Source organism: Staurois parvus, unplaced genomic scaffold (genome assembly GCF_062004578.1).
Source record: "Staurois parvus isolate SC_StPar_1 unplaced genomic scaffold, SC_StPar_1.0 ptg000534l, whole genome shotgun sequence".
Lineage (NCBI taxonomy): Eukaryota > Metazoa > Chordata > Amphibia > Anura > Ranidae > Staurois > Staurois parvus.
In genome coordinates this window covers 490396-562484 of record NW_028318330.1, presented here as the reverse complement: position 1 = coordinate 562484, position 72089 = coordinate 490396, and the positions used below count along the sequence as shown (strand labels likewise).

The following is a 72089-nucleotide window of genomic DNA, read 5'->3' as shown; positions in this document are numbered from 1 at the left end:
TTGGCCTTTTCAGCAGCCAGGCGAACAAGTACTGGCGAGGAGAGTGGCTCGGTAGCCGGTCTAGAGACAGGTCTGTCTCCTGACCCAGATGCAGCCGAGGGGGCTAGTAGTGAGGCGGAGACCGTACTTGATGATGAGGAGGTTGATCGCACTTGGCTGCCTCGTCGTCATCAGGCAATTTCTTCCGCATCATCAGGAGAAGAGGGTGCCAGCTTGGCAGCGAGTGAAACAGTCGGTGGGTTGCCCAGGAGGCAGCAGGGTCGCAGCAGTGTCAGTGGAGCCAAACGGCCACGGAGTAGAGCACCAGCTCCACTGCAGCCTACCACCACGGCCAGTAGTGGTGCCGGTGCGCACGGAGGAAGTAGCAGTCAGCCAGTGAGGAGTAGCGGGGGCAAAGTTTCCTACTCGGTGGTGTGGCAATTTTTCGTCAAGCCACCCGAGGAAGTAAACGTAGCCGTATGTCGACTATGTGGCCAGAAATGCAAGCGTGGCCAGGGGGCCCATGTTGGGACTACAGCGTTGCGTCAGCATATGCAGCGTCACCATTCGGTGGCCTGGGAAAACCGTGATAAAGATACGGCGGTTCTGCCTGCTCCATCACCCGCTCCGTTACTTGCTCCGTCACCCGACGTCGTCAATCACCCTCTATCAGCCAGTCAAGGCTCCAACACCTCTGCTGAGGGGAGTTGTCGCTCGTTGGCATCTTCCGCTCGTTCAGATGCTCCTTCTCCTGCTACTCCTCTTCTCGGATTCCGTCAGCAGTCTTTCTTGGAATCCGTTTCCAAGAGACAACAGTTTGCGAGCACGCACCCGACGGTGCAAAAGCTGAACGTCCTCCTGTCCAAGTTGCTGGTGCTGCAGTCCCTCCCTTTCCAACTGGTGGACTCAGCACCTTTCCGAGAAATGATGGCTTGTGCCGCGCCGCGGTGGAGAGTGCCAAGCCGTCATTTCTTCGCCATAAAGGCAGTGCCAGCCCTGCATTCACATGTAGAAGAGATGGTGGGCCAGTCTTTGAGCATGTCGGTCTCTGCCAAAGTGCACGGCAGCGCCGACGTGTGGAGCTGTAACTACGGTCAGGGACAGTATATGTAATTTACGGCCCACTGGGTGAACGTGGTGCCGGCACAGCCGCACCAGCAACTTGGACAGGTCACGACGCTTTTGCCTCCACCTTTGCACGTCCTTGGTCCAGCAAACATGTCCGCCTCTACCACCTCTTTTTCCGCCGTGTCCTCAGCCGCCACCCCCGTGCCAAGTCCCATTACCCGACCGGCATATCACATGTGCAGGGCGCAACGGTGTCACGCTGTGCTGCACCTGGTATGCCTTGGCGAACGTAGTCACACAGGGGAGGAACTTCTGAGTGTAATGAACAGAGAAATCGACAGATGGCTGTCTCTGCGCAAACTGAAAATCGGAACCATGTTGACCGACAACGGAAAGAACATGGTGTCTGCTCTGCGTCAAGGAAGGTTGTGCCATGCGCCATGCATGGCTCACGTGTTCAATCTGGTTGTCAAGCGGTTCCTAAAATCCACTATCCCACTGCAAGACATCCTTAAAATGTCACGTAAACTTTGCATGCATTTCAGCCATTCCTACACCGCAAAGAACACCCTCATTGAGCTGCAGCGGCAGAACGGAATTCCACAGCATCGCCTGATCTGCGACGTTGCAACAAGGTGGAATTCAACCCTACACATGTTAGACCGCCTTTACGAGCAGCGAAAGGCCATCACCGATTTCCTGATGTTACAAGCAGATAAAGGTACTCCCCTGTGTAACTTAGATGTCAGCCATTGGCAGCTCATGCGTGACACCTGCCGCTTGCTCAGGCCCTTTGAGGAGGCCACGCTATTCGTGAGTCGGCAGGACTATGGGATGAACGACGTCATTCCTCTGTTGCACGTCCTGGAACAAATGCTGTTAACAATGGCTGGTCAGGGTGCGGTAGACGTGGCGCACAGATCTCAACGCCACATGACCCCTGTGGGGCCAGGACAGGAAGAAGAGGAGGAGGTAGAGAAGGACATTTGTGCTCAGGAATTATTGAGTGAAATGGGTGGTTTTTCCACTCAGCGGACAGGAGTGGAGGAGCAGGAGCATCTGGTAGAGGAGGAGGAGGAGGAGACAGAGGACCCAGACGCACCGTGGCAGTATGCTGTGGAGATGGAGGCAGGGAGTGCCTCGCATTCCTTGGCACAAATGGCCCATAGCATGCTCGGTTGCTTGCGTAGCGACAGCCGAATAATAACCATCAGACAGAGGGATGACTTTTGGCTGTCCACCTTGTTGGACCCTCGCTATCGTTTCAAAATGGTGGCCTTTTTCACACCTGCTGAGAGGGAGGCCAAAATTACGTACTATAAAAACCACCTATGTAGTCAGTTGGTCTCTGCCTTTGTGCGCCAACGTCCATCCTCAGACACTGTGGGCCCTGTGCGCTCGCGTTCCGCTGCCATGGCAGCAGGGGAGGGGTGGGGTGGTAGGAGCAGTGGCAGCTCCACCAGCAGCGGCTGCCTCAGTCTGCAGTCGATGATGAGTAGCTTTCTTCACCAGCGCAGTGAGGAAACTACTAACCAGCCGCAGCAGCAGAAGCAGCATCAGGTGGACCTGGAGCAGGAGCTCAAACAACAGGCTTGGGCCTACTTGGACAGCACCCTGCCAACCGAGGTAGACAATCCCCTTGACTACTGGGCAACGAAACTTGACCTTTGGCCCCAACTAGCTGAATTTGCCCTTGAAAGGCTGTCATGCCCGGCCAGTAGCGTGGCATCGGAGCGCGTGTTTAGTGCGGCAGGAGGTATTGTAACTCCGCGGAGGACACGACTGTCCACCCAAAGTGTGGAGAGACTCACGTTTGTGAAAATGAATCAGGCGTGGATTAGTCTAGATTTTAAACCACCAGTTCCTGACACAACTGACTAAATCCGCCATGAATCATGCCCCAAACATGTGCCACTTTCAGGTCTCCTCACACACTGCTGGTGTGTTCCATTTTTTGTCATAGGGTGCTGGCAGATTACGGGCCTCCCATTGCTGCTGTCTCCATCGCCACACTCTGCCATGTGCCACATTCAGGTCTCTTCACACTGCTGTTGTGTTGAATTTTTTGACATAGGGTGCTGGCAGATTACGGGCCTCCCATAGCTGCTGCCAGGCCCCTAATCTGCCATGGGCCCCTATATACCGCCTCCTCATGCTGCTGCCAAGTCCAGAGTCTCTCATGGGTCCCTGTACGGCCTCCCATTGCTGCTGTCTCCATCGCCACACTCTGCCATGTGCCACTTTCAGGTCTCCTAACACACTGCTGTTGTGTTGAATTTTTTGACATAGGGTGCTGGCAGATTACGGGCCTCCCATAGCTGCTGCCAGGCCCCTAATCTGCCATGGGCCCCTATATACCGCCTCCTCATGCTGCTGCCAAGTCCAGAGTCTCTCATGGGTCCCTGTACGGCCTCCCATTGCTGCTGTCTCCATCGCCACACTCTGCCATGTGCCACTTTCAGGTCTCCTCACACACTGCTGTTGTGTTGAATTTTTTGACATAGGGTGCTGGCAGATTACGGGCCTCCCATAGCTGCTGCCAGGCCCCTAATCTGCCATGGGCCCCTATATACCGCCTCCTCATGCTGCTGCCAAGTCCAGAGTCTCTCATGGGTCCCTGTACGGCCTCCCATTGCTGCTGTCTCCATCGCCACACTCTGCCATGTGCCACTTTCAGGTCTCCTAACACACTGCTGTTGTGTTGAATTTTTTGACATAGGGTGCTGGCAGATTACGGGCCTCCCATAGCTGCTGCCAGGCCCCTAATCTGCCATGGGCCCCTATATACCGCCTCCTCATGCTGCTGCCAAGTCCAGAGTCTCTCATGGGTCCCTGTACGGCCTCCCATTGCTGCTGTCTCCATCGCCACACTCTGCCATGTGCCACTTTCAGGTCTCCTCACACACTGCTGTTGTGTTGAATTTTTTGACATAGGGTGCTGGCAGATTACGGGCCTCCCATAGCTGCTGCCAGGCCCCTAATCTGCCATGGGCCCCTATATACCGCCTCCTCATGCTGCTGCCAAGTCCAGAGTCTCTCATGGGCCCCTGTACGGCCTCCCATTGCTGCTGTCTCCATCGCCACACTCTGCCATGTGCCACTTTCAGGTCTCCTCACACACTGCTGTTGTGTTGAATTTTTTGACATAGGGTGCTGGCAGATTACGGGCCTCCCATAGCTGCTGCCAGGCCCCTAATCTGCCATGGGCCCCTATATACCGCCTCCTCATGCTGCTGCCAAGTCCAGAGTCTCTCATGGGTCCCTGTACGGCCTCCCATTGCTGCTGTCTCCATCGCCACACTCTGCCATGTGCCACTTTCAGGTCTCTTCACACTGCTGGTGTGTTGAATTTTTTGACATAGGGTGCTGGCAGATTACGGGCCTCCCATTGCTGCTGCCAGGCCCGTAATCTGCCATGGGCCCCTGTACTGCCTCTTCATGCTGCTGCCAGGTCCAGAGTGTCTCATAGGTCCCTGTACGGCCTCCCATTGCTGCTGCCAGGAGGCAGCAGGGTCGCAGCAGTGTCAGTGGAGGCAAACGGCCACGGAGTAGAGCACCAGCTCCACTGCAGCCTACCACCACGGCCAGTAGTGGTGCCGGTGTGCACGGAGGAAGTAGCAGTCAGCCAGTGAGGAGTAGCGGGGGCAAAGTTTCCTACTCTGCGGTGTGGCAAGTTTTCGTCAAGCCGCCCGAGGAAGTAAACGTAGCCGTATGTCGACTATGTGGCCAGAAAGTCAAGCGTGGCCAGGGGGCCCATGTTGGGACTACAGCGTTGCGTCAGCATATGCAGCGTCGCCATTCGGTGGCCTGGGAAAACCGTGATAAAGATACGGCGGTTCTGCCTGCCCCAGCCCAGGGTTCCATTTTGTCATAGGGTGCTGGCAGATTACAGGCCTCCCATAGGTGCCGCCAGGCCCCAAATCGGCCATGGGCCCCCGTACCGCCTGGTCACGCTGCTGCTGAGCCCACAGTGTGACCTGGGTCCCTGTACGGCCTCCCATTGCTCCCACTCTACCATGTGCCACTTTGAGGTCTCCTCACACTCCTGCGGTTTTCCATTTTGTCATAGGTTGCTGGCAGATTAAAGGTCTCCCATAGGTGCCGCCAGGCCCCATATCGGCCATGGGCCCCCGTACCGCCTGGTCACGCTGCTGCTGGTCCCACAGTGTGACCTGGGTCCCTGTACGGCCTCCCATTGCTTCCACTCTGCCATGTGCCACTTTGAAATCTCCTCACACTCCTGCGGTTGTCCATTTTGTCATAGGTTGCTGGCAGATTACAGGCCTTCCATTGGAGCCGCCAGGCCCCATATCGGCCATGGGCCCCCGTACCGCCTGGTCACGCTGCTGCTGGTCCCACAGTGTGACCTGGGTCCCTGTACGGCCTCCCATTGCTCCCACTCTGCCATGTGCCACTTTGAGGTCTCCTCACACTCCTGCGGTTTTCCATTTTGTCATAGGTTGCTGGCAGATTAGCGGCCTTCCATAGGTGCCGCCAGGCCCCATATCGGCCATGGGCCCCCGTACCGCCTGGTCACGCTGCTGCTGGTCCCACAGTGTGACCTGGGTCCCTGTACGGCCTCCCATTGCTCCCACTCTGCCATGTGCCACTTTGAGGTCTCCTCACACTCCTGCGGTTTTCCATTTTGTCATAGGTTGCTGGCAGATTACAGGCCTTCCATTGGTGCCGCCAGGCCCCATATCGGCCATGGGCCCCCGTACCGCCTGGTCACGCTGCTGCTGGGCCCACAGTGTGACCTGGGTCCCTGTACGGCCTCCCATTGCTCCCACTCTGCCATGTGCCACTTTGAGGTCTCCTCACACTCCTGCGGTTTTCCATTTTGTCATAGGTTGCTGGCAGATTAGCGGCCTTCCATAGGTGCCGCCAGGCCCCATATCGGCCATGGGCCCCCGTACCGCCTGGTCACGCTGCTGCTGGTCCCACAGTGTGACCTGGGTCCCTGTACGGCCTCCCATTGCTGCTGCCAGGAGGCAGCAGGGTCGCAGCTGTGTCAGTGGAGGCAAACGGCCACGGAGTAGAGCAGCAGCTCCACTGCAGCCTACCACCACAGCCAGTAGTGGTGCCGGTGTGCACGGAGGAAGTAGCAGTCAGCCAGTGAGGAGTAGCGGGTGCAAAGTTTCCTACTCGGCGGTGTGGCAAGTTTTCGTCAAGCCGCCCGAGGAAGTAAACGTAGCCTAATGTCGACTATGTGGCCAGAAAGTCAAGCGTGGCCAGGGGGCCCATGTTGGGACTACAGCGTTGCGTCAGCATATGCAGCGTCGCCATTCGGTGGCCTGGGAAAAACATGATAAAGATACGGCGGTTCTGCCTGCCCCAGCCCAGGGTTCCATTTTGTCATAGGGTGCTGGCAGATTACGGGCCTCCCATAAGTGCCGCCAGGCCCCAAATCGGCCATGGGCCCCCGTACCGCCTGGTCACGCTGCTGCTGGGCCCACAGTGTGACCTGGGTCCCTGTACGGCCTCCCATTGCTTCCACTCTGCCATGTGCCACTTTGAGGTCTCCTCACACTCCTGTGCTTTTCCATTTTGACATAGGTTGCTGGCAGATTACAGGCCTTCCATAGGTGCCGCCAGGCCCAAAATCGGCCATAGGCCCCCGTACCGCCTGGTCACGCTGCTGCTGGTCCCACAGTGTGACCTGGGTCCCTGTACGGCCTCCCATTGCTTCCACTCTGCCATGTGCCACTTTGAAATCTCCTCACACTCCTGCGGTTGTCCATTTTGTCATAGGTTGCTGGCAGATTACAGGCCTTCCATTGGTGCCGCCAGGCCCCATATCGGCCATGGGCCCCCGTACCGCCTGGTCACGCTGCTGGTCCCACAGTGTGACCTGGGTCCCTGTACGGCCTCCCATTGCTCCCACTCTGCCATGTGCCACTTTGAGGTCTCCTCACACTCCTGCGGTTTTCCATTTTGTCATAGGTTGCTGGCAGATTAGCGGCCTTCCATAGGTGCCGCCAGGCCCCATATCGGCCATGGGCCCCCGTACCGCCTGGTCACGCTGCTGCTGGTCCCACAGTGTGACCTGGGTCCCTGTACGGCCTCCCATTGCTCCCACTCTGCCATGTGCCACTTTGAGGTCTCCTCACACTCCTGCGGTTTTCCATTTTGTCATAGGTTGCTGGCAGATTAGCGGCCTTCCATAGGTGCCGCCAGGCCCCATATCGGCCATGGGCCCCCGTACCGCCTGGTCACGCTGCTGCTGGTCCCACAGTGTGACCTGGGTCCCTGTACGGCCTCCCATTGCTTCCACTCTGCCATGTGCCACTTTGAAATCTCCTCACACTCCTGCGGTTGTCCATTTTGTCATAGGTTGCTGGCAGATTACAGGCCTTCCATAGGTGACACCAGGCCCCAAATCGGCCATGGGCCCCCGTACCGCCTGGTCACGCTGCTGCTGGTCCCACAGTGTGACCTGGGTCCCTGTACGGCCTCCCATTGCTGCTGCCAGGAGGCAGCAGGGTCGCAGCTGTGTCAGTGGAGGCAAACGGCCACGGAGTAGAGCAGCAGCTCCACTGCAGCCTACCACCACAGCCAGTAGTGGTGCCGGTGTGCACGGAGGAAGTAGCAGTCAGCCAGTGAGGAGTAGCGGGTGCAAAGTTTCCTACTCGGCGGTGTGGCAAGTTTTCGTCAAGCCGCCCGAGGAAGTAAACGTAGCCTAATGTCGACTATGTGGCCAGAAAGTCAAGCGTGGCCAGGGGGCCCATGTTGGGACTACAGCGTTGCGTCAGCATATGCAGCGTCGCCATTCGGTGGCCTGGGAAAAACGTGATAAAGATACGGCGGTTCTGCCTGCCCCAGCCCAGGGTTCCATTTTGTCATAGGGTGCTGGCAGATTACGGGCCTCCCATAGGTGCCGCCAGGCCCCAAATCGGCCATGGGCCCCCGTACCGCCTGGTCACGCTGCTGCTGGGCCCACAGTGTGACCTGGGTCCCTGTACGGCCTCCCATTGCTTCCACTCTGCCATGTGCCACTTTGAGGTCTCCTCACACTCCTGTGCTTTTCCATTTTGACATAGGTTGCTGGCAGATTACAGGCCTTCCATAGGTGCCGCCAGGCCCAAAAACAGTGTGACCTGGGTCCCTGTACGGCCTCCCATTGCTTCCACTCTGCCATGTGCCACTTTGAAATCTCCTCACACTCCTGCGGTTGTCCATTTTGTCATAGGTTGCTGGCAGATTACAGGCCTCCCATAGGTGCCGCCAGGCCCCATATCGGCCATGGGCCCCCGTACCGCCTGGTCACGCTGCTGCTGAGCCCACAGTGTGACCTGGTCCCTGTACGGCCTCCCATTGCTTCCACTCTGCCATGTGCCACTTTGAAATCTCCTCACACTCCTGCGGTTGTCCATTTTGTCATAGGTTGCTGGCAGATTAGCGGCCTTCCATAGGTGCCACCAGGCCCCAAATCGGCCATGGGCCCCCGTACCGCCTGGTCACGCTGCTGCTGAGCCCACAGTGTGACCTGGGTCCCTGTACCGCCTTCCATTGCTCCCACTCTGCCATGTGCCACTTTGAGGTCTCCTCACACTCCTGCTGGTTTCCATTTTGTCATTTTTGCTGTATGGCCTCCCATTGCTGCTGCCTCCACCGCCACACTGTGGCTCCAAACACTGGTTTTGGCCCCGTGACTGGCCAAATGAGTGAAGTGTGCGGTGATTCTAAGATCGACAGCACTCATCTGCATGTCATACTGAGTGACAGTATTATTTCTCTTCCCCAGCAGACTCCAAGGGCATTTAAATTAAAGGTACAGTGTTCTGCACTAATATTAAGTCTCTCTGAAGCCTAGAAACACCCTTTTTTAAGTTAAATTCACAGCGAATTTATTCGTCTCGAATCGAATATTGTCCACGAATTCGCCGAATCAGTCGAATCGAATTTTTCATTTCTTTGCTCATCTCTAGTTCTGATGTTTTATGATTTTTATTATTTTACACAATATTAGTGCAATGATTTATGAAAGGTACAATTTCAGTTAAAAATACAGTAAAGTTAATTTCTGGGACATAAATGTAATTTATTATCTAAGGTTTCAGTAAAATATAAAAGATACATTTCCCCGCCCTGAATATAATGGGATCCCACATAACAGTCGCTGTTCATATTCAGAATTACTTTCTTACAATGGGATCTTGTGTCCGGATAAAATCTTTTATAGATCCCTTGTGACATTGTGTTCTCATTGTAAAATCCTAGATTTGTAAATCTGTCGCTGATATTTATAATGGTTTTGTCCAGAAAAAGAATGGAGTGATGTGGATAGATGGAAACATATGTATAGATGAAAGATTGGTCTGTTGACTCCCCAGAGCTCCTTTCCATGAGAGATGTTTGTTCCCCCCCAGAACTGAACAATGGTATGTTCCTGAATGGCCAGGCTGCTGGTTTGTTGAATCCAGAGTCTACATACAAGATGCCTCCACAGTGTACATTGATGGGGCTGGGAAGGCTGGTACATGTTGTTCATTTGCTCCGGGTGCAGGAGATAGGACAGAATCCCATTGTTGCCGGGTGTCCTCGCTTTCCTCAATTCTGTACTCACTTCATTTACAAAAGCAAACTATGTGAGTGGAGAAGGTGATTGTATCCGGCTGGAGCTCAGACCTGACAGGGACTCGGGATTTTGGGCCTCTTACGTCTAAGACAAATATAGTCTGAGTTGGAGAGAAGATAAAATATCATTTCTTCTCAGAGACATTCTGAGGGGTTTTCCACAATTTGTAATTGCTGACAATTCTTTTATGGACATTCAGCTGTCAGTGGGGAAACCTGCCGACAGATGAGGAGTCATCGGTTAGGGGTGTGACCGCCTGATTTCCAGCCAATCATTAACAACCAGATATATTTCACACAGAATTCAGATAAGTCCATCAATTGTCACCAGATGAGAATTCAGAGAAAGCTCCACCCTCATTCCTTCTCCACCAATCATGGATCTCCAGTTACCCAGTCACCGTGGGCATGATTTCCTTGACATCCATCATTGGTGTCAGTGAGATAAAATAAGCCCCATTGTTGGTGTCAGTGAGATAAAATAAGCCCCATTGTTGATGTCAGTGAGATAAAATAAGCCCCATTGTTGGTATCAGTGAGATAAAATAAGCCCCATTGTTGGTGTCAGTGAGAACAAATAAGCCCCATTGTTGGTGTCAGTGAGATAAAATAAGCCCCATTGTTGGTGTCAGTGAGATAAAATGAGCCCCATTGTTGGTGTCAGTGAGATAAAATAAGCTCCATTGTTGGTGTCAGTGAGATAAAATAAGCTTCATTGTTGGTGTCAGTGAGATAATATAAGCTCTATTATTGGTGTCAGTGAGAACAAAGTGTACCCCCAGCCCAGCATAAGTGGTCAGTGGTGGTACTTACCTGATCCCACCCTCCCACTATCTCTCTGCTGATGTCACAATTATACTTTCACTGTAGGAAAGGAGATGCCGGCTCCCAGCAGTCGGGTATAATTGCAGTGCCTGGTGATGGAACCCAGAGAGAGTTCCGGAGTCATCACCTCACTGCCACTCTGAAGAGTCCTGGAACCTGCCAGACATGGACATGAACATTCCAGAACACTTAGAAACAACAAGAAGGTTCAAACTATGAGACATTTCTTGGAGCTGCAGTTCCTCTGAGCTCCACCAGGTGGTGAGTGCCCTTCTACCCAGAGAGAAAGTGATGTTAGATACAGACAGGAAGTGATGTCAGGTACATACAGGAAGTGATGTCAGGTACAGACAGGAAGTGATGCCAGGTATAGACAGGAAGTGATGTCAGGTACATACAAGACGTGATGTCAGGTACAGATGGGAAGTCATATCAGGTACATACAGGAAGTGATGTCAGGTATAGACTGGAAGTCATGTCAGGTACAGACAAGAAGTGATGTCAGGTACAGACAGGAAGTGATGTCAGGTATAGACAGGAAGTGATGTCAGGTACAGACAGGAAGCTCTGGGTGAGGTAAGTCGGGAGGAAGTGGAGAGGAGACATTGCTGTGTCTCCCAGCAGACAGAAGGTGTCAGTAATGAGGCTCCACCTGATGCTGGCTGCTGGGAAGGTATATAATCCCCCCGTAGTTTTCATCAGTGCCTCAGTGTTCTGCCTGTGAGCCGCTTCCCTGCTGGATCCTGCGTCCTGTATCTTGTATACTTTCCCCTGATTCTGGTTTCCTGCATCCTGTTCCCCCATCTCTGCTCCCGATTCCCAGTCCCGGGTCTGCCCGGTGTATGTCAGCTTCCCTCCATTGTACACAGTGTATTATAGTCAGGTTGTTGGGTCGGTTATTTGCTGTCACATTTATTTGTCACTTTTGCTTTGTTTATGATCTGTGGGTGTCGGAGGGTGTCGTGTCCATTAGTAAATGAGACTTAAAGTGATTGTAAAGGCAACTTTTTTTTCTTTTAAAACAAACATGTCATACTTACTGCTGTGTGTGATGGGTTTGCACAGAGCAGCCTGGATCCTCCTCTTCTCGGGTCCCCCACAGGTGCTCCTGGCCTCTCCCTCCTGCTGAGTGCCCCCACAGCAAGCAGTTTGTTATGGGGGCATCCAAGCAGGCTCAGGAGCAAGCCGCTGCTCTGTGTGCCCACAGAGTCCCCTCTCCCTCATTGGCTCACTGGCCATGATTGACAGCAGCAAGAGCCAACGGCCCCTGCTCCTGCCTCAGCCAAAGAGGGAGAGTCCCCAGACTGCAGAGGATCTTGAGCACATTGCTGGATCAGGATGGGGCTCAGGTGAGTATTGGGGGGGCTGCTGCACAGAGAAGGGTATTTACCTTCATATATAGAATGCATGGAGGTAACAAACCTCCTGACTTTACACCCCCTGTAATCACACTCCTCCTACTCCGTCTTATTCCACATTTCTTAGGCATAGCCCACCGATCTGGTCATCCCTGCTGTCACTGGATACCTGCATTCCTTACAAGGGTTTATATTCCTCACCAGTGTACTCTGTATACCGGGCTGTATACCACAACATCCTGACCATTGTACTATGCATGCTGGGCTGTATATGACATACTCCTGACCACTGCGCTCTGTACACAGGCCTAAGATATACTCCTGACCACTGCACTCTGTTACACAGGCCTAAGATATACTCCTGACCACTGCGCTCTGTACACAGGCCTAAGATATAATCCTGACCACTGCACTCTGTACACAGGCCTAAGATATAATCCTGACCACTGCACTCTGTACACAGGCCTAAGATATAATCCTGACCAGTGCGCTCTGTACACGGGCCTAAGATATACTCCTTACCACTGCGCTCTATACACAGGCCTAAGATATACTCCTGACCACTGCACTCTGTACACAGGCCTAAGATATAATCCTGACCACTGCACTCTGTACACAGGCCTAAGATATACTCCTGACCACTGCACTCTGTACACAGGCCTAAGATATAATCCTGACCACTGCACTCTGTACACAGGCCTAAGATATACTCCTGACCACTGCGCTCTGTACACAGGCCTAAGATATACTCCTGACCACTGCGCTTTGTACACAGGCCTAAGATATAATCCTGACCACTGCACTCTGTACACAGGCCTAAGATATACTCCTGACCACTGCACTCTGTACACAGGCCTAAGATATACTCCTGACCACTGCGCTCTATACACAGGCCTAAGATATACTCCTGACCACTGCGCTTTGTACACAGGCCTAAGATATAATCCTGACCACTGCACTCTGTACACAGGCCTAAGATATACTCCTGACCACTGCGCTCTGTACACAGGCCTAAGATGTAATTATAACCACTGCGCTCTGTACACAGGCCTAAGATATACTCCTGACCACTGCGCTTTATACACAGGCCTAAGATATACTCCTGACTACTGCACTCTGTACACAGGCCTAAGATGTAATTCTTACCACTGCACTCTGTACACATGCCTAAGATATAAACCTGACCACTGCACTCTGTACACAGGCCTAAAATATAACCCTGACCACTGCACTCTATACACAGGGTTGTATATGACATACTCCTGACCACTGCGCTCTGTACACAGGCCTAAGATATAACCCTGACCACTGCACTCTGTACACAAAGCTGTATATGATATACTCCTAACCACTGCACTCTGTACACAGGGCTGTATATAATATGCTCATGACCACTGCACTCTGTACACAGGGCTGTATATAATATGCTCATGACCACTGCACTCTGTACACAGGCCTAAGATATTATCCTGACCACTGCACTCTATACACGGGACTGTATATGACATATTCCTGACCACTGCACTCTGTACACAGGCCTAAGATATAAACATGGCCACTGCACTCTATACATAGGGCTGCATATGATATGTTCCTGACCTCTGTACACAGGCCTAAGATATAATCCTGACCACTGCACTCTGTACACAGGTCTAAGATATAATCCTGACCACTGCACTCTGTACACAGGGCTGTATATGAAAGGTTTCTGACCACTGCACTGTATACACAGGTCTAAGATATAATCCTGACCACTGCACTCTGTACACAGGGCTGTATATGAAAGGTTCCTGACCACTGCACTGTATACACAGGTCTAAGATATAATCCTGACCACTGCACTCTATATACAGGGCTGTATATGACATGTTCCTGACCACTGCACTCTATACACAGGGCTGTATATGATATACTCCTGACCACTGCACTCTATACACAGAGCTGTATATGATATGCTCCTGACCACTGCACTCTGTACACAGGACTGTATGTGACATGTTCCTAACCACTGCACTCTTTTTGCTGCGCCATGTATGACATGTTCCTGACCAATGGCCACATCTAAATGCTGGGCTGTATAAGACATGATCTTACCCACTGTGCGCTGTACATGACATACCACTTCTGACTACTTCACTCTGTATGAGGACTGTATATCATATACTCCTGACCACTACACTCTGGGATGGAAACCACATACTCCTGACCACTACATTCTATATTCTGGGATGGAAAACACATACTCCTGACCACTACACTCTGTACTCTGAGATGTAAATCACATACTCCTGACCACTACACTCTGTACTCTGGGATGTAAATCACATACTCCTGACCACTACACTATGTACTCTGGGATGTAAATCACATACTCCTGACCACTACATTCTGTACTCTGGGATGTAAATCACATACTCCTGACCACTACACTCTGTACTCTGGGATGGAAATCACATATTCCTGACCACTACACTCTGTACTCTGGGATGTAAATCACATATTCCTGACCACTACACTATGTACTCTGGGATGTAAATCACATACTCCTGACCACTACATTCTATACTCTGGGATATAAATCACATACTCCTGACCACTACATTCTATACTCTGGGATATAAATCACATACTCCTGACCGCTACATTCTGTATTATGGGATGTAAATCACATACTCCTGACCACTACACTCTGTACTCTGGGATGTAAATCACATACTCCTGACCACTACATTCTGTACTCTGGGATGGAAATCACATACTCCTGACCACTACATTCTGTACTCTGGGATAGAAATCACATACTCCTGACCACTACACTCTGTATTCTGGGATGTAAATCACATACTCCTGACCACTGCATTCTGGGATGGAAATTACATACTCCTGACCACTGCACTCTGTACTCTGGGATGGAAATCACATACTCCTGACCACTACACTCTGTACTCTGGGATGTAAATCACATACTCCTGACCACTACATTCTGCACTCTGGGATGTAAATCACATACTCCTGACCACTACATTCTGCACTCTGGGATGGAAATCACATACTCCTGACCACTACACTCTGTACTCTGGGATGGAAATCACATACTCCTGACCACTACATTCTGTACTCTGGGGTGTAAATCACATACTCCTGACCACTACATTCTGTACTCTGGGGTGTAAATCACATACTCCTGACCACTACACTCTGTACTCTGGGATGGAAATCACTTACTCCTGACCACTGCACTCTGTACTCTGGGATGTAACTCCTGACCACTGCACGTTGTTTGCAGGGCTGTATGAAGCAGTCTCCTGACCCCTGCACTCTGGGCCATTATTCATGATGAACCAGAAACTGGATGACCTGTAAAGGCTTGTAAAGTGTCTCCTGTGAGAAATGTTTGGGCCCCAAAGATCCCCATCATGGCCCCGACACACACAATTCTTTTCACTCAATAAATTCTTTATTATAGTTTTACTTCTAATAAGATTGTAATCATAGAATCAGGAAATAACAAAGGAAGGAATCCGATTGGTCAGGAAGATCCCTTGTCTGGAATGTGGGGGCGGAGTCATTATTATTGGTGTACAATACAATACACAACGTGTTCCATTATTATAACAAAGTATTGTAGAAAAGATCCCAACATGTGACATGGCTGAATGAATGCTGGTCATATTAGTTCATCTATTCTCTAAGTGGGGCGGTATCTATTGGGCCAATCCCTTTTACAAACCACACATAATATCGCCCTTCAAAGTGAAAACAGAAACGATTTGCACAAAATCAAAGAGTAGAAATATTTTCCGGTGGATCCCCTCTACCCAGACCCCATATGTAGACATAGAACAACAAGCTGTGTTCCCTCTCGTGCCGCACTCCTCCAACCACCCAAACCCACACAGAAGCCAAGGGAAATAATGAGAGGAAAGTTTCCCCCTAGTTTGGGGCGGAGTTCTCCTTCCCTCCTGTTGGGGGATGGGAGAAGGATGGACTGAAGACAGAGAGACGCTTCGGGGTCACCACTGTTCTGTAGAGCCTTGAAATGAAGGTCATCAACTTCAGAAGTTCTTGTTGTCTGTGTAAAGTTCCCCGATAACGAGATCTGGGCTCTCCCGGCTTCTAGCTCTGTAACCCGCTATATCATTATCAGGAAACGCAACTCCGACACCCAAGAAGGGCTGAAGTTGTGTCCTTCATTTCCAGGATCTACTGACCACTCTGCACCCCGACATTTACTGCACTTCATCCATGTCTTTGGGGACCTCTCATCTCCTTATCAACTGTTCCTTCCATGATGAAGATCAGCCATGGAGTATATCTGAGGTGTATATCAGGGTGTGCTTCTTCCCCACATGAGAGCTGGGATGTCCAGCAACATTCATCTAGAAGACATTTCCCGCACTCAAGGCACTAATATACCTCCAGGGTTGTGTGGGACCCCTGATGTACAGGAAGACAGGACTTCAGTGAGGAACATTTCCCTCACTAAGGACAGGAAAGTGGCTTCTCCCCATGTGAGATCTCTGATGTCTGTAAAGATTGGATGTCTGTGAAAAACATTTCCCGCACTCATGACAGGAATACGGCTTCTCCCCTGTGTGATATCTCTGATGTTTGTGAAGACTAGACTTCTCTGAAAAACATTTCCTGCACTCAGGACAGGAATATGGCTTCTCCCCCGTGTGAGATCTCTGGTGTGTGTAAAGATTGGACTTCACTGAAAAACATTTGCTGCAATCAGGACAGGAATATGGCTTTTCCCTCGTGTGACATCTCTGATGTCTGTAAAGACTGGACTTATCTGAAAAACATTTTTGACACTCAGGACAGGAATATGGCTTCTCTCCCGTATGAGATCTCTGATGTGTGTAAAGATTGAACTTCTGTGAAAAACTTTTCCCACACTCAGGACAGGAATATGGCTTCTCCCCCGTGTGAGATCTCTGATGTGTGTGAAGACTGGACTTGTGTGAAAAACTTTTCCCGCACTCAGGACAGGAATATGGCTTCTCCCCTGTGTGAGATCGCTGATGTGTGTAAAGATTGAACTTCTGTGAAAAACTTTTCCCACACTCAGGACAGAAATACGGTTTCTCTCCCGTGTGAGATCTTTTATGCACATTAACATGGTATGTAGAACAGATCCTCTTGCCGCACTCAGTACAGGAGAAGCTCTTCCCTGTTGGAAGGCTGGCCCGGTCCCGCACAGTCTGAGGTTCCTCAGGATACGAGGAATCCGATGGTCCATCTACACTGGGTGGTGCCGGATGGACATTGGAGGGAGCCGGGTTTTCTCCTGGACTATACTGTGTGATGTCCTCATCTTCTACTTTCCAGTCTGGAGACAAAGTGAGACAATCCTCGGAGGTTTTCCTCATCTCCCGGCCATGGACTAAAATACAAAGACAAAGAGGATTACTAGACAGGAGCTGATTGGTTCCCCCAAACCAGGACTCCGCCCACACCAGGCAGCTTGGTCTCTGAGGAGCTTACAATTCCACCCTCAAGGGAACTAGGAAATGGCTCCTCTGATCTCCTACCAGGTCATTTCTTTATTCATGGACCTTAGTCAGAGAGTGAGGAAACAACCAGAACTGTCTTTTATAGGAGGGACAGTGATGAGGGGATTATAGGATGAGGGTCCCCACCCCCTCTATCACTCATCGCCATCTTCCCAACACAATAAGTACTGCACTTCCTTATTTAGTCCATGATTTAGTCATGAAGAACAGCGGGGCTGAGCCCCACCAGAGGTCAGAGAGTGAGGATGGGGGGAGAACAACCAAGATGAAGACTGGACTGATCCTGAAGACCACCATCATTGGGGTATTGACTCCTCCCTCATTATCACTTTCTGTTTAAGGGACCAAAGTTGGAGGATGTTATCACATTATTATCACCATGTAAAAGTCTGTGCTCCAATCACATCATCCGATATAAAATGTCCAGCTGGGAGGAAATGGGGGGAACAAAAGAGAATCCATATTATGTGTATAAATAGCAGTGGGGGGAGGGGGAGAGCGGAAGTCAGGAATATGGAATGTACAACATAGAGTATATAGTGCAGGGGTCAGGAGTATGTAATGTACAACATAGAGTATATAGTGCAGGGGTCAGGAGTATGTAATGTACAACAGAGTATATAGTGCAGGGGTCAGGAGTATGTAATGTACAACATAGAGTATATAGTGCAGGGGTCAGGAGTATGTAATGTACAACATAGAGTATATAGTGCAGGGGTCAGGAGTATGTAATGTACAACATAGAGTATATAGTGCAGGGGTCAGGAGTATGTAATGTACAACATAGAGTATATAGTGCAGGGGTCAGGAGGATGTAATGTACAACATAGAGTATATAGTGCAGGGGTCAGGAGTATGTAATGTACAACATAGAGTATATAGTGCAGGGGTCAGGAGGATGTAATGTACAACATAGAGTATATAGTGCAGAGGTCAGGAGTATGTAATGTACAACAGAGTATATAGTGCAGGAGTCAGGAGTATGTAATGCACAACAATTTATATAGTGCAGGGGTCAGGAGTATGTACTGTACAACATAGAGTATATAGTGCAGGGGTCAGGAGTATGTAATGCACAACATAGAATGTATAGTGCAGGCATCAGGAGAATGTAATGTACAACAGATTATATAGAGCAGGGGTCAGGAGTATGTAATGCACAACAGAGTATATAGTGCAGGGGTCAAGAGGATGTAATGCACAACATAGATTATATAGTGCAGGGGTCAGGAGTATGTAATGTACAACATAGATTATATAGTGCAGGGGTCAGGAGGATGTAATGTACAATATAAATTATATAGTGTAAGGGTCAGGTCTCATAATATTGGTACTCAGCAATCAGGGGAAGATTGTTTACTGTAGACAAGTTGCAGAGATCCCACACCGCTGCCTCCCATCTCCTGAGACTGCACTCAGTGACTTGGGTCTGAGACACTACAGACATATCCCTCCACCAGGCACAGCCAGCAGACCACAGAGCAAGGAACCCTGGGAGAATTGTTCTGTCAGAGATCTTACTAGACCCGGGCATGGAGTAAAAGACTTAAAGCACACACCCCAGGTGCCTAGGTAGAGCAATGTCTAAAGTGAAAATGAACATTTTGCTGCCAGCTGATCCCCAGAATCTCCATAAATCCAGTCTAGATACATAAATTGTGTCTGCAGCACAGAGAAGGAAGATTATCCGAGAGAAATCCAGGAATACAGGACGGGGAACACAGCTCAGGAAAGTGACCAGGGGATTACAGGCTGATATCACCCAGTCCCCGCCCTACTCTGGACCAATCAGTGAGCAGTATGGGTGGAGGAATGGATTTAGTGTTCATGACCCACCTGTGCTGATCTCTGTAGGAGTGTCCTCCTCTATAAATGTCCCCGTTATTCCATCCTCCTCCATAGACTGCTGATCATCCCTCACATACGCCTCTTCTTCTTCTGCTTTCACCTCAAATTCTATATCGATTGGATCTCCACTCTAAATCAAGAGAAGGAGAGAAAATATCATCTGTAAAATATAAGCTCACATAAAATATCCACACATTGTCTCTATGAGTCCATGTTCTAGATTCTCCATCCCACCAACCTTGCAATAGTGAGGGATGGTGTGACCTTCCTGTGTGGAATCCCGGGAATACAGAGGACGGGGACATCTCTCTGGTGGGTTCCTGGTATTAGGTGGCTCCATAACATCCTTGTGTCCTTCTGAAAACTCCTCCATCACTCCATACTCCTCATCCTCCTCTTTATACTCTTCTTTAACATCAATATTATCATCCCCGAGGATTCCACTCTGAAAGATATAATAAAACATTCATTGTAACAAACATGCTGTGTATAAATCACAACTACCAATAATTGTCATCATCTACCTGATGATGGTGAGGGATGGTGTGACCTTCCTGTGTGGAATCCCGGGAATACAGAGGACGGGGACATCTCTCTGGTGGGTTCCCATGACTGGATCCATCTGTAGGAAACACACACACTGACTGAATCCATTGTTTCTATGTGTTTATCAGATGATGGGGGATCTAGGTGGATCCTCCGTACTGCTCTCTCCTTTACAATAAAGTCTCCTCTTACCCGGTGATGTGAGGGGCGGCTGATTGTCCATCATGACGTCCTTGTAGAGATCCTTGTGTCCTTCTAAATACTCCCACTCCTCCATGGAGAAATAGACAGTGACACCCTGACACCTTATAGGAACCTGACACACACAATGATACAGTCACCATCCAGACACATCCCTTGTCTGTTACTGGAGAATGTCCCAGAATTCCCGGCACCGCTCACCTCTCCTGTCAGCAGCTCCATCATCTTCTTGGTGACTTCTAGAATCTTCTGCATGTTGTGTCTCTCAGGATTTAGGGAGTCACATGGAGGCACTGTGATGGTCATATGATCACCTGACTTCAGAAGAGGAAATCTCTGTATTGAGGAACCAATAGGAATATCATGTTAGAATCCCAGAATCCTCCTCACCTCTCCGGTCAGGTCTGTGTTTTATTAATAGAGATGAGTGATGTCATGTGACCTCCCAGAATCCTCCTCACCTCTCTGGTCAGGTCTGTGTATTATTAATAGAGATAAGAGTGTTGTCATGTGACCTCCCAGAATCCTCCTCACCTCTCCGGTCAGCAGGTAGATGATCTCCAGGGTGAGGTTTAGTATCTTCTCAGTCATGTGACTCCGGTCCTCCTCCATCCTCATTGGTGCCATCATGTGATCTATACAGGTCTCCTTGTAGACCGATAACTTTGGGAAATGAAAGTAAGAATGATTTGGATGGTATTGGTCACACAATAATAGGATGTGGATGTGAGGGGGGAATAGGAGGGTTGCTGGACATTGAAGAATTACTCCCCCCATGGGAAGACATTTAGTTTGGACTGTTCAGTATTTGCTACATCTTGGAGGTCCGGGGACCCTCTTGATCTGCCGAAGCAGAAATCCCCTTTTCTCTGTTGGGTTTGTTTGTTCTCTGAACTGGTTTTGATGAGTTTCAGATCTGCAGACAAGGAATGATAAATACGATCCTTCCTATGACTTTTGGTGAAAATCCCCCTGCCATCCACAGGTGATAAATAAGATAAATGAAATATGCACGTTCAAGCTGCTACCACCCTTACCTTATACCAAAGGATGTACAATATATATAAAATAATGGTGAAACGCTATACATATGCAATAATCATAAATACACATATAAAAAAAAACATATATCAATAATAAACTGAGATAATTAAAAAGTGCAATATAAGAAAATAAATCAAATACATAAATCTACATAAAAAGATAAACACAATAATAAATCACAGTGACTGGTGCTAATATTCCACACTTGTGATGGTGTGCAAATGACAGGTCTAATGACCTCACAAAATGTGCCAAAAAGAAATCCCCCCAATTACAATAGAGGGATATACAAGTAGGGTGTCACACAATATACTCAATAATAAAGTGACTGGTGCTCATAAACCACAAAATTAATGAACATATAAATATAAATATCAAATGACAAGAATAAAGTCCACAATGTAGTGTAGACCAAAATGTGCAAAAATTGGTGTGCAAAATATACAAATAAAGTGCTTCACTTTTCCACTCCAACCTTAATGCGTGCTCGTGAGACCCTCTAGTGTATCTCTCCGTAAGTGGCTAGAGTGCCTCTTCACCTCCCTAACTCGACCCCTAGGGGCCACAACTCTAACAGCAGGCTCTCCACACCATAGGGGATTATAAACAACTGGCTCCACTTAGTCTCCACTGACAGATCAGGTTCCCTCTCAGGTAATGGTCACCGTAGTGAAGCTGAAAGGTACATGGTATGTATCAGGGCCATAGAGGAGTAAACAGAAGAGACCTCCATAGTGTGATACTATTTACTGATTTATAACAAATTAGAACGCCAAATGAACACTCACGTTTCAGCTGGTACAGACAAGTGGTTTCCCATGTGCTATGGGTGTACTGTGGAACACTGAGTGTATGAAGATGGCGTGTACCGGAAATGTGTCACCGCGCTCTACACGTTACTCCACGATTACCACGTGGCTTCCTCAGGATATCACGATTGGTGACATGGTCTTCTATTTATAATTCATTGAGATGTCAATCAGCCCAAGTAGGGCGGAAACTCCTCTTCCATTTTGTTGTAGTCTAATTCCTAATCCGGCGGCCATTTTCCCTAGTACATTAAGCGCTCTCCTATGTGAATCTTATTATTCTGCAGATTAATGTGAAGTCCCTATATTTGTGTTCCTGTGGATAGCTTCCATGGATATATAAAATGTATACATAGAAATGTGCATACACTGGAAGGAAATTCCTATACCCACAAAGCTGCATACAGTGGGTGATTACCAGAAGTATCAGACCTTACTCAATGTATATAAAATTGACATGTCAATGAATTATAAATAGAAGACCATGTCACCAATTGTGATATCCTGAGGAAGCCACGTGGTAATCGTGGACTAACGCGTAGAGCGCAATGACGCATTTCCGGTTGACACACTTCCGGTACACGCCATCTTCATACACTCAGTGTCCCACAGTACACCCATAGCACATGGGAAACCTCTTGTCTGCACCAGCTTAAACGTGAGTGTTCATTTGGCGTTCTAATTTGTTATAAATCAGTAAATAGTATCACACTATGGAGGTCTCTTCTGTTTACTCCTCTATGGCCCTGATACATACCATGTACCTTTCAGCTTCACTACGGTGACCATTACCTGAGGGGGAACCTGATCTGTCAGTGGAGACTAAGTGGAGCCATTGGAGACAGTTGTTTATGATTCCTTTTGGTGTGGAGAGCCTGCTGTTAAAAGAGTTGTGGCCCCTAGGGGTCGAGTTAAGGAGGTGAGGAGGCACTCTAGGCACTTATGGATAGATACACTAGAGTGTCGCACGAGCACGCATTGAGGTTGGAGTGGAAAAGTGAAGCACTTTATTTGTATATTTTGCACACCTTCCTATGACTAGTTTGCTCTGAGGCAGTGCTGTGAGGTCAATGTCGGCTCATCATGATGTCCAGGAAGGGGAACTTGCTGACTTTTGGCCGGCGCTGCTGACTTTAATAGCCAGAACTCTGACTGCAAGGCTCCAATCTCTGGCAGTCTGCTGACTGACAGGAGTGATGTCACTGTCACTCTCTGCAATAAGAGAAGGGATTGGATTGGATAGCAGGAGGATGCTACTGGTGAAGTAGAGCGCTGTGGGGGAGGAGTCTGTTCTTTCCTCCAATGACAGCTCATCATGGGTAGGAGGAGAACAACATAAGGGAGGGATTAGTTCTCTTCATTGCCAAGTATACTGTAATATCCAGGACATTGTACAGAGTGGTGGTGAGTTCCTGGGGCTCTGAATTCCAGCACCGGGCACTGCCAGAGCCTGTGTCATGGGAAGGTATTGGAGTGTCTCCTGAAGATGTTCAGCACTGACCCGACTACCTTTTAGTTGATAATGTACTAACAGACCTCCTCTAAGAATAAGTGTCCACCAAGGGGTGAAGGATTGTCCTTTTTCATTCCACTTGGTATACTGCAAAATAATATTTGACCAGCGAGATGGTCAGAAGGTGAAGGTTACCTTCCTTTCCTGGTAGGAGTTCAGTAAGGAGCTCTGGAAAGTAAATGCAGGTGGGAGAGTAATCCGAGACTAAGAGCCCCCCTCCCTACCTCAGAGTCCCCCTGAGCCTGACAACCTTCTCTTCCCTCAAAGCCCTGCTCCCTGCCAACCCTATCCTACCAGATTCCTTCAGCTACTCTACCCCCTCAAAGCCCTTGAGCTCCACTACCCCTTAGGGGATCTAAAGTCCCTCATCCTCAGTAACCCCTGAGAGACCCATCAGCTCCTCTACTTCCCTCAGACCCCTCAGTATTTCCCTCCCTTTGACACCAATGATGGAACATATTCTTCATGTCAGACTGGGGAATGTTTCCTTCCTCCTGAGCAGCAATGTAAGGGGCTCTATGCTCCATACTCCTGACCCCGGCACTCCATCATTGTGTTGGCTGCATAGTGTAATGATTGCCCATTGGCTGCCTGTGTAGTGTCATCATTGCCCTTTGTAGGCCATGTATGGTCAGGATGGTCCTTGTCTTGTCTATTTATTGTCAGTGCTGTTTGTTTAGAGGACCATATTACTAGAATTTATCTCCACAATGAGGAGAATGTTCCGGCCCCGGAAGTGGGTGACGTTCTGCCCCTGAAGGGGTTCATCTGGGTTCCCACACTATATATGTGTGTATCATCATCTGCTGGAGATAAAAGACGTCACAGTGACTATGGAGGAAGAGGACGGACGTGACTATGGAGGAAGAGGACGGACATGACTATGGAGGAAGAGGACAGACGTGACTACGGAGGAAGAGGACTGACATGACTATGGAGGAAGAGGACAGACATGACTATGGAGGAAGAGGATGGATGTGACTATGGAGGAAGAGGACAGACATGACTATGGAGGAAGAGGATGGACATGAGAGGGGTTACTGGGTGTAAATAGGAAATAACATCTTATTACCTCCTCTGCTGCAACTTCCACCAACATCTCCTTGCCGATTTCTAAGGTATGGAACTTTCTGTCTTTATTCCAGATGACTTCCTGTCTATACCTGACATCACTTCCTGTCTGTACCTGACATCACTTCCTGTCTTTCATAGAGACTTCCTGTCTGGGTAGAAGTGAGATCCCCACCTTGTGGAGCTCAGAGGAACTGCAGCCCCGAGAAGCGTCTGGTAGTGTGACCCCGGCCTTGTGCTGGGTGTGTATGAACTGTAGATCCTTATAGAGGGGTCACCTCCACTCCCACCAAGGGGGACAGAAATATATGACTGCTCGGGGGAGGGATTTTGGCCCCCTTGATTTTGCAGTAACATTGATTGCAGATTTAGTCCTGTAGAACATCTGGTATATGGATACAAAGCCCCCCAGCCCATAGAGAAGTCCTGTCTGGGGAGAAATGAGATCACCATCTTGTGGAGTTCAGAGGAACTGCAGCCCAGAGAAATGTCCCCTAATACCCATTCCTGCATTGTATCTACCTTACAGAGATACCAGGGAAGATCAAAAAGAACTAAAAAATGTAAGAAACAATAAACCTAACTCTTATGCAACCAACTGTTTATATAATATATTTTACTACAGATAGAAAAGTTTTAAAGAGACAGAACACAGGATAAAAACAAAGGTATACCTAATAAAACAGAGACCTCCAAAACAGATCTATTTGGGTAAAAAAAAGGCAAAAATACATCCTAAAGTATAAGAATTTATATCAGTCCACTCATAATGAAGATGTTAGACATAAATGACAAGGATGTAATGGTCACAGAGGAATGGTGGTGGAGATCTCTCAAAGTAAGAACACTTCCTTGAATGGTTCTATAAATAAAGAATGAATCCTGGAGGGAATAAAGCTGTAAAGCAATAAATAATATATAAACTGGGCCATCCACTTCATCCATAAAGACATTGTGATTGAAGATCTTCTAGATCACATAGAAGGAGGACTCATCCATGATTTCATACATTTGTTTGGAAGGATAGAACAATCCTCAGAAGGGAACATGTAGGATGACAGGAAAGGCTCCTGACTGGTGAGATCCTCCAAACATAATGATGACATCCATGAACTGGAGCGAGCTCGTTGGGGTGATAAAGTCAATCTGGAAACACTGTGTAGACGTTCTCCAAGAACTCAGCACACTCCAGGTGTGGAGAAAGTCTCCAGGTGGGTTTAGCCTGTCATTTATCATAGGTAGGAATGTCCACACATGGACTTCCACAGGGACCCCCCAGACTACATATAGAACCTGTACAGTGACCCCTGTAATGAACTGCTTCCCACCAGGCCTATAGCAGAATGACAGCTGAGCGGGATCTCTCCCATCCTGGGTGGACATCATATGAAGTCCTCCAAGTCTAGTGGTTCTGCTGTATCTTGATGTGTCACCTGCTGTGTCCACCAGATGACAGATCATTGTACCAGGCCAGCCCAGTACCATGTGATTGCTATGACCAATCACAGTGATCACATGACAGTTGTACACAATGAATGGCTTTCATTCATAGCCATCCATTGTGTACTATTGTGATGGTCTCTGTGATTTGTCACTGGCTCACTACCTCTACTGGAAATTTATTCCAAGCATCAACTACTCTTTCAGTAAAATAATACTTTCTGAGATTAGTTGTGAACTTTCCTCCAGTTAGTTGGAGGTCATGTCCCGTGTTCTTCATTTTGGTTTTATATTGAAAATCCTGCCCTCCTGAACCTTATTCACTCCCTTGTTGTATGTAAAGGTTTCAGTCATGTCTCCCCTTTCCCTTCTCTCCTCCAGACTGGACATGTTACGTTCCTGAAGTCTCTCCTGATATCACTATTTGTATTCCCCGTCTCTGGACTCGTTCTATCTTATCACCTTTATGTAAGTGAGGTCTCCAGAACTGGACACAGTATTCTAAATGAGGTTGCTGGTGACCCCTCTAGTGATAGAGAGATCTATATAGAGGAATCGGGACCTCCTTCCTCCTGCTGGTGACCCCTCTAGTGATAGGATCTATATAGAGGAATCGGGACCTCCTTCCTCCTGCCGGTGACCCCTCTAGTGATATAAAGATCTATATAGAGGAATCGGGACCTCCTTCCTCCTGCCGGTGACCCCTCTAGTGATATAAAGACCTATATAGAGGAATCAGGACCTCCTTCCTCCTGCCGGTGACCCCTCTAGTGATATAAAGACCTATATAGAGGAATCAGGACCTCCTTCCTCCCGCCAGTGACCTCTCTAGCGATATAAAGACCTATATAGGGGAATCGGGACCTCCTTCCTCCTGCTGGTGACCCCTCTAGTTATATAAAGATCTAAATAGGTACCCCAAATCCTTTTCTTCTGAAGTGCTGTCAAGCAACATAACCCCCATGTTGTATTCTCTCAGGGGATTATTTTTCCCTAGGTGCATTATGTTACATTTAGAAACATTGAACTGCAATTTCCACTTCTCTGACCAATTATCCAGCAATGCCAAATCCTGTCCATGTTACAGACACCTCCAGGGATATCCTCCTTATTACACACCTTGTGTGTCATCAGCAAAGAGACATCCCCTTACCCAACAACCCTTTACATCCCCTTACCCAACAACCACTTACATATAGATTACATAGAACAGCTCCCAGTACAGAACCTTGGGGTACACCACTAGTGACTGCTCTCTGTTCCGAGTGAACCCCATTTACAACCACACTCTGGTATCTATCATTTAGCCAACTGCACATCCACTGAACCCCCCAAGGGCTAAGTCCTAGCTTGTCCAACTTCTGTATTAGATCATTATGTGGAACTGTATCACATGCCTTGCTGGAATCAAGATATTCTATGTCCACAGCACCACCCTGGTCCAAAACATTGGTGATATAGTCAAAAAGTCCAATCAGATGAGTCTGCCATGATCTGCCCTCAGTAAAGCCATGCTGCTTTGGATCCAGCAAGTTGTGTGTTTCCAGATGATCAATGATCCTTCCTTTCAGGAGTGATTCCATTAACATGACTACCACCGATGTTAGACTCACTGGCCTGTAATTGCCGGCTTCTACCTTGCTGCCCTTCTTGGATGGAACACACTGTGCACTCCATTACATGAACAACATTGGGAGTGCCGCAATCATCATCTGATCAGGATACAAAGGGGTATGAGCCAATCATAGATCAGCAGGTGCCTACAGGTTACCACCCCACAGGGTTATAAGCCATTGTAGATCAGCAGGTGCCTACAGGTTACCACCCCACAGGGATATGAGCCAATTGTAGATCAGCAGGTGCCTACAGGTTACCACCCCATAGGGTTATGAGCCAATCGTAGATCAGCAGGTGCCTACAGGTTACCACCCCACAGGGTTATAAGCCAATCATAGATTACCAGGTTGGCAGAACTGTTCTGGGCTCACAGAATGAAACAGGAAGGCTGAACTTATCATCTCTACATGGACATGCTGGAAGCCATTTTGTTCTGTATATTCTATTTCATGGATTCTGAACACAGATTCTAAGAGCATTCCAAGGTGGTTACAGCTTATGTTCCCAGGTTATAAATCTGGGGGGAGGTATGGTGGGATCAGACGGCTACAAGATGAAGACTAGACATGACACCAAGTGGTAAGATAAATGGATGAGTCCATGTCTAGATTGAACAAAGGACACAAGAACTGGTCACAATGATTATTTCCCATGATCCTCTGGAAAGAGTGCATATTATACCTTACATTGTATATGGTGTTATTATTATGTGACAGGAATATCTGAACCAAAAATGTCACTTGTATTATTATTAGTATTACATGAAGTGAATGCTTGCTTACTTATGTCATCCAGGTTTATATTACTATATTCCATTTCCACATACATATATTTATATGAAATGGTTTAACAATGAATACATATTGATATATTGGGGATATTCTGTTTGTAACATTATAAAGTATTAGTTTGAGTTCATTGTATGACAACGTTGTTATGTTACAGAAGACGTGAGATAAGAAGTCTCAGTATAATGACCTCATCTTTTTGTAGGATATTTAGGTAGACTTTTCTTCTCCAGAATCACTTAATACATTATTTGCGGTGACTTTGGTACAAGTTTGTCTGAAACCAACCCGTCAGAAAAGCAGTTATCTGGTAATGTAGTGATGTCCTTACTAGCCAAGGTTAAAGGTCAACCCTTGTCATGTTGCAGAAGACATGTCAGAGAAACCCAAATCCTTCCCAATCCTATACTGCCCCCTATATTCCGATGATGTCAAACAGTAATACCGGAAGTGCATGGGCCGCCATCTTGGTATAGGACCATCACATATCCCAATAGAGATTTCACCCTGCAGTGTCCCAGGTGGACACTTTTAAATATGAGTTCATTATTATATTATTTCTATAAAGGTATTTTTTTTGGCAATATTACACTATTTGGAGTGTTCTTTTCTATGATATGGAGCGGAGTTGGAGAGTTTTAAAGAGCTGACGGTGGTGAGCAGTTTGTACCAGTATACCTGCCCGGGTAACAAGGGGAAAAATGCAGTATGACCTGGGATGCAGGACAAACCTGAAGGTGAGGGCAATAGTGTGTCCGGGGTGTATGCACACTGAAGGGTGACACAAGAGCCCTTCATCTGGATGTGAATGAGCAGGAATGTGATCATTGGTTATCACTTGAAGCACCGTGCAGGTAAAGGCACAGATCAATGTCATTTTGGAGGAGTATTGGACGGTGGATTGTGAGCACTGTATATAAAGGACTTCCCACGTTGATGCACATGAAGGACTATATTATGTGGAGGTGATTGGTCACTTGATAAATATGGTTTAGAAGATATATGATTATATACTAGTACGTGGGATATAGGATATAGGTGTCAGGTAACCACGCACATCTATGCACATACGTTTATCACTTCTCACACAAGGTTTTGCACATATTGCATTGATTATACTCATTTGTATGTTCTATCTATTTATTTATATTATGGTATGAATACAGTTTGCTGATCATGCACATGTTTGCACATGCGTTCAACGCCTCACATTAGGTATTAGTACCACTGCATCTGATTGCTTTTATTTGTGCTCTGCATTTATATTCACTTACATAGAAGACCCTGTTAACACCCCTATATTGGAGGAAGACTACGCCCAAGAAGAAGACCTCCGATTATTAGTGACATCCAAATCTCAATTCAGTATTAGAGATGGATTACTGCTAAGAACATCCAAAAATGGTGTCCAACAATGGGGAGTCCCCACTATATGTAGAGGACTCAGGTTACAACATGCTCATGAAGCACCTACAGCAGGTCACCGAGGTGAGAAGATTCCCTACGAATTACTCCGGGATTATGCTTACTGCCCTCATATGTTGAAGAATGTGCAAACCTACTGTCAGGGTTGTCTAGTTTGTGCTCAGTTTCAGCCATCATGTCCAACTTCAGAAGAAGGGTTTCTCATTGCCATGGTCCGATTTGCAGATTGATTTTATTGGTCCTGTCACAAATCATCTAGAGGAAACAAATACTTGTTGACAGTCACTTGTTTATTTACTAAGTAGGTAGAATGTTTACCGGCTCCCAATAACACCACTGAAACATGTGCCACGTCACTCATTAATCATGTATTTTCCAGACTTGGTCTTCCTCAAAGGATTGATTTGGATCATGGCAGCATTTGGATCCATTTTACAAGTGAGGTAATGTCTAAGATGTGGAAAATTTCAGGTGTCAAATGTAAGTTACACATTGCCTATCGTCCAGCATCTAGCGGAGAAGTAGAGTGCTATAACCAGACAATCATCAACATCCTGAAGAAATTCATGAAAGAATCAGGTAAAGACTGGGATATGACGTTACCTTTAGTGCTCATGGCTATTAGAGCAACTCCAAGTACCACAACCAAGATGTCACCATTTGAGTTGATGATAGGTAGGAAAATGGTACATCCACAACTTCTGTTGTATCACACATCTGACCATACCCTGATCAATGCAGCCACGACACATCAATATGTGGAAAACCTTCGACAGAACCTACAACATGATTTTGCCTTTGCACAGAAGAATCTAGAGAAAGCCGTGGTAAGCAACAAAACGTATTACCATCTCAAAACTACCAAGAAGGAGCATGAAGTAAGTGATAAAGTGTATTTATACAACTGTGCTCCAGATAGAGTCAAGGAAAAGAAATGTCTTCCTTCATGGAAAGGTCCGTATACTATTACTGACATTTCACCTGTGGTATATAAAATAATAATTGTCATAAATGGAGATTGTGTGGACAAATGGGTTCATATTAATCGATTCCGTGCCTGTCATCCTAGGTCTCAACTGAGAATGATGCAAGGTAATGCAGAAGAAGATTTTCTATTTGTACCATAAGAGAACGTTACTATAATGATTGAACATTCTGATGTTTTTCTCTCAACATCTAGATATCTTCATCTTCATATCTGAAGTCCTATGGAGTTTTATTGGACATACCAATTATAGCAGAATACCATAATAATGTGGCCAATCAGTTAATATCCAGCATAGCTAGAAAATGTAAATCATTAATTGGTAAGAATACATATTTAAACTATCTGTTTTTCTTTAATAGCATCCATATTGAATCCATATTGATCCTTTATTGATCAAGACTGAAGGTCCAAACAGACCAGATCATTATTTGGTAAAGATTTGGATGACTACCAAAGACACAGCGATCGTTTGGATGGTCTTTATCCTTGGTGTCCACCTCAAGTCCGAACCAATCATTGGACCGGGTCCCTCATCAGGAAAGATGTTCCAGGATTCTTAGTAACAGAAAGAGAGATATTATCTCAGAAGATCTTTGTGAATTTGGATCCAAAGATATCCATTGAAAGAAACTACAACATATCCCAGCTACAACTTGTGGAAATACAAGAATGGAATACTGCCACATAAACCGAGCTCAAGCAAGAGTACGGGTCATGTTGGAACACGCCAGGAAAACATTCACTACTCAACCAATGTCTACAAATCAACGACCAAAGCGATTCATCACATTTTTGATTACAAGCTTTGTATTCTCGATGTTGGGTATGATGGTGGAAACAACTACTTTGCAGTTCATTTCATTTTTATTAAGACACCACCATGCCGTTATCAGTTTGGATGAAAAGAGGAAAACATTCCTCAATCCAGGATGAAGAACGGCCTCACTCTTTGCAGTAAATGACTTATACTCCGACCTTTGTCCCAGATATGTCTTAGGTTGTTCACCTGAATACCATGGAGAAAAAGGGGGGAAATGACGGAGCTGTTCTGGGCTCAGAGAATGAAACAGGAAGGCCTGAACTTATCATCTCTACATGGACATGCTGGAAGCCATTTTGTTCTGTATATTCTATTTCATGGTTTCTGAACACAGATTCTAAGAGCATTCCAAGGTGGTTACAGCTTATGTTCCCAGGTTATAAATCTGGGGGGAGGTATGGTGGGATCAGACGGCTACAAGATGAAGACTAGACATGACACCAAGTGGTAAGATAAATGGATGAGTCCATGTCTAGATTGGACAAAGGACACAAGAACTGGTCACAATGATTATTTCCCATGATCCTCTGGAAAGAGTGCATATTATACCTTACATTGTATATGGTGTTATTATTATGTGACAGGAATATCTGATCCAAAAATGTCACTTGTATTATTATTAGTATTACATGAAGTGAATGCTTGCTTACTTATGTCATCCAGGTTTATATTACTATATTCCATTTCCACATACATATATTTATATGAAATGGTTTAACAATGAATACATATTGATATATTGGGGATATTCTGTTTCTAACATTATAAAGTATCAGTTTGAGTTCATTGTATGACAACGTTGTTATGTTACAGAAGACGTGAGATAAGAAGTCTCAGTATAATGATTAAAGTGGTTGTAAACCCCAAATATTAAAAAATTACTTTTTTCCATAAATGCATTTTAATGTAAACATACATACAGCTGTGAGTGTACCTCAGAAAAATGTTCCTTTAGCTTGTCTCCGCCCTCCAAAAACTGCTGGTCTGTGGGCGTGGCTTAGGACCAGAGAATAGTAGGCGGAGATATGATGTCACACAATCCCCCAGTTATACCCCCTCCAGCCTCGGCTCAAGAACAATCACTGGTGCTGATGAGTGCTGAGTTGTGGATCTTGTGAAGGCAGAGACCAGCATGGAGAGGACACCCCCTCCCCCACCCTTTGCAGTGTATTACATGGAGGCTCATTCTGGTCTCATCCTCAGTACAGCCTGTCACTCACAGGAGAAGGGGAGTGGTGACACCATATTTCTGCTGGTGTCAGATTTATTCTGCTCAGAAGATCAGGCGGGATTTCTGGAGAAAGGGATGGCTTCAAGATACCAGACTAAGCTGAATGGCTCAGTAAAGGTAAAATCTACCCAAATGCAGGATTAGACTGATTTGTGTTTTTTAGGTTTACAACCACTTTCAGTAATACATTATTAGCAGTGACATGGGTACCAGTCTGTGTGACACCAAACCTGGCAGAAAAGCAGTTCTCTCTAATGTAGTCATGTCCTTACCAGCCGAGGTTAAAGGTCAACCCTTGTCATGTTCCAGAAGACATGTCAGAGAATTCCTCATCCTATACTGCCCCCTTCAGGTCACTGAAATCAATTAGTAGAGAAAATAGCACCTAGTCTGACGTCATCGTGAGGAGAGATAAGCTTTGCCCGCCTAGGTTTTATTTGGAGGGATAAAAGTAAGAGACGGACAGAGAGGAGACCACATCACCAAAGAGACCTCACAAGACAGGAGACAAGGGGCAACAGACGGACACAGACACCCCCTGAAGTGAGCGCACTGAAAGATGACATCACTGACACCATACAGTCCATATTGGGAACTAGAACTTTCATTTTCCTCAGATAACTTGTACTCCCCTTATATCTCCAGATACATTGTTTAGTCCGATAACGGTTCTGGTGAGCACAGGAGGGGATGTGACGTCATTTTACCTGCAGTATAAATTATTATCATTTCACTCCTCTGGGGAAGATTGATTTTACATATCCCTGAAGCTGATTCTGGCTTCTAGTCAATGGTTTATCCGGATGTATACAGTATATATATGACAAGGCAGACTACTTCATGTAACATTACATCTTCATCTCAGATTGTAAGCGGATTGGATTGGCCTGTGTATGGGATTCCAGATCAAGTCATGCCAAGGTACACGTTGAGCATTGAATATCTGGGTGTAGAGAGATCACGGGGGGGATTTGTATATCTGTTGTCACATGTTGCTGAGTTACTGATTTCTTACACGACATTTCCAGACAGTTGGATGTAATTCATTAATATTTGGAAGTAATTGCTGGCTTGTATTTCTCCCCATTATTGTGGATTAGATCATTGTACTGTTATCTTGTATTGTTTATTATTTATCATCACCTATTAGATTTCATCCCCATTTTGTACTGATTTATATTATTAATAAATATATATTTTTGCACATTATTGCTTTTTATTTTGTCTTCCAATTATCACAAATACAGAACTGGGATGTCGGTTACTTTGTGAGAATTAGTAGGGAATCTCCTTCATTCCAGATCCCGCCTGTTTCCATGAATTGTATACGGATTATTTCCTCACAGATAAAGTTCTGACAATTTGTACCGTTCTGGTGTTTTTGGTCCTCAGAAATGAGATCTGCCGTCATCAGACATGATGGATTTTCAGACATCTATCCCATAGTTTGTAGACTCTATAACTCTCCTACACACTGAATCATAGACACTGATTGGGGTTATTGTACCCAAGAAATGGCGCAGAATACACCTTTGTCTACATTTATAAGGAAAGACCATTTATTTGTAAAAACAAGAAACAAGAAAAATGGTAAAAAGTGGTGTTTAATACCACCAAAATAAATATCTATTTGTGTGAAAAAAAATGATAAAAATATAATTTGGGTACAATGTTGCATGACTGTGTAATTGTCATTCAAAGTGTGAGAGCGCTGATAGTTACCAGTCAGCCTGGGCAGGAAGGGGGTGGAAGTGTCCGGTATACAGGAGGTAGAAATATTTATTTTTAAACACACCTCAAGTGTTTGTGAAATCTCCCACCACAAAATGTACTCAGCCAATCACAGGTCAGGACTCCATTTTTACTCTTCTCCTGATATTAATGGCCGACCCGGTCCCACACTTCATCCATGTCTTTGGGGACCTCTGATCTCCTTATGGACTGTTTCTTCCATGATGAAGATCAGCCATGGAGTATATCTGAGGTGTATATCAGGGTGTGCTTCTTCCCCACATGAGAGCTGGGATGTCCAGCAACATTCATCTAGAAGACATTTCCCACACTCAAGGCACTAATACACCTCCAGGGTTGTGTGGGACCCCTGATGTACAGGAAGACAGGACTTCAGTGAGGAACATTTCCCTCACTCAGGACAGGGAAGTGGCTTCTCCTCATGTGAGATCTCTGATGTCTTGAAAGATCGGACTTCACTGAAAAACATTTACCACACTCAGGACAGGAATATGGCTTCTCCCCCGTGTGAGATCTCTGATGTCTGGAAAGATGGGACTTCCTTGAAAAACATTTCCCACACTCAGGACAGGAATACGGCTTCTCCCCCGTGTGAGATCTTTGATGTGTGTAAAGACTGGACTTATCTGAAAAACATTTCCCGCACTCAGGACAAGAATACGGCTTCTCACCTGTGTGAGATCTCTGATGTCTGGAAAGATGGGACTTCATTGAAAAACATTTCCCACACTCAGGACAGGAAAGTGGCTTCTCCCCCGTGTGAGATCTCTGATGTCTGGAAAGATGGGACTTCCTTGAAAAACATTTCCCACACTCAGGACAGGAATACGGCTTCTCCCCCGTGTGAGATCTTTGATGTGTGTAAAGATTGGACTTCACTGAAAAACATTTCCCACACTCAGAACAAGAATACGGCTTCTCACCTGTGTGAGACCTTTCATGTATGGCAAGATCTGATTTTTGTGCAAAACATTTCCTGCACTCAGGACAGGAATATGGCTTCTCCCCTGTGTGGGATCTGTGATGTGTGTAAAGATGGGACTTGTGTGGAAAACATTTCCCACACTCAGGGCAGGAAAACGGCTTCTCTCCCGTGTGAGATCTCTGATGTGTGTAAAGACTGGACTTCTGTGAAAAACATTTCCCGCACTCAGGGCAAGAATATTTCCTCTCCCCCGTGTGAGATCTCTGATGTGTGTAAAGACTGGAATTGTCTGAAAAACATTCTCCACACTCAAGACAGGAATATGGCTTTTGCCCCGTATGCGATCTCTGATGTCTGTAAAGATTGGACCTTTGTGAAAAACATTTTCCGCATTCAGGGCAAGAATACGGCTTCTCCCCTGTGTGAGATCTTTTATGCACGTTAAGTTTGGATTTGAAATGGAAACCCTTCCCGCACTCAGTACAGGAGAAGCTCTTCCCTGTTGGAAGGCCGGCCTGGTCCCGCACAGTCTGAGGTTCCTCAGGATACGAGGAATCCGATGGTCCATCTACACTGGGTGGTGCCGGATGGACATTGGAGGGAGCCGGGTTTTCTCCTGGACTATACTGTGTGATGTCCTCATCCTCTACTTTCCAGTCTGGAGACAAAGTGAGACAATCCTCGGAGGTTTTCCTCATCTCCCGGCCATGGACTAAAATACAAAGACAGAGGATTACTAGAAAGGAGCTGATTGGTTCCCCCAAACCAAGACTCCGCCCACATCAGGCAGCTTGGTCTCTGAGGAGCTTACAATTCCACCCTCAAGGGAACTAGGAAATGGCTCCTCTGATCTCCTACCAGGTCATTTCTTTATTCATGGACCTTAGTCAGAGAGTGAGGAAACAACCAGAACTGTCTTTTATAGGAGGGACAGTGATGAGGGGATTATAGGACGAGGGTCCCCACCCCCTCTATCACTCATCGCCATCTTCCCAACACAAGAAGTACTGCACTTCCTTATTTACTCCATGATTTAGTCATGAAGAACAGCGGGGCTGAGCCCCACCAGAGGTCAGAGAGTGAGGATGGGGGGAGAACAACCAAGATGAAGACTGGACTGATCCTGAAGACCACCATCATTGGGGTATTGACTCCACCCTCATTATCACTTTCTGTTTAAGGGTCCAAAGTTGGAGGATGTTATCACATTATTATCACCATGTAAAAGTCTGTGCTCCAATCACATCATCCGATATAAAATGTCCAGCTGGGAGGAAATGGGAGGAACAAAAAAGAGGTTGAGAAGAGCTTATGAATCAACATTTTACTGCCAGCTGAACCCCAGAACCTCCATAAATCCAGTCTAGAGACATAAATTGTGTCTGCAGCACAGAGAAGGAAGATTATCCGAGAGAAATCCAGGAATACAGGACGGGGAACACAGCTCAGGAAAGTGACCAGGGGATTACAGGCTGATATCACCCAGTCCCCGCCCTACTCTGGACCAATCAGTGAGCAGTATGGGTGGAGGAATGGATTTAGTGTTCATGACCCACCTGTGCTGATCTCTGTAGGAGTGTCCTCCTCTATAAATGTCCCCGTTATTCCATCCTCCTCCATAGACTGCTGATCATCCCTCACATACGCCTCTTCTTCTTCTGCTTTCACCTCAACTTTTATATCGATTGGATCTCCACTCTAAATCAAGGAAATGAGAGAAAATATCATCTGTAAAATGTAAGGTCACATAAAATATCCACACATTGTCACCATGAATCCATGTTCTAAATGCTCCATCCCACCAACCTTGTAATAGTGAGGGATGGTGTGACCTTCCTGTGTGGAATCCCGGGAATACAGAGGACGGGGACATCTCTCTGGTGGGTTCCTGTAGCTGGATGACTCCACCATGGTGTCCTGGTACAGATCTTTGTGTTCTTTTAGAAGCTCTGACTCCTCCATCCCCCCATCCTCATCCTCCTCTTTAATCTCTTCTTTAACCTCAACTTTAGGATCTCTCAGGTTTCCACTCTGAATATATAATAAAAATGACATCAATGGTAACAATGCAGATAATGTACAGATCCTAATGATACTATCAGTGATTGTTCCTCATCTACCTGATGGTGAGGGATGGTGTGACCTTCCTGTGTGGAATCCCGGGAATACAGAGGACGGGGACATCTCTTTGGTGGGTTCCTGGTATTAGGTGGCTCCATCATATCCTTGTGTCCTTCTGAAAACTCCTCCATCACTCCATACTCCTCATCCTCCTCTTTATACTCTTCTTTAACATCAATATTATCATCCCCGAGGATTCCACTCTGAAAGATATAATAAAACATTCATTGTAACAAACATGCTGTGTATAAATCACAACTACCAATAATTGTCATCATCTACCTGATGATGGTGAGGGATGGTGTGACCTTCCTGTGTGGAATCCCGGGAATACAGAGGACGGGGACATCTCTCTGGTGGGTTCCCATGACTGGATCCATCTGTAGGAAACACACACACTGACTGAATCCATTGTTTCTATGTGTTTATCAGATGATGGGGGATCTAGGTGGATCCTCCGTACTGCTCTCTCCTTTACAATAAAGTCTCCTCTTACCCGGTGATGTGAGGGGCGGCTGATTGTCCATCATGACGTCCTTGTAGAGATCCTTGTGTCCTTCTAAATACTCCCACTCCTCCATGGAGAAATAGACAGTGACACCCTGACACCTTATAGGAACCTGACACACACAATGATACAGTCACCATCCAGACACATCCCTTGTCTGTTACTGGAGAATGTCCCAGAATTCCCGGCACCGCTCACCTCTCCTGTCAGCAGCTCAGTGATCTCTCTGGTGACTTCTAGAATCTTCTTCTTCTTTCTCTCTTCTATCAGGGAGGGAGGTGGAGGCAATGTGATGTCATATGATCTCCAGACTTCACAGGAGGAAAACTCTACATCTGAACACAAATAGTCACATCAAATGATATTCCCAGAATCCTCCTCACCTCTCCATTCAGGTCTCCATTTTATTAAAGCCCCACTTCAGGCTGAGGTATAATTCCCCCCCACAGGACCCCCACACTACGCAGGGTATAGGCTTGTTGCAGCATTCTGATGTCATTACATACAACGCAGGACCAACAGTCCCACTTTACATGTGAGGATACCAAGGGACCCCACATCCTAAGAGCATCAGAAAAAAAGTCAGATGGAGCGACATTGGGAGGAGGAGCTGTGAGGTCAGTGTGATGTCATAGGATTCTCTGACTCTGGATGGAGGGACATTGGGAGGAGGAGCTGTGAGGTCATTGTGATGTCATAGGATTCTCTGACTCTGGATGGAGGGACATTGGGAGGAGGAACTGGGAGGTCAGTGTGATGTCATAGGATTCTCTGACTCTGGTTGGAGGGGCATTGGGAGGAGGAACTGTGAGGTCAGTGTGATGTCATAGGATTCTCTGACTCTGGATGGAGGGGCATTGGGAGGAGGAGCTGTGAGGTCAGTGTGATGTCATAGGATTCTCTGACTCTGGATGGAGGGATATTGGGAGGAGGAGCTGTGAGGTCAGTGTGATGTCATAGGATTCTCTGACTCTGGATGGAGGAACATTGGGAGAGGAACTGTGAGGTCACTGTGATGTCATAGATAAAATGCACTCCCACGGTAACTAGCTAACTGAAGTGTGGTCCGCCCATGACTGGGGTAAAGAGGGAATGAGGGGACTTTGAGCATATAAGACTGACCGTGATATACCTTCACAGCCTGCACTATCTTTGGTCACCACTAGAGGGAGACTCCACTCCAATCCAGCTGGCTGACCACACACAGGCAAACAGAAATCTTACATACAATCTTGTGCAAAGGTTGGGGAGCAGTCTAGCAATTGGCACACCTTTCTAGGATTCCTCCAGCTATCCTACAAGCTAGAACCCCGGTGTTAATCAGTCTTCCACTGTCCACCCCCCCCACACCGGACACACAACAAACAGTAGCTTGCCACCACCCAACAGTTTGTCCGCAGACTGGTCTGCTGGGCCACCAAACACACATCGATCTCCATCTGGCAGATCTGCTACTTTACAATCTGCATGCTATCTGCCAACACGCAGTGCAATTGCATACAGATTGGCAATGAACTTAGAGCAAGCACATAGACACTACAATACAACAATCTCTCTGGAGATATGAGCCTGAGCTTAGTACACAGAAGTCACTTAATAATTTTCTGATTGAATACAAAAAGACACACAATTGGCTATTGACTATAACATAAAAGGGAATAAAAACAGAAATAAAACCTTACCAAGATTTATCCTGCGACTGGAGGAAGTCAAAGAAAGTCTGCAATTCACCAGTCATATTGAACCGACTCCGTACGAATCACCCCGTCCATATCTCAGGGTCCTCAATTTATTATTAGGACTTTAACCCTTGGCCAATCAACCCTCAGGGGTGTTCCTGTACCAACCCACAGGATGTTCTGTGTTCTGAGGTGCCCAATCTTGAATGGACAAGAAACGATTTGGATCACTGAGTCAGGAAAATGATTTCTGACACAAGCGCATCAGTCCGATCGCGACAGTACCAATCACTGTTCAGCTGTCGCAATCAGGTGCCATATAACCATTTTGTGCATTTCTCTGGGATTCTACAGAGGCTACAAATACAGTTTTACATGCAGATGTAGCCTACAGTGTGTCCAATCAGAAGGAAGTATTTTCATCTCTCTGCAACTAATATTTTAGCTTTTATGAGAGATTAAATAGATTCCTCTGATCTATTTCCTGCTGACTCTTGTAGCCAAAATGACTAGGATTATTCTATTAGGTTCAAGAAGGTGGCAAAGTCTGGCTACATAGGTGATGTTTTATTGGCATTCAGGTGTCACCTCCAGGTAAGAAGCTGCTCTGTCCTTTCAGATGCTAATTGGTGAACATATTTCTCTGACTGAATACTGAACACTTATCTGTAATAACATAGAATGAAAGTTGTGATGGACAGCAGAAATATTCTTTTTTTGTGTGTTGTCTGAAGTTCCTGGGCCTCACAGGGGGAGGGGAAATGGGATGTATCTCTATATAGAACAAAGGCAGCATGGCTCTGTGTGGCTGGGGAAAACCAGTCCAGGCCACTTCTTAGCAGGAAGCTGGGGACAATTGCAGGACCATATGGACTCGTTTTTGGGAGAGCTGGAACCATGATGGACAGGGCTACTCCTGCCTGAGCCTTAACTAAGAGATGCTTGGAACTGTACTTTGCTTTGTACACTGCTGGCTGGTGAGTCCCTGGATCGCTACCCTGTGAATTGCCCTCTGCTGTGCCCGGACCTCCTGCCTGCCAGAGCTACCTTCTGCTGTGGGCCCTGATTACCTTGCCTGCCTGAATTGCCCTCTGCTGTGCCCAGGCTGTGCCCAGGCTCTCTTTGCCTCAACTGCCCCTCGGCTGTGTGCTAGAACTACCCGCTGTTGCTGTGTGCCGTCCGCTGTGAACCAGGACATCCCTGTTGGACCCATGAGTTTATGCTCTCCTGTTTTCCCTGAACTGTTCTTGTACTCCCACTCCACCTCCCTGTTGGATTACAACTACTACAGAGACTCACACCACCCCCCTGTTTGGATTATAAACTGCTGTAGAGACTTTAACTTTGCCTTGGGGCTGGACTACAGGTATTGTGGACTCTCTCTCCCTGCACTACTCCCCATTGAGTGACTGTTGTCTGTTTTAATAAATCTTTAAGTGTTTGCCGTCTGCCTTGTGTGTTCTGACCCGCTTACCCTCCGTCACAAAACTAAATCTACAATTTCAAATTTCTACTGATCACCTCACATCTCAGCTACTGATAACATGATTCTACTCTTACATTTATGTTACAGTGACATCATAGGATTCTCTGACTCTGGATGGAGGGACATTGGGAGGAGGAGCTGTGAGGTCAGTGTGATGTCATAGGATTCTCTGACTCTGGATGGAGGGACATTGGGAGGAGGAGCTGTGAGGTCAGTGTGATGTCATAGGATTCTCTGACTCTGGATGGAGGGACATTGGGAGGAGGAGCTGTGAGGTCAGTGTGATGTCATAGGATTCTCTGACTCCGGATGGAGGGACATTGGGAGGAGGAGCTGTGAGGTCAGTGTGATGTCATAGGATTCTCTGACTCTGGATGGAGGGACATTGGGAGGAGGAGCTGTGAGGTCAGTGTGATGTCATAGGACATATAGACTCTGGATGGAGGGATATTGGGAGGAGGGGCTGTGAGGTCAATGTGATGTCATAGGATTCTCTGACTCTGGATGGAGGGACATTGGGAGGAGGACTGGTGAGGTCAGTGTGATGTCATAGGACATATAGACTCTGGATGGAGGAACATTTGGATGGGGAGGTTTGAGGGGTCCTCTATATGAAGCTCCCATGCAAACCAAATCCTTGTTCCTGGGTGTGTCCTACCTCTCCTAAACTGAAGAGTGACCTTTGACCTTTACATCCAGAAATCTGTCCGGAATCTGTGGAAGTAAGCTGTCATGTGATCAGGTGACGTGCGGAGGAACGGAGTGTAAATAGCAGACAATTGTCTCCAGAGCCCCTAATGGTGGGGATGGATTTGGCGGCGTGCTGGTGCCAAGTTTCCTCCCCCCAGGGTCACTGCAGGTGTGGAGAAAAGCTGTGTAAGAGGATATGGAGGAGAGATGAGGAGGAGATCCAGGAATCAGGAGAAAGGTCAGGGCAGGCAACAGACGAGCGCATCCAAGAGACCAAGCCGGGGTCACTACACAGAAAATCAATCCAAGGAAACAACAGGCAGGACGAGGAATAGCAAGAAGGAGCTGAGAGACAAATGAGAATATTGCTCAGCCAATGGGAGATGATCTCAGCATGACTTCCATCATGAAGGAGATGAGGGGGAGGGGAGGAAGTCACTGAAGGTGACCATAGATCCATGGAAATTCAGCTGGTTCAGCAGGGATCGCTCACATTTCCATCCATGTGTGGCCACTGCCGGATAAAAGCCACTCCCCCAGCGGCTGCAGCCAATAGCTTCAGTGCTGATCTGTGTATTCTGAGAGCGGAGGAGTCCTCCCATTGTCAGAATACAAGAGTGCAGCGGGGAGGATTCCCCCATCCACCTCCAATGTGTGGATGGGGGAATCACTTCAGTTTTTATGCTCATCCCGCTGGCTGAACGATAAAACTGAACCATGTAGGCCAGCTTTGGGAGCAAATATATTATCATCAACTCCTCCCCCTGAAGGGGTTCATCTGGGTTCCCACACTATATATGTGTGTATCATCATCTGCTGGAGATAAAAGACGTCACAGTGACTATGGAGGAAGAGGACGGACATGACCATGGAGGAAGAGGACGGACGTGACTATGGAGGAAGAGGACGGACGTGACTATGGAGGAAGAGGACGGACATGACTATGGAGAGAGAGGACAGACATGACGGGGGGTTACTGGGTGTAAATTGGAAATAACATCTTATTACCTCCTCTGCTGCCACTTTCAACAATTTCTCCTCTCTGATTCCTCCCACATGGAACTTCCTGTCTGTACCTGAGATCTCTTCCTGTCTGTACCTGACATCACTTCCTGTCTGTACCTGACATCACTTCCTGTCTGTACCTGACATCACTTCTTGTCTTCCAGAGAGACTTCCTGTCTGTGATCACCACCTTATGGAGGTCAGAGGATCTGCAGCCCTGAGAAATGTCTGGTAGTGTGGCCCCGGCTCTTTCATAGGTGCCGAGTGTCCCGGATGATGAGGGACAGTCCCGGGATTTAGTCTCCTGTCCCATCATGTCTCACAGATTCCAGGACTCCATGCAGAGTGGCATTGAGGTGATGACACCTTGAACACTCTCTGGGTTCCATCACGTATCTCCCATATTTCTGTGATAGGAACGAGGGACACCTATTAGTGAAGGTATGAAGACATAGGACACACCCCCTGCCACACCCCCTAAAGGAGAATGATACAAAGAAATGATGAGATAACCCCACAAGTGCTGTTTATACTTCTATTCCTTTATACCGGCTTTAGAAATGTAATAATCCAGAAATGTAGACGTTGGAGGGAAGGTTTAGCCCCGGGAAACACTTCCTGATAGATAAATAGAGCATTTTATATCCAACTATAGAGATCCGAGCAGAATGAGGGACCAAGGAGGAGGAAGGAGGGACAGCCGGGAGCTCTGCCATCACCAGTCACTGCAATGACACCCGACTGCTGGGAGCCGGCATCTCCTTTCTGACAGGGAAAGTGGAACTCCAACATCAGCAGAGAGGCAGCGGGAGGGTGGGATCAGGTAAGTACCACCACTGACCACCAATTCTGGGCTGGGGGTACACTTAGTTCTCACTGACACCAACAATGGGGCTTATTTTATCTCACTGACACCAACAATGGGGCTTATTTTATCTCACTGACACCAACAATGGGGCTTATTTTATCTCAGTGACACCAACAATGGGGTTTATTTTATCTCACTAACACCTACAATGGGGCTTATTTTATCTCACTGACACCAAGGATGGGGCTTATTTTATCTCACTGACACCAACAATGGAGCTTATTTTATCCCAAGGTTTTATCTTGATGTTGTACCAATGATGGGTGTTAAGGAAATCATGCCCACGGTGACTGGCTAAGATAATACCAGCAATGATACGGATCTCACAGCCTGCAATACTGCTAACCACCACTTGAGGGAGACACTTCCACATGGGACTGGCTGGACACACACAGGCAGATACAAATCTTTCATACAATCTGAGGTCTGTAGAGCAGACAAGTGATCCCCACACACCTCAGAGGATCCCCTGAGCTAACCTTCCATCCAGAATCCCGGTGTGATCACTTCTTTCATTGACCACCTACCCCCCCCGCACACCCCACACACATGATTGAGGGCTGATTGGCACAACCTGGAGTGTGTGATGTGACTGGTGTTCCGGGCAGTGACACACACACACCTACAGATCCCGGTCTGGCAGATACAATCCTCCCACACCCTGACAATAATCTGGGATGAGGGATGAGCTCCGAGTCTGGACAGAAGTTTGGATGAACACTGGCGGCTCCCACATTCTTCTGAACATCCAAAGTTTATCGCATTTGCTGCAGACCGACATGATGGCTTCTGGCTCTCCCTGGTTGCTAGGGAAGCAACAGCTGCCTGCAACAGCTGCATCCTTAGCAACCACTGACTTCACCCCACCCACTCACTTACATGGTCACATAGGCAAATGGGCAGGGAATAGAGGATGACATCATTGTCTGAATATGGCCATATATGGGCAATGATGTCACCACTATCCCCGCCCCTTCCTTTATATATCTGATGACAGCTCAGGACTCTATCAGTCAGTGAGGACATTGAGGGTCTTTATCACTTTATTTCCTTTTTTTATGAATGAGTAGGGGTGCTGTGTACTATGTACCCCAAACTCACTGATATGGGGGGTCGGTGTCTGGGCATTCCAGATTCTGATGAACCTCCCTGACCACAGATCCCCCACAACCATCAGGCCAGGGGTGTGGGATGAGGCCCTTGTCCTCATCTGTATAGGGACAAGGTGCATTGCCACAGGGGGTCCCCCCTGACAAGGTACCCCATATTGAGAGCACATGGGCTGGTATGGTTCAGGAGGGGGGTGGGGCCACATACTCTTCCCTCTCCCCTTCCTGGTCAGCCAGGCTGCATGCTTGGATTAAGGGTCTGCTATGGATTTTCTGGGGGGGCACACACTTTTTGTATGAGGTACCCCCATAGACTCTTAGACTCAGAGGGTCCGGTATGTATTTGGGGATCTATACGTTTTTTAATTCTTGCTGTAGGAGGGGCTACAGAAAAAGTGAAATTTACAAAGAAAAAAATGCCTTAAATTGCCGTCTTCCTTTTTTCTTTTGAAACATCACACAGACCCTCACAAGGTGATGGCGGCAGTAGCAGTGCTTGTTTCCTTCAGCCGCCTCCCAGCTGCACAGTAAAAGTGATCCGGGTGGCTGTATAACTACCTGATCACATTTACACTGCAGGTGGTGATGCCCCCATCACAGCTCCCTCTTCCCCCCGCATGGTTCTTGCACTCATTCTGGGATCCCGAGACCACATCCAGTGCCTTCAGGAGGCCAAGATGGAGGAGACTGGTGAACGTCCATTCCCCAATCTCCTCTGCACTGAATGAAGTCCTCAGCTCTGAGTGTTTCCTGTTTCTGAGCCGTCATTCCCCGGATGATCCAGCCAAGGAAGCATCTAACTGAGCGCCATCTGTGCATTGGAGGGTAGAGGAGGCATTGGAGGTCTAATAGAGCCCCGATGTCTCATAAAGAGGACCTGTCACCTGACCAATCATGTCACAGTGGGTTGTTAACTCATTGTGATAGCAATACAGCTAAATAGGAAATAAATACACAAGTACAAAAATACAAATGACAATAACATTTATTAAAAAATTAAACGTAACCCCCGTTGCCCTGCAAACACAAAAGTACACAAAGGGTGTGTATGTGTATGTAAAGCGTGATTGCACCACACATGTGAGGTATCGCCACGAATGTCGCAGTGAGAGGAATCATTCCACCACCACAGATCACAGTTGTCTCTATACTGATGAGCAGTAAAGGCTTTAAAGTGTCTCCTATGGAGATTTTCAGGGGCCGTCATTGCCATGTCTCAGGCGCACACAATTGTAAGACTTGACTTGTTTGGTATCTATTTACTCAACACAAATGCAGATTTATACATGTATACAAACAGGGAAAACATTGCTCCAGAGATGAAGAGGTTAAAAGATTTGGACATTTTTATTGTTTCACGTTAAGCATTTAAAAAAAAATTCCCGCTCCTGGCTGAATGGAATTTTTTTAAAACTTTTTTTTTCCCATTGCAGTGTCCCTTCCCCTCCCCCATGCTATTTTCTCACACCTATTGGCCTATTAGCTTAGAAAATGGGCCTGTTGATTTTGCTCCGATTGATTTGGATGGGATTTGGAATAAGCATGGAAACTTCTCGGAACTCTGCTGGGACTGAACCCCGGGCAGTTGGGCTCATCTCTAGTAGAGAACCAGTGGCCCCAGGCATCCTGACAACCAGCAATGCATTCCTGATCATTCCATTCAGGTGTCAGCTGCGGTTTTCCAGGGTGGCATAGGGTGTCACTAATAAAATTCATACCAGGCCTTTCAGGTTTAGAATGGATTTCAAAGGAGACACCATGTAAAAAATAGAACATGGTCCCTACCAACATCTTACCAAATCCTTAAAAAACCCCAATAAAGTATGGGGTCCCCCACAAAATCCATCCTAGACCCATATCCCAGTCTGCAGCTTGTCAGGCCAGGAAAGTGGAGGACATGTATGCACTTCCCCCACCTCCAGAACCAAACCAGGCCACGTGTCCTCTACATAGGGAGAGTATCTTGCCAAGTCCATTCACTCCTGGTTAGAAAGTTGAACAAGTCCAATGTATGAGCTCGTATCGGGGAACACGAGGAATCTGTACAACACAAGTCATCAGGAAAAGTATATCTGTCTGCAGAACACCGGGGAGATATTGGAGAACTAATTCATGGTCACCTGGAGACAGGGGTGTATTTACCACAAGGCTAACAAGGCACTTGCCTAGGGCGGCATTTTTCAGGGGGGGTAGCACATCTCCCCAGCAGAAGGGATGAAAGAAGGGACAAGCCACCATGGGAACCAGGTGGGATCTGAGAGAAGCTGCGGGCTGCTTGATGGTGTATGTAGAGCCTGGCTCTCATTCCCGGGGATGTGTGGAGCTGTGAAGATGAGTGTCTCCCTATCGCATGGGAATGGGGGGGTCCTGGAAGGCTTTCCCGGGTGGGGGGCAGGGGTGTTGTTGGTCAATGTCAGGCTCTCTCCATGGGAGGAAGAAGGGGGGGTTGTTTTGGTCGGTGTCCATGGGGGGCAAATGATTTTGGTGTTGCCTAGGGCAGCACAAAACCTAAATACGCCACTGCCTGGAGATAATCAAAGGAGAAAGTCCATCCAAACCGTCAGATTGGTCAGAGACTCATTGGTGTCATTCTGGGCATTGCAGACTAGGTCTTGGTTACAGAGTGAAGGGAGATGCTGCTCATACTATATGGAACCCTCATCTCCATCATGGACATTTTCTGCAGCTTCTTTCTCTTCTTAGTAAATAGGAATCTTCACAATCATATAGAAGAGGTTGGGGTCCAGAGTAGTCATAGAAAGGCCCAGCACTCCAATAGTAGAGGAAGAGGTGGTCTGGTGACATTGAGAAGAAGACTCTGGTCAGTCTCTGGATCTCCATCATTGGAAACATGGTGACAACAAATACTCCAGGATGGTGGAGGAACTGTTGGTGTCAGTGTGGAAATGGACAGAACATGGGATGATGTCACTAAAAGAACAATACGGCTTCATTCTATGATATGTCCTGGAGAGAACGGGACTGGAAGGTGACCAGATTTTCAACATAAAATCCAGGGACACTCTACTGACCATGTCCACTTTTATTGGAGTTGGAGCAGCTGTGGAGGGGGCGGGGATTATAGCAGCACTCAAAGCACTCTACACCAAATACTGGGTGTGGCTAAAATGTGCTCACAGTGGGAGGGGCTTAAAGAGGTATAGTTTAATAACACTTGAGCCTACTTTTATCTGGGCCAAGAGTGCATGGTTCACAGAGTGTAGAGGCCAAAAGTAAGTAAAGTACATTGTGTCCCCAAACATAAATCCCTCTCCCCCAACCTCCATGACAAAACAACCCCCAGCACCAATCCCCTCCCCCAACCTCCATGACAAAACAACCCCCAGCACCAATCCCCTCCCCCAACCTCCATGACAAACCAATCCCCTCCCCTAATCTCCATGACAAAACAACCCCCAGCACCAATCCCCTCCCCCAACCTCCATGACAAAACAACCCCCAGCACCAATCCCCTCCCCCAACCTCCATGACAAACCAATCCCCTCCCCCAATCTCCATGACAAATCAACCCCCAGCACCAATCCCCTCCCCCAAACTCCATGACAAAACAACCCCCAGCACCAATCCCCTCCCCCAACCTCCATGACAAAACAACCCCCAGCACCAATCCCCTCCCCCAACTTCCATGACAAAACCATCCCTAGCACAAATCACCCCTCCCTGAATTGTACTCATCAGACCTTGGCATGGCATTGCTGGTGAGTTCCCCACAGTCCACCATCTGCTGGTAAGTCCCCAAAGTCCACCATCTGCTGGTGAGTTCCCCACAGTCCACCATCTGCTGGTAAGTCCCCAAAGTCCACCATCTGCTGGTGAGTCCCCACAGTCCACCATCTGCTGGTGAGTTCCCCACAGTCTACCATCTGCTGGTGAGTCCCCACAGTCTACCATCTGCTGGTGAGTCCCCACAGTCCACCATCTGCTGGGGAGTCCCCACAGTCCACCATCTGCTGGTGAGTTCCCCACAGTCCACCATCTGCTGGTGAGTTCCCCACAGTCCACCATCTGCTGGTGAGTTCCCCACAGTCCACCATCTGCTGGGGAGTCCCCACAGTCCACCATCTGCTGGGGAGTCCCCACAGTCCACCATCTGCTGGTGAGTTCCCTCCTCCCATCTCCAGTGGTAGCTCCTATACAGCTGCAGAGGGTGCCATAGACTGGCAGGACGGGGAGGAGTCTGTGACATCAGATGAAGATATCACCTCCCCAGCACCCCCATCCTTCTCTCTGCACAGGCAATCACCAACATGGTCATGTGACACGTCACCCTTCGACCGCAATAAAACACTGTGCACAGGGCAGCTGCCCCTCCTGGACGCCCCCCCCACCCCACCCCCTGTCCTGGCCCTGTACCCTGGTGTAGTGTTGACTTACCGGCTCCAGGCCCAGATGTGACCTGCAGGTCCCCACCACAAAGAAGAGCAAGACGACCAATAATCCATCTCCATACCTCCAGCAGCTGAAAGGGGAGTGTGACAGACTGCCTGACACCCCGACTGGGTATCTCTGCCAAACTCCAGCTTCCTCCACTCTGAACCAGAATACAGCAAATTGACTCCAAACATCAGATAGAACCAATGTTGGAGGAAAACAGGACTGACTTTATTAACAAACAGCATTTCTACAGGAATGGCCACATTACACATCACAGGAGAAAATGACATTCTATACACAAATAAACAACCAAGAAATCAATGGATTCCTTCCCGGCACCGAGCCATCTGGACTCTGGAGGGGATTAAACAAAGTGATATCTTCTCACCTAAATCTAATGACAACAAACAATAGTAGATGCCAGGAAACCTAGAACAGAAAATAACGTTTCTTAACCCCATATATGCTGGAACTAACTCCTGGCACCTAATCCATCACTCCAGGATAACAGTTCCACTTTCGCAGTATGCTGAGGAGTCCCAGAAACAGTCCCTCCAGCCCTGATTACATGGAAAGGGTAGCTGGTATCATTCATGGCCAGTCAGGTACCCAGGGAAGTGATGGAACCCCCGGGCCCATAGTCAGTGGGAAGGAGGATGGCCCCCAGGCCCCTCCAGAAGCTCAACTCACAGTGGTTTCTGTGAAAGGGACAGACAGGTTAGAACATTTCCCGCACTCAAGGCTCTAATATACCTCAAGGGTTGTGTGGGATCCCTGAAGTACAAAAAGACAGGACGTCAGTGAGGAACATTTCCCTCACTCTGGACAGGAAAGTGGCTTCTCACTGTGTGAGACTTCTGATGCCTGGAAACACTGGACTTGTCTGAAAAACATTTACCACACTCAGGGCAGGAATATGACCTCTCCCCCATGTGATATCTCTGATGTGTGTAAAGATGGGATTTCCGTGAAAAACATATCCCGCACTCAGGACAGGAATATGGCTTCTCCCCCATGTGAGATCTTTGATGTGTATAAAGACTGGACGTCTGTGAAAAAATTTCCCGCACTCAGGACAGGGATATGGCCTCTCCCCTGTGTGTGAAATTTGATGTGTATAAAGATGGGACTTCCGAGAAAAACATTTCCCACACTTAAGACAGGAATATGGCTTCTCGCCTGTGTGCAATCTATGATGTCGGTTAAGATGGGACTTCTGTGAAAAACATTTCCCACACTCAGGACAAGAATGTGTCTTCTGCCCCGTGTGTGATCTCTGATGTGAGTAAAGGCTGGACATATATGAAAAACATTTCCCGCACTCAGAACAGGAATATGGCTTCTCCCCTGTGTGCAATCTCTGACCACTGTAAAAACTGGACTTGTCTGAAAAACATTTCTCGCACTTAGGACAGGAATATGGATTTTGCCCCGTATGCAGTCTCTGATGTCTGTAAAGACTGGACTTTAATGAAAAATATTTCCCACATTCAGGCAGGAATATGGTTTTTCCCCCGTGTGAGATCTTTTATGCACAATAGGATCTGATTTAAAATGGAAACCCTTCCCGCACTCAGTACAGGAGAAGCTCTTCCCTGTTGGAAGGCCGGCCCGGTCCCGCACAGTCTGAGGTTCCTCAGGATACGAGGAATCCGATGGTCCATCTACACTGGGTGGTGCCGGATGGACATTGGAGGGAGCCGGGTTTTCTCCTGGACTATACTGTGTGATGTCCTCATCTTCTACTTTCCAGTCTGGAGACAAAGTGAGACAATCCTAGGAGGTTTTCCTCAGCTCCCGGCCATGGACTAAAATACAAAGACAAAGAGGATTACTAGACAGGAGCTGATTGGTTCCCCCAAACCAGGACTCCGCCCACATCAGGCAGCTTGGTCTCTGAGGAGCTTACAATTCCACCCTCAAGGGAACTAGGAAATGGCTCCTCTGATCTCCTACCAGGTCATTTCTTTATTCATGGACCTTAGTCAGAGAATGAAGAAACAATGAAAACTGATACATAAATTGTGTCTGCAGCACAGAGACAGTCATAGGACTCTCTGACTCCAGATGGAGGGACATTGGGAGGAGGAGCTGTGAGGTCAGTGTGATGTCATAGGATTCTCTGACTCTGGATGGAGGGACATTGGGAGGAGGAGCTGTGAGGTCAGTGTGATGTCATAGGATTCTCTGACTCTGGATGGAGGGACATTGGGGGGAGGAGCTGTGAGGTCAGTGTGATGTCATAGGATTCTCTGACTCTGGATGGAGGGACATTGGGAGGAGGAGCTGTGAGGTCAGTGTGATGTCATAGGACATATAGACTCTGGATGGAGGAACATTTTGATGGGGAGCTTTGAGGGATCCTCTGTATGGGACTCCCATGCAAACCAAATCATAGTTTCTGGGTGCATCCTACCTCTCCTAAACTGAAGAGTGACCTTTGACCTTTACCATCCAGAAATCTGTCCGGAATCTGTGGAAGTAAGCCGTCATGTGATCAGGTGACGTGCGGAGGAACGGAGTGTAAATAGCAGACAATTGTCTCCAGAGCCCCTAATGGTGGGGATGGATTTGGCGGCGTGCTGGTGCCAAGTTTCCTCCCCCCAGGGTCACTGCAGGTGTGGAGAAAAGCTGTGTAAGAGGATATGGAGGAGAGATGAGGAGGAGATCCAGGAATCAGGAGAAAGGTCAGGGCAAGCAACAGACGAGCGCATCCAAGAGACCAAGCCGGGGTCACTACACAGAAAATCAATCCAAGGAAACAACAGGCAGGACGAGGAATAGCAAGAAGGAGCTGAGAGACAAATGAGAATATTGCTCAGCCAATGGGAGATGATCTCAGCATGACTTCCATCATGAAGGAGATGAGGGGGAGGGGAGGAAGTCACTGAAGGTGACCATAGATCCATGGAAATTCAGCTGGTTCAGCAGGGATTGCTCATATTGCATTTCCTCTGAGCTCCACAAGGTGGTGATCTCACTTATACCCAAAACAGAAGTCTCTATGGAAGACAGGAAGTGATGTCAGGTACAGACAGATATAGAGAGGAAGTTCCATGTGGTAGGAAGTAGAGAGAAGACATTGGTGGAAGTGGCAGCAGAGGAGGTAAAAAGATGTTATTTTTTATTTACACCCAGTAACCCCCCGTCATGTCCACCCTTAGTCACTGTGAGTTATCAATCATGGTGAGTAGTCGCTGGAAACGGATCGTGTTGGTGGTCAGCATGTGTTTTTTCATTGGGCATTGTTCATTATTATCCGCTTCCATACCGGGCACTTTACCCCCTTCCTGCCCAGGCCAATTTTCAGGTTTCAGCGCTCTCACACTTTGAATGACAATTGCGCGGTCATACAACATTGTACCCAAACTAAAATTTTATCATTTTCTTCACACAGCTAAAGCTTTCTTTTGGTGGTATTTAATCACCGCTGGGGTTTTTATTTTTTGCTAAATTAACAAAAAAAAAACAAACATTTTGAAAAAAACACGTTTTTCTTTGTTTCTGTTATAAAAGTTTTGCAAATAAATAATTGTTCTTCATAAATTTAGGCCGAGATGTATTCTGCTACATGTCTTTGGTGAACATTACCAAAATTAGGATGTATTCTTTAGTCTGTAATGAAGTTATAGAGTTCACAAACTATGGAAGATATCTGAACATTGATCAATCCTGAAGTACTGACAGCCAATCTCATTTCTTGAGGTCCAAGAATGTCAGAACAGTACAGATATCCCCCAAATGTCAGAACAGTACAGATATCCCCCAAATGTCAGAACAGTACAGATATCCCCCAAATGTCAGATCAGTACAGATATCCCCCAAATGTCAGAACGGTACAGACATCCCCCAAATGTCATGACGGTACAGACATCCCCCAAATGTCATGACGGTACAGACATCCCCCAAATGTCATGACGGTACAGACATCCCCCAAATGTCATGACGGTACAGACATCCCCCAAATGTCATGACGGTACAGACATCCCCCAAATGTCATGACGGTACAGACATCCCCCAAATGTCATGACGGTACAGACATCCCCCAAATGTCATGACGGTACAGACATCCCCCAAATGTCATGACGGTACAGATATCTCCCCAAATGACCCCTTTTTTCAAAGTAGATAGTCCCAACGTATTTCATAAGAGACATGGCAATTTTTTTGAAGTTGTAATTTTTTTGTCATAATTTTCAGAAATGAAGGAATAAAAAAAATGATTTTCACTATATTTTTTTACATCCTGTCACCAGTGCAGTACAGCATCATCATATAACTGGCATGGCGGTGATCAGGGATACTGACTGGTAACTGTATGAAAAAAAATTGATTTTTTTATTACATTTTTTCTCTATTTTTAAGATGTTTTTTCATATTTCACTATGAGCAAACTGGTATAATGTTACCATAGTAATATTGTACTACTTTGGGGAAGTGGTCAATATTTTTTTTTTTTTACACAATTTTCTTATAGCAAAGAACTTCTTTTGCTATAAGCAAGCATTTACCTAAATAAAATCGATTCATTCAGGTTTTTTTAAGCTTAACTGTGATTTGGCCACAGCTAATCACATGACACAGTTGGGCTGTGATTGGTGCAGCTTGTGCATGTGATCGCTGTGACCATTCACAGCTAGACACACTTGTTTACAATGGATGGTATGAAAGGAAACCATGCATTGTATAAAACTGTCATGTGACCTGCTGTGATTGGTCACAGCAGGTCACATGGTACTGGCAACAGGTGCGGTACACAGATCTGTCATCAGCCGTGTCTGAGGTACATGGCTGATGACAGATCACGCTGCTGCATGGCTTTGTGGCCAGGCAAACTGCGCATGTCTGAAAGGATGCCATATGGCGTCCACCCGGAGGGATGTGCTGCTCACCAGGCTGCCTTTGTGCTATTGGCTGGATGGCAACTGGTTAATGATGTATATCTGCATTGTTGGATGATTGACGAGGGATTTACTGTAACGTAAATGTAAGAGCAGAATCATTGTATCAGTAGGTGAGATGTGAGGTGATCAGTAGAAATATGTAATTGTCAATCTTGTCTCATTCCATGTTATTACAGATCAGTGTTCAGTATTCAGTCACAGATATACAGTTGTGTTCAAAATAATAGTAGTCAGACATCACTAACCGGATCAATCACTGTTTTTGGTAGAAATGATATTTCTACATGGCAAATAATTTCCTAGCAGGTGTAGTAGAGTAATAGAAATCCAACAGACCCAACAGTCCTGACATGCATGCTGCTGATTCTGTGTCATTGAATCACTCATTGATAGGGGCATGTTCAAAATAATAGCCGTGTGGAGTTCTATTAGTGAGGTCATTCATTCTTTGATAAACAGGCGGCAATTATTGCCCTTATTTAACCATTTCAATACCGGGCACTTTTACCCCCTTCCTGCCCAGGCCAGTTTTCAGGTTTCAGCGCTCTCACACTTTGAATGACAATTGCGCAGTCATACAACATTGTACCCAAACTAAAATTTTATCATTTTCTTCACACAACTAGAGCTTTCTTCTGGTGGTATTTAATCACCGCCGGGGTTTTTATTTCTTGCTAAATTAACAAAAAAAGACCAAACATTTTGAAAAAAAAACACGTTTTACTTTGTTTCTGTTATAAAAGTTTACAAATAAATAATTGTTCTTCATAAATTTAGGCCGAGATGTATTCTGCTACATGTCTTTGGTGAAAATAACCCAAATTAGGATGTATTTTTTAGTTTGTAGGAAAGTTATAGAGTTCACAAACTATGGTATAGATCTGAATATTGATCAATCCTGAAGTACTGACAGCCAATCTAATTTCTTGAGGTCCAAGAATGTCAGAACGGTACAGATATCCCCCAAATGACCCCTTTTTGCAGAGTAGACAGTCCGACGTACTTCATAAGAGGCATGGCGAGTTTTTTGAAGTTGTATTTTTTTTGTCATCATTTTTCGGAAAATTAAAAATATTATTTTCACTATTTTTTTTTTACATACTGTCACCAGTGCAGTACAGCATCATCATATAACTGGCATGGCGGTGATCAGGGACACTGACTGGTGACAGTATGAAAAAAAATATATATATTTTTTTTTTATTTTTTTTTTATTTTTTTTAAAGATTTTTTTTCATATTTTACTATGACCAAAGTAGTGCAATGTTACCATAGTAACATTGTACTACTTTGGGGAAGTGATCAGTATTTTTTTTTTTTTTTACACAATTTGCTTATAGCAAAGAATTACTTTGCTATAAGCAAACATTTACCTGAATGACCGATTCATTCAGGGCTTTTTTTTTTTTTGTGCTTAGCTGTGATTTGGTCACAGCTAATCACATGACATGTGCATGTGATCACTGTGACCATTCGCAGCTAGGCACTAGTATACAATGGATGGCATGAATGAAGCCATCCATTGTATACAACTGTCATGTGACCTGCTGTGATTGGTCACAGCAGGTCACATGATACCAGCAACGGGGGCGGTACTCAGATCTGTCATCGGCTGTGTCCGAGGCACACGGCCGGTGACAGATCGCACCGCTGCGCGGCTCTGCATTAGCGCAAACTGCGCATGTGCGGGAGCACGCCAAATGGCGTGCTCCCGGAATTCTAAAGCACTTTTGAAGCCGCCAAACGGCCATTGGCCGGGCGGCTAATGGTTAAGGAAGGAAGGCAGCAAATGTTGGACATGCTGGTTACAGTGCATTTCTCTCTGAAATTCTGAGGAAAATGGGTCGTTCCAGACATTGTTCAGAAGAACAGCGTACCTTGATTACAAAGTTGATTGGAGAGAGGAAAACATATAAAGAAGTGCAGAAAATGATCGGCTGCTCAGCTAAAATGATGGCAAATGCTTTAAAATGGCAACCAAAACCTGAAATATGTGGAAGAAAGCGAAAAACTACCATTGGAATGGATAGAAGAATAGCCAAAATGGCGCGAACTCAGCCAACAATCAGCTCCAGGAAGATGAAAGAAGGTGTGACGTTCCCTGTGAGGACTGTTACAATTAGAAGACCCCGATGTGAAGCCAAGCTATCTGCAAGAAGTCCCTGCAAAGTCCCACTGTTGGGAAAAAGACATGTGCTGAAGAGGTTACAATCTGCCAAAGAGCACATTGACTGGCCTAAAGAGAAATGGGGCAACATTTTGTGGACTGATGAAAGTAAGATTGTTCTTTTTGGGTATAGTGGGCGGAGACAGTTTGTCAGACGACCCTCAAACACTCAATTCAAGCCACAGTACACAGTCATGGTGCAAGCATCATGATATGGGGATGTTTCTCATACTACGGTGTTGGGCCTATTTATCGCATACCAGGGATCATGGATCAGTTTGAATACATCAGAATACTTGAAGAGGTCATGCTGCCTTATGCTGAAGAGGAAATGCCCTTGAAATGGGTATTCCAACAAGACAACGACCCCAAACACACCAGTAAACGTGCAACATCTTGGTTCCAGACCAACAAGATGGACGTTATGGAGTGGCCAGCCCAATCCCCGGATCTTAATCCAATAGAAAACTTGTGGGGTGACATCAAAAATGCAGTTTCTGAGGCAAACCAAGAAATAGAGAAGAACTGTAGAATGTGGTCCAATCATCCTGGGCTGGAATACCTGATCACAGGGGCCAGAAGTTGGGTGACTCCATGCAACACAGATGTACAGCAGTTCTCAAAAACAGTGCGACTACAACCAAATATTCATCAAGTCATTCAAAGGAAAGCAAAATCTTCAAACATTTCTCAGTTTATATAGTGAATGTTTGAGTTTGTAAAGAAGAATACAAACACGGCTATTTTTTTGAACCGTCTAATATTCACTTTTCTTCCAGTTTTTTAGAGGAACAACACAAATTTGATGTATTTTTCTTCATGTTGTGATTTGGAATAGAATGTGTCGTGTTCCCAATGCAATTGTGTGGATGGAAATAAAAGCTATTAGAAGGATTTTGAGCTTTATTCACTTTTTTTCAACACACTGCTATTATTTTGAACATAACTATATATTCACCAATCAGCATCTGGAAGGACAGAGTAGCTTCTAGGCTAGCGGTGTCACCTGGATGCCAATGGAGCTTTGCTATCTAAGTAGACAAGCAGTTCTCACCTTGAATTCTAAAAGAAGAGCTCTAGCCATTTTGGCTAGAAACAGCAGTGGACCAGGAGAAGGTTCTGAAATGTCTGCCAGCTTTGATTTACATCCACAGATAAGAGAAATCTGTTTCATCTCTCATAAAAGCTAAAATATTAGTTGCACAGAAATGGAAATACTTCCTTCTGATTGGACACACTGTAGGCTCCATCTACATGTAAAACTGTATTTGTAGCCTCTGTAGAATCCCAGAGAAACGCACAAAATGGTTATATGGTGCCTGATTGAGCTGAACAGTGATTGGTACTGTCGCAATTGGACTGATGCGCTGGTGTTGGAAATTCTATCCCTGACTCAGTGATCCGAACCGTTCCTGGTCCATTCAAGATTGGGCACTTCAAAACACAGAATGTCCTGTGGGCTGGTACAGGAACACCCCTGAGGGTTGATTGGCCAAGGGTTAAAGTCCCACCCACCATCCGTTTTTCAATAAATTGAGTACCCTGAGATACGGACAGTGTGATTTGTACGGAGCCGGTTCGATTTGGCTGGTGAATTGCGGACTTTCATTGACTTGCTCCAATCGCAGGATAAATCTTGGCAAAAGTTTTATTTCTGTTTTTATTCTCTTTTAGTTTATAGTGAATAGCCAATTGTGTGTATTTTTGTATTCTTGGTAACTCTTTTTTTCTTTGTACAGATTTTTTACCCTGCCCATTTTGCAGGATATTAAGTCATACAATTAATAAGTGACTTCTGTGTACTAAGCTTGAGCTCATATCTGTATTGTAGTGTCTATGTGCTTGGTCTAAGTTCATTGCCAATCTGTATGCAATTGTACTGTGTGTGTTGGCAGATTGAATGCAGATTGTAAAGTAGCAGATCTGCCGGACAGAGATCTGTGTGTGTGTGTGTGTGGTGGCCCAGCAGACCAGTCTGTGGACAAACTGTTGGGTCATGGCAAGCTACTGTGTGTTGTTGTCAGGAATGGACTCACCTGCCTTGTGGGCTGCAGTACCAAGGCTGGCCAGCGGGTGCTCCCAGCAGCCAGAATCTCACTCCTGCAATCAGGCCATCACCTGAGGCTGATTGCAGGAGTTGTATTTAAGCAGGACCAGGCCTGTGATCAGTGCCATGGTGTATGTTTCCCATGAGCCCCTGTACCTGCATCCTGTCTGCTTCCTGCCTGATCCTGCTTTGATCCTGACTCTGAACGAGCTCCGCCTGTCCTGACCTCGGCTATTCCTGACCACTCTTCCACTCGCTCCTGGTACCCTGTTTGCCCGTTAGCTACCGACCCGGCCTGCCTGACTACGTTGTTCTCCATATATATATACATATATATATCAGTTTAGGTTTGGGTTTGTTTCACCTTGTATGTATTTGTGTTAGTTTTGGGTTTGGTTTGTTGCACTGCGTTTATGTTTGTGTTGTCCTTAATAAATTATCTTGTTTACACGCTATACCTGAAGTCTGTGTTTCCCTGTGTCGGTCCACACACCTCTGGTCATTCCCGGAGCCCTGACAGTTGTGTGTCTGGTGTGGGGGGGTGTGTATACAGTAGGAACAGTGATTAACACTGGGGTTCTATCTTGTAGGATAGCTGGAGGAATCCTAGAGGAGTGTGCTAATTGCTAGACTGCTCCCCCACCAGATCGTATGTAAGATTCATATCTGTCTGTGTGTGATCAGCCAGCTAGATTGGAGTGGAGACTCCCTCTAGTGGTGGCCAGAGGTAGTGCGGGCTGTGAAAGTGTATCACAGTCAGTCTTATATGCTCAAAGTAAGTCCCCTCACTCCCTCTTTACCCCAGTCACGGACCATGCTTTGGTTAGTCACCATGGGCGTGCCTTATCCGTGACATTTTACATTGGGGAAATCTTTTTTTATTAATAAAGGACTAGTCATGTGGTGTGGACAACGTCCTTTTTTTTTTTTTTTTTTTCTTTTTTTTCTTTTTCTTTTTACTATTTACAATATTTCTTTCAGAATGAGTAACCCGGGGTATACGTGTATACGTACCCTTACGCGTTCATGTGGGGGAGGTAGCTGAGAGCCCTCTTATTTGAAGGGGGGATTCCAGATTCCAATAAGTACACCACCAAGATACCCCCCGAGGTAAGGGTTTTGGGGAAGAGGTCCTTTGCAAGATATACTCCCCATGTTGACAGCACATGACTGGCATGGTTTAGGGGAGGGGTGCGTGATCTGGGGAGGACCCCAGGCCTTCTTTATTGTGTGGGCTTCCCGCATTTATATCTATACCAGACTCCCATCCAGGATAAGGGTCTGCTATGGATTTTAGGGACGACCCCACACAATCTTGTTTTAGTTCCCTATTACCATGTATACCAGATCCTCATCTTGGACAAGGGTCCGGTATGGATAAAAGAATCCCAGATCGCTCTATTTACAAACTACACTGAACCGGGTACATTTGGCTCCTCAATACCTTTCACTATCACCAGCTCCAATGTACTGACATCATGGCTGCTCTCAGACCCCCCACCGGGTATAGGGGCCCCCTGTGATGTCTGCAGCTTCTGACTCTGTATTTATCATGTTGGAGCTTCATATACACATATCTGTCTCCAGTCAAATGACAAGAGATGAGCCTTTTCTCTTCTATTAACCGTCTCCCGCCTGCCATATCAGGAAATGACGGACAGGTGGAGGTTCTCTCATTCTAGGAGGATGTCATATGATGTCCTTCCACTCTAACCGCAGTGCTGGGACACAGCGGATCACCAATCAGTGGAAAGAGCCGATGACTCTGTCATGTGATCAGCTGTGTCCAATCACAGCTGATTGCATGTAAATAAGGAAATGCCGGTCACGTTGACTGCTTGTGAGGAGAGGAGAGCTGGTAATCGGCAATCCTCAGAGGGGACATCTACACTGATCATCAGTGTAGCCCCACCAATGCCACCTGTCAGTGCCCATCAATGCCACATATCAGTACCTACCAGTGCACATCAATGCCACATATCAGTGCCAATCTGAGCTGCCTTTCAGTGCCAACTATTAGTGCTGCCTGTCAGTGCCACCTATCAGTGCCCATCAATGCCACCTAACAGTCCAAGTCAGTGCCGCCTATCAGTGACATATATAAGTGCTGCCTTTCAGTGCGCACCAGTGATGCCTGTCAATGCCCAACAGTGCCACCTATCAGTGCCCATCAGTTCAGCCTATCAGTGCCCATCATTGCAGCCTCATTAGCGCACATCAGTGAAGGAGAAAAATTACTTATTTACAACATTTTATAGCAGAAGCTGAGAGAAAAACCTATTTTTTCAACATTTTCAGTTGTTTTTGATTTGTTTAGCAAAAAATAAAAAAAACCCAGAGGTTATTAAATACCACCAATAGAAAGCTCTATCTGTCTCAGAAAATGACAAATTTTATATGGGTACAGTGTTGCATGACCGCGCAATTGTCATTCAAAGTGCAACAGTACTGAAAACTGGCCTGGGCAGGAAGGGGGTGAAAGTGCCTGGTAGGCAAGTGGTTTAAAAAAATATTATGGGGGCTTCTACAGGCTTGCAGGAAACACAACAAACACTAAGTAAGCCGATCTAGATGTTCCAATTCCCATTGGGGGCAGCCCGTCTATTAACCCCTTATATCCCCATCCTAGTATTGTACAACCAATACAGTCCAGATAATTCTCTGCTATCCATCTACAGAGAAAACCACATGACCCCACCAATGAGGATGGAGGAGGACCAGAGTCACATGACTGAGAAGATACTAAACCTCACCCTGGAGATCATCTACCTGCTGACCGGAGAGGTGAGGAGGATTCTGGGAGGTCACATGACATCACTCTCATCTCTATTAATAAAACATGGACCTGACCAGAGAGGTGAGGAGGATTCTGGGAGTCTAACATTATATACCTATTGGTTCCTCAATACAGAGATTTCCTCTTCTGAAGTCAGGTGATCATATGACCATCACAGTGCCTCCATGTGACTCCCTAAACCCTGAGAGACACAACATGCAGAAGATTCTAGAAATCACCAAGAAGATGATGGAGCTGCTGACAGGAGAGGTGAGCGGTGCCGGGAATTCTGAGACATTCTCCAGTAACAGACAAGGGATGTGTCTGGATGGTGACTGTATCATTGTGTGTGTCAGGTTCCTATAAGGTGTCAGGGTGTCACTGTCTATTTCTGCATGGAGGAGTGGGAGAATTTAGGACACAAGGATCTCTACAAGGACGTCATGATGGACAATCAGCCGCCCCTCACATCACCGGGTAAGAGGAGACTTTATTGTAAAGGAGAGAGCAGTAGGGAGGATCCACCTAGATCCCCCATCATCTGATAAACACATAGAAACAATGGATTCAGTCAGTGTGTGTGTTTCCTACAGATGGATCCAGTCATGGGAACCCACCAGAGAGATGTCCCCGTCCTCTGTATTCCCGGGATTCCACACAGGAAGGTCACACCATCCCTCACCATCATCAGGTAGATGAGGAACAATCACTGATAGTATCATTAGGATCTGTACATTATCTGCATTGTTACCAACTCAGAGGTCATGTGTGGATTTTTTTATGTGACCTTACATTTTACAGATGATATTTTCTGTCATTTCCTTGATTTAGAGTGGAGATCCAATCGATATAGAATTTGAGGTGAAAGCAGAAGAAGAAGAGGCGTATGTGAGGGATGATCAGCAGTCTATGGAGGAGGATGGAATAACGGGGACATTTATAGAGGAGGACACTCCTACAGAGATCAGCACAGGTGGGTCATGAACACTAAATCCATTCCTCCACCCATACTGCTCACTGATTGGTCCAGAGTAGGGCGGGGACTGGGTGATATCAGCCTGTAATCCCCTGGTCACTTTCCTGAGCTGTGTTCCCCGTCCTGTATTCCTGGATTTCTCTCGGATAATCTTCCTTCTCTGTGCTGCAGACACAATTTATGTATCTAGACTGGATTTATGGAGGTTCTGGGGTTCAGCTGGCAGTGTCATGTGACCTAGGCTCCTGGGACATGTGTATTGGGTCTTCTCCCCCTTATCCTGGGGCTAACAGGATCTCTGACAGAACATTTCTCCCAGGGTTCCTTGCTCTGTGGTCTGCTGGCTGTGCCGGGTGGAGGGATATGTCTGTAGTGTCTCAGCCCCAAGTCACTGAGTGCAATCTCAGGAGATGGGAGGCAGCGGTGTGGGATCTCTGCAACTTGTCTACAGTAAACATTTAATCTTCCACTGATTACTGAATACAATATTATGAGTCCTGAATCTTACACTATGAATATACTAAAGAAAAAATGCTGCACCTACATCTTTATCAATAAGTGCTAAAAGTGCAAATTTCATGCAAATATACTACAGTAAATTGCCAAAAGTATTTTCCCCGCCCTCCCAATCATGTGACTCAGGTGTTCCAATCCTCTCCCAATCATGTGACTCAGGTGTTCCAATCCCCTCCACATCATGTGATTCAGGTGTTCCAATCCCCTCCATATCATGTGATTCAGGTGTTCCAATCCCCTCCATATCATGTGATTCAGGTGTTCCAATCCCCTCCATGGACACAGGTGTATACAATCAAGCCCCTAGGCATGCAGACTGCTTCTACAAACATTGGTGAAAGAATGGGTCGCTCTCAGGAGCTCAGTGACTCCAAGCGTGGTCCCGTGATAGGTGGTCACCTGGGCAATAAGTCCATCCGTGACATTTCCTGGCTACTAAATATTCCACGCTCAACTGTTAGTGGGATTATAACAAAGTGGAAGCAACTGGGAACAACAGCAACTCAGCCACCAAGTGGTAGGCCACGTCACAGAGCAGGGTCAGCGCATGCTGAAGCGCACAGTGTGCAGAAGTCACCAACTGTCTGCAGAGTCAATAGCGAAAGACCTCCAAACTTGGTGTGGCCTTCAGTTGAGCCCAACAGCAGTGCATAGAGAGCATAGAGAGCTTCATGGAATGGGTTTCCATGGCCGAATAGCTGCATCCAAACCTTCCATCACCAAGTGCAATGGAAAGCATCAGATTCCGTGGTGTAAATCACGCCGCCACTGGACTCTAGAGCAGTGGAAACGTGTTCTCTGGAGGGACCAACCACACTTCTGTTTCTGGGAATCCAATGGATGTGTCTGGGTTTGGTGGTTGCCAGGAGAACGGTACTTGCCTGACTGCATTGTGCCAAGTGTAAAATTTGTTGGAGGGAGATTATGGTGTGGAGTTATTTTTTAGGGGTTGGGCTTGGCCCCCTAGTGCCAGTGAAGGGAATTTTTAAGGCAACATTTTGGACAATTTCATGCACCCAACTTTGTGAGAAGAGTTTGGGGATGGCCCCTCCCTGTTCCAACATGACTGCACACCAGTGCATGAAGCAAGGTCCATAAAGACATGGAGGAGCCAGTTTGGGGTGGAGGAACTTGACTGGCCTGCACAGAGTCCTGACCTCAACCCCATAGAACATCTTTGGGATGAAATAGAGTGGAGACTGTGAGCCAGGCCTCCTCCCCCGACATCAGTGCCTGACCTGACAAATGTGCTTATGGAAGAATGGTCCAACCTTCCCATAGACACCCTCCTAAACCTTGTGGACGGCCTTCCCAGAAGAGTTGAAGCTGTTATAGCTGCAAAGGGCGGGGCCAACTCAATATTGAACCCTACGGACTAAGACTGGGGGGCCATTAAAGGTCGTGTGTGGAATGGCCGGCCGACCAATACTTGGGGGAATATAGTGTATCATAGGTAGAAATGCCCACACATGGACTTCCTCAGTGACCCCTAAGACTACGTATATAACTTGTATCAGGTCTCCAGGTGGATTTAGTCTGTAATATATCATAGGTAGACTCATCTCTTCAGGGAAGTCTATCACACCTCCAACTAACAACTAAACTTTTAATTCTTCCATCAGCTCATCCCCCACACTTATTACCTTTTTGTACCACTTACCCCACCCAGTTAGATTGTCTGTCTCTGTATATAGCGGTGTCTAATTGTGACTTCCATAGATGCCGGAAATAATGTTTAATATTTATATATTTTAACTAATAATACACTCCTAACTTTTTGACTCATACACTATATAATTTATATTATACATTACATCCTCCTGACCCCTGCACTATATATACTCTATGTTGTACATAGAGTATAACTCCTGACTAGAGATGAGCGGATCGAACCAGGCGAACCGGAATTCGAGTCGAATTTCAGGAAATATTCGATTCGCGTCGAATCCGAAATTTTGCCTACTTCGGGTGCGCGAATCGAATATTTCCCGATCAGCCGGCAAAAGTGTCCCTGCAGAGAGCTCCGCTATTTCTGACAGTTCTCTGACAGAAGGAACACATGTACAGCGGTTGAAACATTGTATCTATTAGTTTACATTTAGGATACAGATGTTTCAACCGCTGTACATGTGAAGAAGCTGTCAGAGAACTGTCAGAAATAGAGGAACTCTGCACATACACTTTTTGCCGGCTTGGAATTATTCTTATTTTCATCCTACTTCTTCTTCTTCTTCATCCTCATCCTCATCCTCTTCTTCTTCTTCTGAGGATGAAGAAGAAGAAGAAGAAGAAGTAGGATGAAAATAAGAATAATTCCAAGCCAGCAAAAAGTGTATCTGCAGAGCTCCTCTATTCTGCAGATACACTTAGAGGAGCTCTGCAGATACACTTAGAGGAGCGCTGCAGATACACTTTTTGCCGGCTTGGAATGAATCTTATTTTCATCCTACTTCTTCTTCTTCTTCATCCTCATCCTCAGAAGAAGAAGAAGAGGATGAGGATGAAGAAGAAGTAGGATGAAAATAAGAATAATTCCAAGCCGGCAAAAAGTGTATCTGCAGAGCTCCGCTAAGTGTATCTGCAGAATAGAGGAACTCTGCACATACACTTTTTGCCGGAAACCGCTGTATGGAGGGAATGTCCCAGAACTGTCAGAAATAAACTATTTCTGACAGTTCTGGGACATTCCTTCCATACAGCGGTTGAAACATTGTATCTATTTGTTTCCATAAATGGATCCATTTATGGAAACAAATAGATACAATGTTTCAACCGCTGTATGGAGTGAGTGTCCCAGAACTGTTAGAAATAGTCTATTTCTGACAGTTCTATGACATTCCCTCCATACAGCGGTTGAAACCGCTGTATGGAGTGAATGTCCCAGAACTGTCAGAAGATAGACAGAAACTGTCACAGACGTCATCCTTCTCCTTCTTCTCATCCTTCTTCTCATCCTTCTCCTCATCCTTCTCCTTCTTCTCATCCTTCTCCTTCTTCTCATCCTTCTCCTTCTCCTTCTTCTCATCCTTCTCCTTCTCCTTCTTCTCATCCTTCTCTTTCTCCATCTTCTCATCCTTCTCCTTCTCCTTCTTCTCATCCTTCTCCTTCTTCTCATCCTTCTCCTTCTTCTCATCCTTCTCCTTCTTCTCATCCTTCTCCTTCTTCTCATCCTTCTCCTTCTTCTCATCCTTCTCCTTCTCCTTCTTCTCATCCTTCTCCTTCTCCTTCTTCTCATCCTTCTCCTTCTCCTTCTTCTCATCCTTCTCCTTCTCCTTCTTCTCATCCTTCTCCTTCTCCTTCTTCTCATCCTTCTCCTTCTCCTTCTTCTCATCCTTCTCCTTCTCCTTCTTCTCATCCTTCTCCTTCTCCTTCTTCTCATCCTTCTCCTTCTCCTTCTCCTTCTTCTCATCCTCCTTCTCCTTCTTCTCATCCTCCTTCTCCTTCTTCTCATCCTCCTTCTCCTTCTCCTTCTTCTCATCCTCCTTCTCCTTCTCCTTCTTCTCATCCTCCTTCTCCTTCTCCTTCTTCTCATCCTCCTTCTCCTTCTCCTTCTTCTCATCCTCCTTCTCCTTCTCCTTCTTCTCATCCTCCTTCTCCTTCTCCTTCTTCTCATCCTCCTTCTCCTTCTCCTTCTTCTCATCCTCCTTCTCCTTCTCCTTCTTCTCATCCTCCTTCTCCTTCTCCTTCTTCTCATCCTCCTTCTCCTTCTCCTTCTTCTCATCCTCCTTCTCCTTCTCCTTCTTCTCATCCTCCTTCTCCTTCTCCTTCTTCTCATCCTCCTTCTCCTTCTCCTTCTTCTCATCCTCCTTCTCCTTCTCCTTCTTCTCATCCTCCTTCTCCTTCTCCTTCTTCTCATCCTTCTCCTTCTTCTCATCCTTCTCCTTCTTCTCGTCCTTCTCCTTCTTCTCGTCCTTCTCCTTCTCCTTCTTCTCGTCCTTCTCCTTCTTCTCGTCCTTCTCCTTCTTCTCGTCCTTCTCCTTCTCCTTCTTCTCGTCCTTCTCCTTCTCCTTCTTCTCGTCCTTCTCCTTCTCCTTCTTCTCGTCCTTCTCCTTCTCCTTCTCCTTCTCCTTCTTCTCATCCTTCTCCTTCTTCTCATCCTTCTCCTTCTTCTCATCCTTCTCCTTCTTCTCATCCTTCTCCTTCTTCTCATCCTTCTCCTTCTCCTTCTTCTCCTTCTCCTTCTCCTTCTCCTTCTTCTCCTTCTCCTTCTCCTTCTTCTCATCCTCCTTCTCCTTCTCCTTCTTCTCATCCTCCTTCTCCTTCTCCTTCTTCTCATCCTTCTCCTTCTCCTTCTTCTCGTCCTTCTCCTTCTTCTCGTCCTTCTCCTTCTTCTCGTCCTTCTCCTTCTTCTCGTCCTTCTCCTTCTTCTCGTCCTTATCCTTCTTCTCCTTCTCCTTCTTCTCCTTCTTCTCGTCCTTCTCCTTCTCCTTCTTCTCGTCCTTCTCCTTCTTCTCGTCCTTCTCCTTCTCCTTCTTCTCGTCCTTCTCCTTCTCCTTCTTCTCGTCCTTCTCCTTCTCCTTCTTCTCGTCCTTCTCCTTCTCCTTCTTCTCGTCCTTCTCCTTCTCCTTCTTCTCGTCCTTCTCCTTCTCCTTCTTCTCGTCCTTCTCCTTCTCCTTCTTCTCGTCCTTCTCCTTCTCCTTCTTCTCGTCCTTCTCCTTCTCCTTCTTCTCGTCCTTCTCCTTCTCCTTCTTCTCGTCCTTCTCCTTCTCCTTCTTCTCGTCCTTCTCATCCTCCTTCTTCTCATCCTTCTCCTTCTTCTCATCCTTCTCCTTCTCCTTCTTCTCATCCTTCTCCTTCTCATCCTTCTCATCCTTCTCATCCTTCTCCTTCTCCTTCTTCTCATCCTTCTCATCCTTCTCCTTCTTCTCATCCTTCTCCTTCTCCTTCTTCTCATCCTTCTCATCCTTCTCCTTCTTCTCATCCTTCTCATCCTTCTCCTTCTTCTCATCCTTCTCATCCTTCTCCTTCTTCTCATCCTTCTCATCCTTCTCCTTCTTCTCATCCTTCTCAACCCTTCTTCTCGTCCTTCTCCTTCTCCTTCTTCTTGTCCTTCTCCTTCTCCTTCTTCTCGTCCTTCTCCTTCTCATCCTTCTCCTTCTCCTTCTCCTACTTCTCATCCTTCTCCTACTTCTCATCCTTCTCCTTCTTCTCATCCTTCTCCTTCTTCTCATCCTTCTCCTTCTTCTCCTCCTTCTTCTCATCCTTCTCCTTCTTCTCATCCTTCTCCTTCTCCTTCTTCTCATCCTTCTCCTTCTCCTTCTTCTCATCCTTCTCCTTCTCCTTCTTCTCATCCTTCTCCTTCTCCTTCTTCTCATCCTTCTCCTTCTCCTTCTTCTCATCCTTCTCCTTCTCCTTCTTCTCATCCTTCTCCTTCTTCTCATCCTTCTCCTTCTCCTTCTTCTCATCCTTCTCCTTCTCCTTCTTCTCATCCTTCTCCTTCTCCTTCTTCTCATCCTTCTCCTTCTCCTTCTTCTCATCCTTCTCCTTCTCCTTCTTCTCATCCTTCTCCTTCTCCTTCTTCTCATCCTTCTCCTTCTTCTCATCCTTCTCCTGCTTCTCATCCTTCTCCTTCTCCTTCTTCTCATCCTTCTCCTTCTTCTCATCCTTCTCCTTCTTCTCATCCTTCTCCTTCTTCTCATCCTTCTCCTTCTTCTCATCCTTTTCCTTCTTCTCATCCTTCTCCTTCTCCTTCTTCTCATCCTTCTCCTTCTCCTTCTTCTCATCCTTCTCCTTCTCCTTCTTCTCATCCTTCTCCTTCTCCTTCTTCTCATCCTTCTCCTTCTCCTTCTTCTCATCCTTCTCCTTCTCCTTCTTCTCATCCTTCTCCTTCTTCTCATCCTTCTCATCCTTCTCATCCTTCTCCTTCTTCTCATCCTTCTCCTTCTTCTCCTTCTTCTCATCCTTCTCCTTCTTCTCATCCTTCTCATCCTTCTCCTTCTTCTCATCCTTCTCATCCTTCTTCTCGTCCTTCTCCTTCTCCTTCTTCTTGTCCTTCTCCTTCTCCTTCTTCTCGTCCTTCTCCTTCTCATCCTTCTCCTTCTCCTTCTCCTACTTCTCATCCTTCTCCTTCTTCTCATCCTTCTCCTTCTTCTCATCCTTCTCCTTCTTCTCATCCTTCTCCTTCTTCTCCTCCTTCTTCTCATCCTTCTCCTTCTCCTTCTTCTCATCCTTCTCCTTCTCCTTCTTCTCATCCTTCTCCTTCTCCTTCTTCTCATCCTTCTCCTTCTCCTTCTTCTCATCCTTCTCCTTCTCCTTCTTCTCATCCTTCTCCTTCTCCTTCTTCTCATCCTTCTCCTTCTCCTTCTTCTCATCCTTCTCCTTCTCCTTCTTCTCATCCTTCTCCTTCTCCTTCTTCTCATCCTTCTCCTTCTCCTTCTTCTCATCCTTCTCCTTCTCCTTCTTCTCATCCTTCTCCTTCTTCTCATCCTTCTCCTTCTCCTTCTTCTCATCCTTCTCCTTCTCCTTCTTCTCATCCTTCTCCTTCTCCTTCTTCTCATCCTTCTCCTTCTCCTTCTTCTCATCCTTCTCCTTCTTCTCATCCTTCTCCTGCTTCTCATCCTTCTCCTTCTCCTTCTTCTCATCCTTTTCCTTCTTCTCATCCTTCTCCTTCTTCTCATCCTTCTCCTTCTCCTTCTTCTCATCCTTCTCCTTCTCCTTCTTCTCATCCTTCTCCTTCTCCTTCTTCTCATCCTTCTCCTTCTTCTCATCCTTCTCCTTCTTCTCATCCTTCTCATCCTTCTCATCCTTCTCATCCTTCTCCTTCTTCTCATCCTTCTCCTTCTTCTCCTTCTTCTCATCCTTCTCCTTCTTCTCCTTCTTCTCATCCTTCTCCTTCTTCTCCTTCTCATCCTTCTCCTTCTTCTCCTTCTTCTCATCCTTCTCCTTCTTCTCCTTCTTTTCCTTCTCCTTCTTCTCATCCTTCTCCTTCTCCATCTTCTCATCCTTCTCCTTCTCCATCTTCTCATCCTTCTCATCCTTCTCCTTCTTTTCCTTCTCCTTCTTCTCATCCTTCTCCTTCTTCTCCTTCTTCTCATCCTTCTCCTTCTCCATCTTCTCATCCTTCTCATCCTTCTCCTTCTTCTCATCCTTCTCCTTCTCCTTCTCCTTCTTCTCATCCTTCTCCTTCTTCTCCTTCTTTTCCTTCTCCTTCTTCTCATCCTTCTCCTTCTTCTCCTTCTTCTCATCCTTCTCCTTCTCCTTCTTCTCATCCTTCTCCTTCTCCTTCTTCTCATCCTTCTCCTTCTCCTTCTTCTCATCCTTCTCCTTCTCCTTCTTCTCATCCTTCTCCTTCTTCTCATCCATCTTCTCATCCTTCTCCTTCTTCTCATCCATCTTCTCATCCTTCTCCTTCTTCTCATCCATCTCCTTCTTCTCATCCTTCTCCTTCTCCTTCTTCTCATCCATCTCCTTCTTCTCATCCTTCTCCTTCTCCTTCTTCTCATCCTTCTCCTTCTCCTTCTTCTCATCCTTCTCCTTCTCCTTCTTCTCATCCTTCTCCTTCTCCTTCTTCTCATCCTTCTCCAAGGGCATTTAAATTAAAGGTACAGTGTTCTGCACTAATTTAAAGGCTCTCTGAAGCCTAGAAACCCTTTTTATAAGTCATCTTCGTAGCGGATAAATTTGCATCGAATTGAATTTCATACTGGAATTCGCCGAATCAGCCGAATCAAATTTTTCAATACTTCGCTCATCTCTACTCCTGACCCCTGCACTATATACACTCTGTTGTACATTACATACTCCTGACCCCTCCACTATATACTCTTATACATTACATACTCCTGACCCCTGCACTATATACTCTATGTTGTACATTACATCCTCCTTATCCCTCCACTATATACTCCATGTTGTACAGTACATACTCCTGACCCCTGCACTATATACTCTATGTTGTACATTACATACTCCTGACCCCTGCACTGTATACTCTTGTACATTGCATCATTCTGATATTATATAGTTCGAACCTTAGGCATCCTATATAAGTTGTACATTACATCGGCCTTACTTCTGTTCCCCCCCATTTCCTCCCAACTGGACATTTTATATCGGATGATGTGATTGGAGCACAGACTTTTACATGGTGATAATAATGTGATGACATCCTCCAACTTTGGACCCTTAAACAGAAAGTGATAATGAGGGAGGAGTCAATACCCCAATGATGGTGGTCTTCAGGATCAGTCCAGTCTTCATCTTGGTTGTTCTCCCCCCATCCTCACTCTCTGACCTCTGGTGGGGCTCAGCCCCGCTGTTCTTCATGACTAAATCATGGACTAAATAAGGAAGTGCAGTACTTCTTGTGTTGGGAAGATGGCGATGAGTGATAGAGGGGGTGGGGTCCCTCGTCCTATAATCCCCTCATCACTGTCCCTCCTATAAAAGACAGTTCTGGTTGTTTCCTCACTCTCTGACTAAGGTCCATGAATAAAGAAATGACCTGGTAGGAGAACAGAGGAGCCATTTCCTAGTTTCCTTGAGGGTGGAATTGTAAGCTCCTCAGAGACCAAGCTGCCGGATGTGGGCGGAGTCCTGGTTTGGGGGAACCAATCAGCTCCTGTCTAGTAATCCTCTTTGTCTTTGTATTTTAGTCCATGGCCGGGAGATGAGGAAAACCTCCGAGGATTGTCTCACTTTGTCTGCAGACTGGAAAGTAGAAGATGAGGACATCACACAGTATAGTCCAGGAGAAAACCTCCAACAGGGAAGAGCTTCTCCTGTACTGAGTGCGGGAAATGTTTCTGTTATAAATCTCATCTTAATGTGCATAAAATATCTCACACAGGGAAGAAGCTATTTTCCTGTTCTGAGTGCGGGAAATGTTTTTCACGCAAGTCTCATCTTTCCATACATCAGAGATCTCACACGGGGGAGAAGCCGTATTCCTGTCTTGAGTGCGGGAAATCTTTTTCTGATAAGTCCAATCTTTACACACATCAGAGATCTCACAAGGGGGATAAGCCATTTTCCTGTCCTGTGTGTGGGAATTGTTTTTCACAGAAGTCTGGTCTTTACAGACATCAGAGATGTCACACAGGAGAGAAGCCATATTCCTGTCCTGAGTGCGGGAAATGTTTTTCACGGAAGTCTCATCTTTACACACATCAGAGATCTCACAAAGGAGAGAAGCCATATACCTGTTCTGAGTGCGGGAAATGTTTTTCACTGAAGTGCAGTCTTTATAGACATCAGAGATCTCACACGGGGGAGAAGCCATATTCTTGTCCTGAGTGTGGGAAATGTTTTTCACGGAATTCGCATCTTTCCAGACATCAGCGATCTCACACAGGGAGAAGCCACTTTCCTGTCCTGAGTGAGGGAAATGTTCCTTACTGAAGTCTTGTCTTCCTGTACATCAGGGGTCCCACACAACCCTGGAGGTGTATTAGTGCCTTGAGGGCGGGAAATGTTTTCTAGATGAATGTTGCTGGACATCCCAGCTCTCGTGGGGAAGAAGCACACCCTGATGTACACCTCAGATATACTCCATGGCTG

General features: G+C 46.5%; 1 protein-coding gene across 1 annotated transcript; it reads right to left on the bottom strand.

Moving 5' to 3' along the window:
- Nucleotides 1-34791: 34791 nt before the first annotated feature.
- LOC149451519 (uncharacterized) lies at nt 34792-48637 on the bottom strand. Its single transcript, XM_089690573.1, has 5 exons — nt 48512-48637; nt 37465-37668; nt 37151-37375; nt 36901-37042; nt 34792-36056 (listed from the first exon to the last, which is right to left on the bottom strand). The coding sequence occupies exons 1-5, from the start codon at nt 48635-48637 to the stop codon at nt 34792-34794; spliced, it is 1962 nt and encodes a 653-aa protein (XP_089546699.1).
- Between the last annotated feature and the right edge of the window lie 23452 nt (nt 48638-72089).

Bases quoted from the DNA above. Each gene is read 5' to 3' on its own strand.
- LOC149451519 (XM_089690573.1), bottom strand. From the start codon at position 48,637: ATGGTGGACTTTGGGGACTTACCAGCAGATGGTGGACTGTGGGGAACT. The intron at 37,669-48,511 runs GTCTGATGAGTA...TATATCTTTCAG, and splicing joins ACCAGCAATGCCATGCCAAG to AGTGGAATCCTCGGGGATGA. The intron at 37,376-37,464 runs GTAGATGAGGAA...TTATATATTCAG, and splicing joins ACACCATCCCTCACCATCAG to AGTGGAAACCTGAGAGATCC.